The sequence below is a fragment of the Sarcophilus harrisii genome, chromosome 5 (assembly GCF_902635505.1).
Source record: "Sarcophilus harrisii chromosome 5, mSarHar1.11, whole genome shotgun sequence".
NCBI lineage: Eukaryota > Metazoa > Chordata > Mammalia > Dasyuromorphia > Dasyuridae > Sarcophilus > Sarcophilus harrisii.
Window position 1 is genome coordinate 12,820,342 of NC_045430.1, and position 69,601 is coordinate 12,889,942.

At 49.5% G+C, this 69,601-nt stretch overlaps 3 protein-coding genes and 1 long non-coding RNA gene across 4 annotated transcripts in view; 3 read left to right on the forward strand and 1 right to left on the reverse strand.

Moving 5' to 3' along the window:
• The first annotated feature begins 1,322 nt into the window (after positions 1-1,322).
• On the forward strand, positions 1,323-19,861 carry DDX17 (DEAD-box helicase 17). The gene is made up of 13 exons (XM_031939894.1): positions 1,323-1,593; positions 5,220-5,370; positions 6,774-6,873; positions 7,770-7,903; positions 8,609-8,674; positions 9,054-9,195; positions 9,552-9,712; positions 9,794-9,966; positions 10,131-10,241; positions 10,462-10,523; positions 11,147-11,206; positions 15,343-15,579; positions 16,671-19,861. Exons 1-13 carry the CDS (start codon positions 1,544-1,546, stop codon positions 17,174-17,176), a joined length of 1,953 nt encoding a protein of 650 aa, XP_031795754.1. The 5' UTR covers positions 1,323-1,543; the 3' UTR covers positions 17,177-19,861.
• A 155-nt stretch (positions 19,862-20,016) lies between these two features.
• On the reverse strand, positions 20,017-30,372 carry KDELR3 (KDEL endoplasmic reticulum protein retention receptor 3). Its single transcript, XM_031939895.1, has 5 exons — positions 29,751-30,372; positions 27,615-27,715; positions 24,535-24,693; positions 23,392-23,644; positions 20,017-20,801 (listed from the first exon to the last, which is right to left on the reverse strand). The coding sequence occupies exons 1-5, from the start codon at positions 29,839-29,841 to the stop codon at positions 20,761-20,763; spliced, it is 645 nt and encodes a 214-aa protein (XP_031795755.1). The 5' UTR covers positions 29,842-30,372; the 3' UTR covers positions 20,017-20,760.
• A 5,227-nt stretch (positions 30,373-35,599) lies between these two features.
• Positions 35,600-38,310, forward strand: LOC116419232. Its single transcript, XR_004229488.1, has 3 exons — positions 35,600-35,732; positions 36,732-36,791; positions 37,535-38,310. It is a non-coding gene; the product is annotated as an uncharacterized LOC116419232 (long non-coding RNA).
• A 2,173-nt stretch (positions 38,311-40,483) lies between these two features.
• Positions 40,484-69,601, forward strand: part of KCNJ4 (potassium inwardly rectifying channel subfamily J member 4) — a 32,107-nt gene continuing 2,989 nt past the window's right edge. Inside the window, exon 1 of the mRNA XM_031938223.1 lies at positions 40,484-41,236. The gene's annotated coding sequence lies outside the window, so the exon portion shown is untranslated. The remainder of the gene's footprint in view (positions 41,237-69,601) is intronic.

The window sequence follows — 69,601 nt, forward strand, 5'->3', positions numbered from 1 at the left end:
TGCTATAGCTAGTGTTTCTAATACAATATTAAATAGTAACGGTGATAGTGGGCAACCTTGTTTCACTCCTGATCTTATTGGGAATGGTTGCAGTTTATCCCCATTACATATGATGAAAAGCTTATGTTCTGACCCTGGATGACACAGGTTCAGAGCCATCCTCTTCGATCTATAGCTCAGGGCCCTTTCCCTCAGTTTCTTCTGATATATAGAGGGAGTTGGATAAGATGCCCTAAGGTCTCTCATTGCTTCAGTCAGGCCAACAAGTATTTATTAAGCCCCCACTGTATGTAAACACCTTGCTAAGTAAACCCTGGGAATGCAAAGAAAGGCAAAAAAGCGCTTCCTCAAATTGCTCTTTCTGTTGAGGGAGACCTGCAAACGAGATATTTTACTCTTCAATCCAACGATTTATTAAGGGACCCCTGAATGCCAGTTCAGGGAAAGGAGGACATCAGAGAAGGGGCCTTTAGCCGCTCAGTTGATAAAGCTTGAGCCCCATGACCTGCTGGGCATTAATTAAGTTCCAACATTATGCCAAAGCATTTATTAAGCGCCTGTTGTGTGCCTACTAGGCCCTGCACTAGCTAAGTGCGGCGCCCCGCGAGAAAGGGCAGGGGGGGGAGGCTGGGTCCTCGGGCCTCGCGTTAAGATCCCGGATGGCGGCCACGGGCGCACGCCTGGGGCCCAGGGTCTTCCTCCGGCCCTCGGGCCCGCGCTCGGCCTGGCCCGGGCTCGGGCCCCACGCTGGGGAGCACCGCCAGCAGGGGCGGGACGGGGACTGTGGGCAGCGGGGAGGGGGGAAGGGCGGGGCCGGCGGAGCTCTCTAACCCGCAACATGGAGGACGTTATTGTAGTCGCAGCGCAGCTTCTGCAGCCCCGCCGCAGTGGCGGTCAGGACCCCGGATTCTCCACCCCGCTACACTACGCAGAGTGCGCAGCCCCGCGGTCGCGGGCGGGCGGCGGGCTGCGGCCGCCAGGAATGTTACGTAGCGACTCGACCGCTCCCCGCCCCTCCCCCGCTCCGGTTTACGCCACGTCGTCGCCTCGGCCGCGCGCGCGCGCGAGCTCTACGCACGCTGCGCAGCTCGGGGGCATCCTGACGGGCGGCGGGAGGCGGCCGCCTGCGCAATCGGCGTGGCTTGCGTTCGGGAATGGCTTTGAGCGGGCCGCGCGGGGCGGGGGGAGGGGCGCGCTATTCCTGGACGCGGTTTACGTGCCGCCTCGGCCGTGCGTAGCGCTCGAGTCGCGCGGCGACCGCCATTTTGTGGAGCTGCGCCGCTGAGGGAGGAAGGAGCAGCCGCCGCCGCCGCAGCGCGCCCGCCTTCTCCCAGCCCCGCGCCCGTCTCCGACGCGACCGCCGGCGACGGTGGCGACGCCGACGACGGGAGACGTCGCCGAGGAGCGAGCCATTCCGAATCCCGGGCCGGCCTCGGCCTCCGCAGCCGCCGGGCCCTTCCGCGCGGCCTGTGCCCCCGCCGCCGCCTCGCTCCTCCTCAGGCCCCCGCCCGGCCTCGCCCCGCTGTCCGACCCCGGCGCCACGATGCGAGGAGGCGGCTTCGGAGACCGCGACCGGGACCGGGACCGCGGAGGGTAAGCACGGGGAAACCGGGGGGGGGGGGGGGATTGCGGCGGCGGAGACCGAGGTTAGTGCCGCTGGCGGCGAACAGGGCGACCGAGGCACGCGGGGCAACGGGAGCCCGCGAAGGCCCTGGGCGAGGGGGAAGGGGAGGGAACGGGGCGAGCATTTCCTTCGTTCCGGGCGGGGAAACCAAGCCTCTGAGAATGCCCCTCTCGTGGCTAGGGCAGGGGGGCGGGGTTGGTGCCGCCATCCTTTGGGCCCGTGGACCCTGGGAGGACGGAGCCTTTGAAGTTCCCTGGGGCCGGTGCGGGCCTTTTTGTAAGAGGGGGAAACCGAGACCTTTTTGCATCCTGTTTCTATACCCCGAGGGCCTTAAGCGTCTGCCCCTCACTCATGGGAGAGGAATTGGGGGTGGGGGAGGCCCCCCGCGGAAGGAAGGGGCCACCTGAGCGTAATTCGCCCTAGATCCTATTAGAGTGCGGAGTGGGGGAGGGGAGGGAGCCAGGTCCCCCTCGGAATGGAGCCGACGGACCCAGGTGGAGACTTGATCCCGAATCTCTTGGAACGTTGCCGCTGTTCCTCCACGGCCTCAGCCTCCAAGGGAATGCTGGTGGTGAGGGGGGAAAAGCCTCCGCCTGACAGACACAGTTTGAAAACTGCCTTCGAAACGATTATTACAGAAAAATGTGTTTTCCTTAGGCCGGTGGAGAAATGGTGATATTCATAATGTCTTGTAGGAGGAAATGGAAGGTCCTTAGTGGCCAGGATGGTTTTGTTTTTGAATTTAGCGTCTTGTGAACACAATGCTTCTAGAAGTGAAAGGAATGAAGTATTTCCTCTGTTGCCTCAATTAGCTTCTTGGTCTCTCCAGCTAGGATCTTGTGTCTAGCGTTTTGGGTTCAAAGTCTGCATCTGCTAAAGGCAGTTTCGGCAAGTTAAGAATCCTTTAAATTTGTGCAGTGCTGCATTCCACAGGCATTCCTCTTGAACTTGGAAGCAGAATATTTCTGGCCAGGTCAAAGGTCACATGACTAATTGAGTGACCCCGACCTGGAAGCTAGCCAGTCTTACTCCTGACCTTTCTCCTCAGATGGTAGGATTTGAAGAAAAGGGGAAAAGCTAGTGGGGCAGTAAGCAATAAATATTTGTGTTCAGTTGCATTGAAATCTCCACCAGTGCAGTTAATTTTCTTTCTAAGGAAGACTCAAAGAAACGAGGCTGCCATTTTGGAATGTGCACTTCTTACTTGTAGAATCTTTTCTTGGACAGCATCTTTCTTAATTGAAGAGGTGCTTTGGGGCTCAGTTAAGGGGATAAACATATTTAACCACTTGCCTCTTTAAATGGTAAAACACTCTTGTGGTTTGATTTTTTTTTTTTTTTTTTTTAAAGGTTCTGTTCAGTCTCTTACTGGATCCTGGATAGTGAATTTCCTCATAAAAGTTCAAATTTGGGGAAGCAAAAGTTTAGATTCAAGTTTTTTGTACAAGCTGCATAGTTCTTAACTTTCATAACATAGCATGGTAGTATACAATCAACAAATCTGATTTTTATTTGAAGTATCAAAATACCTAAAAATAGAATCATTCCTATTGTGGCTCTCCTGTCACTTTAGTATGTTTGAAAAGCCAAAGTTTGAGCTGTGTCGATGGCTGGCATTTATAAAGGAATAGACAATTTAATGATAATGCATTATGCCTTAAGATATTACCACCTGAAGCTTTTGATTCTTGGTTGATTTCTTGCTACAAATAAAATGGTACCATTTTAGGGGTCCTGTAAAGACCTTTTCCTTCCCCCAACACATACACTGGAATGGTCATGGCTAAGTGATGAACATTTTAGGTGGTTATTTTTATGCTTATAGTACAAAGATTTGGCTAACAGCTGCTAACCATCCTTTTTATATATATGTCCCAGAAATTCTATAAAATTACATAAATGTTAAGTATCCAAAAATAGCCAGTATAAATGTTGGATAATACTGATCCTCTGAATTGTATTCTTGCAAAATCCCCTTAACCATAATTATCTTTAAGATGGCATAGATTTATACAAATCCATATGTGGGCAAAAAGTTGGAACTTGGATGTTTTTGACTTAGCTTTTATCGATTTAAGTGTTTGTTAGAATTGAATAGTCTTGAATTTGTATTGTGTCCAGAAACGTTCCACTATAACAGGACAGATCATAATTATCACTGCTAATTTGTAAAATTTAAATTACTAAAGACAGTTTAATAAACACAGTCATATAAATAGTCTCATTGTGAAAATAAATACATAAAGTGTCATAAACAAGTTTTTAAAACTCCATCACTACCCAACCTGTCATCTTGAGTGCAAAATAATAAAAGTTTTTTGTATTAATAGCAAGAGCAAAGGTCTTTCTTTCCTAAGAAAATAAATTCCATCATTTATATGTTATAAAAAAAAAAGAGAGAGAGGGGTGTGTGTTAAAACCAAGCTCAAAATAGATAGCCAGGAGTTTTAAGTTCAGAACAAAAACAAAACATAAGCCTGTGCTTTCCTGTTTGAAGAGGAATCTGTTCTGCTTTGCCTCATTAGTCTGGCGGTCTAGGCTAGAGAAAATGGCATTGAAGTGGCTGCTTTGAGAATTATTCATATAAAAAGAATGAAATCTTTTTCTTCCAAGAATTAACTTTGTTTTATTGTTTAAAGTCAACACAGGTTTTTGGATTATAGCAAAGTATATACATACATATATATTAATATAAAACATTGACCACGTTTGCTTATATGGTCTTATTTGACATACTGGTACAAATGACTTTTAGCAAATTTGAAGTTATTTGGAGGAATTTGTCTTTTTAATATATATACTACAAATTTTTCAAATTGTTTTTCAAAAATTTAGTTGAAAGACTAGGAGGGAATAGGCCACATTTTATGTAGATTTCCTTTAGTATCTGCTGGCTCTAATAATTTTTTTTTCCCCTAATAATTCTGTATGAATAAATATCAAGCTGGCTTTATCCAGAAATTGAAGAAAAGAACCGTTAGTAAGGCACTCAGCTAAAATGGCTGTCTGTCTGCTGGTTTCAGTTTTGAACGAACTTTATGGTTTTTCTTACTGGTGAATGATTCTTTTGTGAAATAAGTCAGTGGTTTGAAAAGAGCATCAATGATTTTAATTTCTCAATACAAGACATAATTTCCCTTTTTGTCCTTTTCTATTTATATTTGAGGAAGATAGTAATTATTTATGTATATCAAGATATTTTAACACTTTGAGTTGTAGGAATAAGTTGGAAATCAGTTGAATTTTTAAAAACTCAGTAAGGCAATAATTATTAAGTTGGAGTTCTACAATTGCTTCTACAGCAGTCAATTCTGAATAGACTTGTGAAAGAAGACTTTTAATTAGGCATGGCATGCTACAGGGAGTAGGAGAGGCATAATGCTAAAATCTGGGAGAAAGAACTCCAGGTTTTCTAATGTTCAGTTTTATGGAACAAGAATTAATAAGGAAGGGATTTGGGAGCCAGGTTTTGTTTACAAGTTATAGCTATCTGGAATGGCAATAAAGATTTAATATTTTATATAATTCTTCACTTAAAAAAAATAAGATCTACTTTTTGGAACAATATAAAGTGGACTGTTTTTGATGGGCTTAGGTTTGGAGCAAGAGGAGGTGGAGGCCTGCCTCCGAAGAAATTTGGTAATCCTGGGGAACGTTTGCGCAAAAAGAAATGGGACCTGAGTGAACTGCCAAAGTTTGAGAAGAACTTTTATGTGGAACATCCTGAAGTAGCCAGGCTTACTCCGGTAAGTTTTTTTGTGGGTTTTGTAAATTTGAAGAAAATTTTTAAATAGCCAGAGTATATTTAAGTAGTGCTTTTTATCTTAACACGTGTGAGTCTATTTTCCCCCTTATTTTGAGAATAGAAACCTGAATGGCAGATGGATGTATATATACATACAAACATACACACGTGTGAATTTTTATGTTTGACTGATCTATGATCCTTCCTGCCTTTGGTTTTTATATCTTTACCTCTATTAGAATTGATCAAGTGTAAAATACATTTTAGCAATAAAATGATTTCAGTATCCCTGTAAAAAATAAATAGCATTTGCTGTTTACCATAGTGTCTGACAAGCAGAAAATGAGAACTGATTTTTCCTAATTGTAAATGTTTGATTAGATCTATGGGGTTTGAAAGTTGCAGCAGACCTTAAAGAAGACTTAATTCAGTATTTGCTTTAATCAACTATAAAATAGCAGACCAGTCTGATTACTTATGTTCATTCCAAATGTTGACTAAGTAATAATCTGAGTTTATAGACAATATGATATGGATTAAAACCAAATATATATGTATGTGGGGTTTTTTTTTTTTTTTTTTTTTTTCATGTTGAAAACCATAGAGCCCTGAAAGATTCTAAGTCGTCCCCAAAAAACTTAACATATCTTTATAGTGGAAAGAGAACTAGTCTAGGAAGGAGGAGACTGGTTGACTTTGCCATTGATTTGTTACTGACTGAACATGATATTGAGCCTCTTTGCCCCTTGGTCAAAAAGCATTTCTTAAGTACTGGTATGGCTGTCAATAAGCTAAGCAGTGGCCTCACTTGCTTGTTTGTAACATGGGGACAGTATTACTTCACAGGGTTGTTTTAAACATCAAAGGAGTTTAAAGGCAATGAGGGTAATGTGGAATTTTAATTCAGTTACTCAAAAGAAAGTCATAATTTCAAAACAAAGCAAAAAAACAACACCCCCCCCCCCAAAAAAAAAAAAAAAAAAAAGAACAACTAGCTTTATATAATGCCTGCTATGGGCCAGGCACTGTCCCAAATGCTTTTACAAATGCTATTTTACTTGATACTCAAAACAGCCCTAGGAGGCATAGGTGTTAATTTTTCTCATTTGAACATTGAAAAAATTTGAGACAAACAGAGGATAAGTCACTTGCCCAAGATCATTCAATAAAAATGCAGGCTTGGCCTTCTTTCCACTTCAAAAGATGCTCATTAGGCTGAAGCATGCTTAAAACTGTTGGTAGAAAACAGCATTTTAAAGGTTTCCTAGACCCTCCGATGAACTTAGGATTTTGTTTTAGTGAAATGGAAATTACCTTTAATAGTTGCCAAGTTAAAGGAAACTAGGTAATGGCTATCCCAAATAGAAACTTTATACTAAGCTGCTTGGTTTTATTTTACTGTAGTATGAGGTTGATGAACTGCGCCGGAAGAAGGAGATCACAGTGAGAGGGGGAGATGTTTGTCCTAAGCCAGTATTTGCCTTCCATCATGCTAACTTTCCTCGTAAGTAATCTTCAGTTTAGTCAAGTTATTCAACTAAACGTTTATTTGTTGTGAATGAAGAGCACTAATGAAAAAATTAATGAAGGGGGAGATTTTATTTAGTTGGTTAAAGGATAGACAGAAAGGCTAATTGCTAGTTCTATTCAGATTAGACCTAGAGATTAGGTAGGGTAGCCTTACCTGATGACATGAGCAGTTGTCATGTTGGAGAATGCTGAGTGTACAGATTTTGATGGGTGATCAGGAAAAGAGTGTCCACATTTGCGAAAACCGGCATCCAGTGACATAAACTAGACATTAATTTTCATAAGTGAAAGGAATGATGTGGGGGTGACTGTAGGTTATAAACTTCTTAGGCATTGCAAACCTTGCCAGAGTGAGATTGGTAGATACCAAGGGTCCAAGCGTTCTCTCTGTGAATTTCATGTGATCTTGTTAAGAGACTTTGTGATATTCTTTAGAGCAGAAATTCTTAATTCTTAAATTCTTGTATAAATGCTTTCTAAGCCGTGGGCACCCAGGCAGTGGAGTACAAGGGGAGTTTGGTCTGGTCTTTTCATTTGATTTCCACCAGAGAGATGGAATTGTTGGTGTCCATTGAAAATGCATGTTCCATTCCTACTGAACATGGATACATCTTTTTATTTCTTAGGTGCACATGTATGGAAAATTTGACACTTTCCATTCTTATTGAATATAGGTAATAGGATGGGGAGGGAGGTTTAGGGATCAAAAACAGTTGGGAAATACTGCTGTAGAGTTTTAACTCTAAATTGTTACAGGAAGTGGCAAAATATGAGATTCCTTAGCTGAGTTCTCTATGACTGCTACCCATGTTCATGTCCTTTTAAATTTTGAGCGAAGCATTGTGTTTGTTTGGGTTTTTTGTCTTGTAGAGTATGTGATGGATGTGTTAATGGATCAGAACTTCACAGAACCAACTCCAATTCAGTGCCAGGGATTTCCATTGGCTCTTAGTGGCCGGGATATGGTGGGCATTGCCCAAACTGGCTCTGGGAAGACTTTGGCGGTATGTACCAAGAACCATCATTTTCACAGTATTCCTGTAGTCTGCCTCTGAGTTGCTGAATTGTATACTGGGAGATTAGTGGAAAGGGCACTGAAGTTCAGGACTCTAGGAGACCCTGGTTTGAATTGTACACTTAGCAAATTCCCAACTTCTCTGTGTCTATTTCCTTATTTCTCCTGTAATTCCTGGTTCCTCTGTAAAATGGGAATTATAATAGACTACCTCACAGTGTGGTTGTGAGGTAAGTTTCATAAGCTTTCAATTGTTACCTAAATGGGAGCTTTTCTCAATCAGTTGATAAATTGCATTTTCTCCATTGTTTTCTATGTAGATGACATTTAAGTGAGCAGGATTGTGTTGATACTGCTACTTGCTTTAGTTGGTGAAATGGCAGAAACTTGGCTATACTATACAGGAACTAGAAGATTTTCTTTACCCCCGTGGGTTTTAGCTGAATTTAATTTGTGCTATAAGGGAAAATACAATGTCCTGTAATAGAGAGGGTGTTGGTTGGTATATAATACTCAGGAAGTCTTTGTTGGAATCCCTTATGCAAACTTTCTTAGCTTAAGCCATCTCATGTCATTATGTAATATTATTTACATCAAAAGATTGTTGTGGAAAAAAATGTTTTGTAAATAGGAGTTGGTCTTGATCAACTAAAGGCCAACATCCTATTGCAATTTTATTTTTGTCCTTTTTCAGTATTTGCTGCCTGCAATTGTTCATATCAACCATCAGCCATATTTGGAGAGGGGGGATGGCCCGATTGTAAGTCTTCCTCTGTTTCTTTCTTTTTTTTTTTAAACTAAGAAGCATTCCTAAGAAACCATGTAAGCACTTAAAATGCTGAGAGTATTTAGCAAATGCATGCTGTATGGTGCAAGCACCTTGCTAGATTTTTATAGGACAGCAAGAGAAGAAAATAAAAAGTCAATGTTTACATAAACAGACTTTACAAGATAATTGGTGAGGTGAGACATACATGTATGTGTTGTAATGGTTTGATGATGTTGACGTGAATATCCCCTGTGGAAAATAGGGTTCGAGAATTTGTTTTAATCATATATGCTTGTTAACTAGGATCTCATTTTAATCCCTAATTTACATTCATAAGGTGTGTTTTACAGGTGTTCTTTTTACTTTGCAGTGCCTGGTTCTGGCGCCTACCCGAGAACTGGCCCAGCAAGTACAGCAAGTAGCTGATGATTATGGCAAGTGCTCTCGATTAAAAAGTACTTGTATATATGGAGGTGCTCCGAAAGGTCCCCAGATTCGCGATTTGGAGAGAGGTAAATAAGGAATCCAATTTCACTGTTTATATACTGTGCTATTTCACTGTGTATAAAATGCATGTGCATTTACAGAGAGCTGTTTTTCTGCATAGCAAATGTCTGTAAATTAGATAATTTTTTCCTTTTAGCTTCCATTATAAAAGTAAAATTGTGTTTTCCATATTTTTTTTCCCCTTTACTGAGTAATAAAATTCACTTTTAAGAATATACCAATTAAAAAATAGATTCTTTTTGGAATTGGAAGAGTTCATACTGGAACTGGATACCACATAATTGGAGATTTAGGTACAGGGGATAAAAAGGTCTGAAAGTGTAAGTGATGTTTTCTCTCATCTCGAATTTTCTTTCTGTAGGTGTTGAAATCTGCATAGCCACTCCTGGCCGCCTGATAGATTTTCTAGAATCAGGGAAGACCAATCTTCGTCGTTGTACGTACCTTGTATTGGATGAGGCTGACAGGATGCTTGATATGGGTTTTGAGCCTCAGATTCGAAAGATTGTGGACCAAATCAGGGTGTGTAAAACTGATGCTTTTTCCTCTTAGTCTCTAGCTATAAAGTTCCTTCATCCAGCATCACTCTCTTTTTGCTTTTAGCCTGACAGACAAACCCTGATGTGGAGTGCCACCTGGCCAAAAGAGGTTCGACAGCTTGCCGAGGATTTCCTTCGTGACTATACCCAGATCAATGTGGGGAATCTGGAGCTGAGTGCCAACCACAACATCTTGCAGATTGTGGATGTTTGCATGGAGAGCGAGAAGGACCACAAGTATGGAGCTATTTTCAAATAACCTGTTACTGAGTAGGCCAATTAACTTTAGGTATTTGAATGTTTCTTAGTGATTTTCCAAATCATTCTCAAGTTACTTAAAAGGTCAGTGAGCATTGTAACTTAGGTTGGTAAGCATCTTAGAATTTGTATTTACCTTCTAGACTGATCCAGCTAATGGAGGAAATAATGGCTGAAAAAGAAAATAAGACCATAATCTTTGTGGAGACAAAAAGACGGTGTGATGACCTGACCCGGAGGATGCGCAGAGATGGGTGAGTGTGGTGTTGAACTGTCAGCTTCAGTCTGTAAGAAATCGTACAGTTAAAATGGGAGCAGCAATTAGCTTTGTGTTTTGCAAAGTGGTCACAGTAATATATTGATTTGGCTTGGTAACCTTGACAAAACTAAAACATGATTGATGGTTACGATTATTTTCTTGACTTTGTTTTCTTTAATGTGTTCTCTAAAATGGGGGTCAATTTTCATTGACAGATGGCCAGCTATGTGTATCCATGGCGACAAGAGTCAACCAGAAAGAGATTGGGTACTCAATGGTGAGTAGATGTTAAGTATTGGACTTTTTGAGGAAATAATATTTCTCTTATAAGTTGAGCTCAGCTCAGAAGCACTTTGCTCTGGCTTTAAACTTTGTAGCACAAATGTTCAAGGAAGAAATATCATGATGATAAAGGAACTAATGTGGTTTTTAAAACTACTACATAAAGTAGGATTCAGTAATACCACTCACTGTCAGCAAAAAATTTGTATTTTCCCCTGCTATTTTCTGTTATTTGTTCCCTTTCCCCTCATAATTCTTTCTCTCTTGGGTTCATGGTCATTAAGATGGAATAAAACATGTCCTTTTTAAAAGAATGTACCTGTCTTCCCCAAAGAACTTTATTCCTGGCTCCCCCATTCCTGATGGAGTCTCCTGCTATCTCTAAATTGAATTTAGAATTTGGTCTAGAAAACGGGATGTCTGGGTTAGGTATATAATAATAGAAGGGGGACATTTGGTGGTTGATGATGGTGAGGAAACGCCTTCAGTTTTTAAACTAACAAAATGGAAGAAAGGCCCAATCAAACTTAGAAATGTTTTTGGATTTTCTTGTAAAACATGCCTTTTAGTTCTATTGACTCACTGTGATAATTGGGTGGGGGGGCTCTTGTCTTTCAGAATTCCGTTCAGGGAAGGCTCCCATCCTCATTGCTACAGATGTAGCCTCTCGTGGGCTAGGTTTGTACAGATAGGTGTCTCTTGCCTATTACTGGTATATGTATCTTTTTTGGTTGGGAGGTTTATTTATTACCTCAAAGTAGACTTCTGTGTGTGTATATTTAGATATATTTAAAAAAAAAAATTAATGCAAAGCGTGATTTTCCCCACAAGTAATTTTTTTTTAAAACTGGTGTTTTTTTTTTTTTTTTTTCTTAACATGTTCAAAGTCTCTTCCTGCTCCTAACAAACAGGCTTTGGTTTGCAGCAAGGCCTAGGCATGACTACTCAAGAGGGAGAAGAGACATTCAGTTAAAGCGGTTGATTCTGGCCCACCCCCAGTTTGCGTTCTCAGACTTCTTGGTTGGACAGCATGGGCTGTATTGATCTTGGCTATCTTCAGCTCACCTGTATGCCAAGGAAAGAGTCGTATTGCTTTGTTGCAATTTTCGTCGTAGCTTTTCTTCTCGATAGTTGGCCACCTGAACAAAGGTTATTTGCCCCCTTGTTCCAAGCCATTTTGGGGTAGTTGCCTGTCTGTGAGGCAGAACTCTGAAGTTAGTTTGCATCTCTTCTTCCTCTGCTTCACAGTACTGTTGCAACGGATTGTTGGGGTTTAGTAATTAAGACTTGAGCATATCCGTGTACGGATGGCTTAGTCAATCACTGTTGCCCATTTTATCACTGACTGCTGTAAAATAAATTATCTTGGGGACCGAGTTCCCTCTTTGTGATAAACACACACTTACTGCCAGTTTTAAAAATGAATCTTCTGGCAGCCTTCCACTGTGACTTGTACCCAGACATTTCTGGGCCACTTTGTTTTTTAACGTGGTTGTCAGACTTGGCAGTGCCAGCCTCGACTTTAAAGTATGTAGATAGCTTTGCTCATGAATTAAGTCCAACTCGGTGGAAGGATTCTGTGATTGGGAGCCCTGTCTTAATGGTGAAAGGCCAGAAAGGCAAGCACACCCAGAAGCCTGGTGAAGGCATTGAACCTAACAAGAGATGAGTGTTGGGACTAAGCCCCAGGTCTGTGGGTGCGATTTTCCTCGTCAGACTTTTCTTCCTTACCCAAAAAGTGTTGCCGATCGCCTCTCCTCTCAGAGGCGGTGGTTTCCCAGCTGTGACTGGAGACTGTCTCTGCCCTCAGAAGGTCATGTCTGGACCTGTGCAGCGAGAACTTGGGCCTGTTGGGAGAAGGGGCTGAGGCCTGGAAGCAGTTATAATGGAAAAGAAAAGCTTTCAGTGATGGTGATTTTTAAACAGGCTTGCTATGTGCTGGTAGCTTCTTTGTGCATCTCGCCTAGACAGTTAAAATAAACCTGCAGCTCTCCCCCACCCCTACCCCACCCCTGCACCCCTATCAACCTAATTGGCCGCCATGTTGTAATCAGCCTCCCACTCCCCCCACCCCCCACTCACTCGAGTGAAGGGGCCCGGGAAGGTCTCTGAGTCTGTTTCTTGTTACTAAACAGCACCCGTGCTTGTTTGGGCCCCTTTTGTTTGCTGCCTTGTAAAATCAAAAGGAGGACAAAATAAACTGGCCAGCTTGTGACCAAGGTCCTCTGAGATCTGGAAAGTGAAGGCGTCTACCTCGAGTAGACAGGGGCGCACTATTTTGGCGGAGTCACCAGGCCTTTTCTCTCCCTCCCTGGCAAACAGTGGTTTCTTAAATGCTCCCTTCAGGTAAGTTCAAAACTCCCAAATTTCATTAGTCACTATCAAAGAGAAAAAGCTCCTTCCCCTGGTCTTTCTAAAATCTTGTTTTGTTAAACTTCACTTTTGTTAAACTTCACTAAAAACATTGAATTTCTTTTGTCTTGTTTTCTAACAGAAGCTTTGCTATCAGCTGCACGTCACTCAGTGCAGGCTCGGGGCATCTCTGCATGGGTGGTCCGGAGCCGCTCTAGATGAGCATATCTCTTAGCCTCTGTTCCCATCCTGTTCCCCACTCCCCACCCTTCCTTTGCCCCCCTCCTCCCCCCATATCGTTCGAGCTGCAGACCAAACCATAGGGCTTTTTCGATGGTCTGACCAAAAGGGTATGTGGCCCAGAGAATACTTTCTTGTCCCCGTTACCTCTTTTCTAAAGGCAACAAGATAATACCTTTGTGGCACACGAATACAAAGAGCATGATTAGCTGAAGAAGCCTAATCCTAGACTTGCTCTTGTGTGTACACAGGACCACCTTTTTAGTCTGGAGAACTATCACCAACTCTGACCCCTTCCTGCCCCAAGATGTTCCCAAAGGTTAGAATCTGAACTATTGACTACAGTCCCCAAAGCTTTCTGTTAAGAAAGCACTTCATGCATTCAGTGCAATAATTCAACTTGCTCTGCTGCTGGACAGACATGCGGAATGGGATTGACCAAGGAGCATACAGTTGGTTGCTATTTTTCCTGGCTCTGAAGATGTGGCTGTGTTGATCAAAATTTCCCATCCCATATTTTACTCTTTGTCCTATCTTTGCACAATTTTTTTTTTTTTTTTTTTGCTCTGTTAACATCAACGACCTTAGCTGGAGACTCGCGCTGCCCCCTGTGATATCTGCCTTCTCACTCTTTCTGGTGTGATTCAGGACTTAGGAGTCAGCAAAGACTGAGGAGCCTTTTCTGTAATAAGAAACAGACAACGTCCCTTTCTTCCCATCTCCTTTAACAACAGTTACATAAACATTTTTTTTTTTTTTTTTTCAAATCATCTCCCCCTGAAATTAATGCAGTCTGGGCAATAGATGCAGTCTGACCCTTTGGATGTAACTTTTGCATTTTTATTCATTTTTTTCTACAATCACCCCTATTATCCCCGGGGGGAGGCGTTGGAGGACCTGAAATTTTTACCCGAACCCAGGTTCTCCGGCGCTTGGCAACCAAATGGGGCTACAGAGAAGCATCTAAGCCAGTTCACAGAGCGAGCGTGTGTGGGGACTTCTCACTGCCACGGACCCTTGATGCATGCTCCCCGCGCTCCAGTGGTCCCGTGTCAGAGGGCGGAGTTTTCGAAAGGAGGCCGCCAAAAATAAAAGGCAAAGAGACGGGATCGGCTGCAGCGGTTTCCCAAAGGAGGAGGGAGTGTGCATCGGTCTGGTAACAAACAGAGAATGTTTTTTAATTATTTATATCACAAAAATCTGTGTTTTATCTTGGATATTTTCTGAATATTCTTTGTAAAATGCAGATTTTTTTTCCACAAAACATTAGGACTCTAATGACAGTCTTAACTTTGCTTGTTTTAGTAAATAGATTATCTTACGACTTCCACACTAACATTTACATAGTTTTTAGAGATGGCCAGAATGTATCTCAAGGTTTCGTGGCATTTTCCAAATTGGCTATTCATCTCATTCCCTGGTCACTTTAGATGAGCTTTGGTTGAGTTCAAACCACAACCTTGAGTTGATCAAGATCATCAGAAACTGGACTTGGTAGTATAGTAAAATTTTAGAGTAATATGTTTTCAAGCTAATTAGAAGAAAAAGGTAGGAAAAGATGACTTATTTCAAGTTTAAAAAAAATTAGGTAAACAGAATTTGTAGCAGGAGTGTTTCTAAAAAGTTGAACAATGGGGAGAATTTTAATAAACAACATGAAATGCTTTGGTGTAAAACTCCTTTGACAAAATAGTCATAAGAAAGTATATGAAGCTGTGTTTTTGCCATGTAACTGATTTGAAGGTAAGTGTGTAATATTGTTATATTTTGCTGGGCTTCTCCCAACAGAGTTGAAGTGGTTTGCCCTTATTTATATGATGGTATCGTTTTGCTTCATGTTCTAGTGAGTTTTGGAGAGGAGTGGGCTGGAATTTACTTGACTCTTTAACAGAGTTTCTCTTGGACAGTTGCTGACATTTCATGAAGCGCTTTTGATTTATTTAGCACAGGCACTTTTGATGAGATGGTTGCATTAATACTTCTGCATCCATTTGGAGGTGATGTGCCACTTGTGGGGTCCCCAAGATGATCTGATCTTGTTTTTCCCTCTTTTACTCTGTTGGGATAAGTCTATTTTGTTTCTGTTCAGTGTGGTTACTAATTTAATCTTCTCTCCTCTTGCTGTCATCCACATCCGTGCTTCCTACCTATCGTTGGCACATTCTTTACCTTCTTTTCCACCACTTCAACCCCCATCTCCGGATTCATCGTTGGTCCTGAAGATGTGGAAGATGTAAAGTTTGTGATCAACTATGACTACCCAAACAGCTCAGAAGATTATGTGCATCGAATTGGCCGAACAGCCCGAAGCACCAACAAAGGCACTGCCTACACATTCTTCACCCCGGGAAACCTAAAACAAGCTAGGGAGCTAATCAAGGTGTTAGAGGAGGCCAATCAGGCCATCAACCCGAAACTGATGCAGCTGGTGGACCACAGAGGAGGTGGTGGAGGAGGGGGTAAGTTAATCCTGGGGTTTTTCAAATCCTTAGATGGAACTTCAAATATTTTAATCCCCTGCTTTGGTCCAGTGGAGGCAGGTAAAACCCACCTCCCTGGAAAAGTTGTGTTTTATTATAAGTTTAGGAGGGAGAAAAGAGAAAACTGTAGCTTTGTTTTTTCCCTTCTCCATTGAAAATTACTACTTAGTCCTTGGTTCCTTAGATGTAGCCTCAGTCTAATTGTGGAAGTTGTTTTTGTTGTTATTTTTTGCTGAGGCACTTGGGGTTAAGTGACTTGCTCAGAGTCACACAGTTAGAACGTGTTAAGTGTCTGAGACCAGATTTGAACTCGGGTCTTTATGACTTCAGGGCTGGCATATGTGTGTGTGTGTGTGTATGCATGCATCTTGTTCATTAAGAAAATATATCACAATTTTTAGAACTTATCCTATCCTTTACTTCTCCAGTGTTGTTTTCTCTTAGATTCCTGCCAGTCTTAATGACCATACTGATTGTATAAATCAAATATGTAGGAACACTCAAAATAGAGCATAAAATATTTCCATCACTTTATTTTCAGAAAGTTAAAACTTTCTGCTTGATTGATCACTTCCCTGGGTGATATTTGAGATCCAGCTTTTGTGGATGTCCTCATTAGAATAGATGGGAGTTACAGAAATTTATTAATAATTTCTGTAAGACAACTATATAAATATGTACACATATTGTATTTAACATATACTTAACACACGTATTTAACATGTATGGGACTACCTGCCATCTAGGGAAGGGGGTGGAAGGAAAGAGGGGGAAAGTTGGAACAGACATTTTTTACAAGCGTTGGTGTTGAAAAATTACCCATGCATGTGTTTTGTCGATTAAAAAGCTATAATTTTTTTTAAAATGGCCCATCTCGGGCCCAGAAAAATTGAGGCGGGGGAGAGAAAAAGAAATAATTGCTGTATAACCTTTGTTAGAAAGCTATACCTTTGGGAGTTCCCCTCAGATTAAGAATACGAAAAATATGAGGTCCTCTTGTCCTGAGTATATCGGGGTGTATTAAAATCCTATGTCTAGGCACCATGTAATTCCACGTATCCTTCCATTAGGTGGACGTTCTCGATACCGTACCACCTCCTCGGTCAACAATCCCAATCTGATGTACCAGGATGAATGTGACCGCAGGCTTCGAGGAGTTAAAGATGGTAGCCGGAGAGACTCTGGAAGCTATCGTGATCGTGGAGATACGGACAGAGCTGGTTATGCCAATGGCAGTGGCTACGGCAGTCCCAATTCTGCCTTTGGAGCTCAAGCGGGCCAGTACACCTATGGCCAAGGCACCTATGGGGCAGCTGCTTATGGCACCAGTGGCTACGCAGCTCAAGAATATGGAGCTGGTACCTATGGTGCTAGTAGCACCGCCTCAACTGGGAGAAGCTCTCAGAGCTCCAGCCAGCAGTATAGTGGCCTGGGCCGGTCAGGGCAGCAGCCTCAGCCTCTGATGTCTCAGCAGTTTCCACAGCCTCCTGGGGCTACTAACATGATAGGTTACATGGGGCAGACTGCCTATCAGTATCCTCCCCCTCCCCCTCCTCCGCCTCCCTCCCGTAAATGAAACCACTCAGATGGTGGTGAGACGTGTCCAGACCTCTTACTTGCATTTAAAGGAACTCTTTTTCCTTTTTACTTTCTTCCCCCCACGCCCTTTTTTTTTCCTTTTAACCATTGTGATTTGTCTTTCATGCAGGTTAGTTAGAATTCCACTGCCAGATTTCTTCTGCCCGCCAAAATGATCCAGTCTATGTTAGAAATTTTATATAAAGAAAAAAAAATACATAGCTGACTGGAAAAGTTTCCCTTTTTCCCCTCCAACTTCTTGCATGTTGAGGAAATTTGAGCTGAGCTTTCTTTTCTTTTTTAAAAGAAAAAATGGGCATTAGGCAGTTTAGTCCTAACCCATTTTTTGTTTTGCCTAAGTTAAGGAGTTGGGCGGGAGGGAGATTTGCAGTGTGGCACAGGAGAGCACATGATGCTCTCCTGTGCTCATTTGACTGGGGTGTAGGGAGAGCATGCAGAGCATTTGCTGTGATGTTCTAAGTTCTCTGAAACTAGCTTGGAGTTGAGTTCTTACAATGGGCACTGGGCACCGTTTCTAAGCTCACATATTTTAAGGTATACTTGTTTTACGTCGTTGATTGCCTGTTAAACATTTCGTGGCAACCAAATTCCAATTGGATTGGGTATTAAACTCTGCTTCCTCCCACCTCCCTTATGGCTCACTTCCCCCAAAAAGCCATCTCTCGTGAGTCCGCCTTAATGAAAAAATCGGCTATTGATGGTAAGCTGTAGAGCATATGCTGAGGATCTGGATTTCACTATGGCCAGGAATACAAGCTGATTTTAAAATGAATGTCATTCATTTTAAAGGCCGTGAGTATTCTTCTCTGTGATGGCTAAAGTAGAGCATCTCCACAGCTGGGTGGGAACTGCCTGTATCTATTCCTCACATTTGCTAGGACCATCTGTGGAAGTGAGTTTCCATCCAGACAGCAGCTGTGGGCTGGACGGATGGAAATGCCCATAAAAACAAAGCAGACTTTTATTTATCAATCAATTCCATCCATTTACCCTGCAAGATAGATAAAAGTTGCAGGTAATTTGCTGACTAGGTCACGGATGAGATTTTCTTATTAACACCAGTATTTACAGAGCTAGGGTGGAACTCCTTTTTTCCTATCATCCCTGTATCTTTTTACCCAAAAGGGATTAGGCAGAGCTGTTCTGAGTTCATTGCTTTAAAACTTCCCTTGTCCTTTCTGTAGACCTTTATAACTGAGCTTCTGGGTATGTTCCTCCAGGATCCTATTGTGGTCAGTTTTTACAGGTAGGTAGTATTGTAGGGACAGGTTAGGAAAGACTGGAACGTAAGCATTTAATTTGCTCTTTCTTCATCTGAAGGTAGGTGAGTGTTTCCTGTTTGTAGTTAAGCATGTTGTCTATTCTCTAATGTGACTTCATTTGGCAGATGGGCAGGAACAGCAGATCCTGGAGAGAATTCCCTGCCCTTATTTCGTACGATCTCTCTCATCTCTCCCTGACTAGTTACTGTTGGCATCCTTTGGTAAAGCAGCAGAAGCCCAAACGCCTCTCCCAGAGGCCAGTGCGAGCGGCTCTGTGGTTATTGTGGGCAGTGAAGGGGCTTGTGCAGAGTCTCAGTGTGCTGCATTTTTTCAACTGAAGGAGTGTGCTTGTTGATTGATAAGATCTGGGTGTGGCCTCCCCACTCCCCCCTTTGATTTTGTTTTCAGGCTTCTTTAGGGGGAGAATAAAAGGGGGGGGGGGTGGTCCCCTGAGGGCTTCCGAAGGTCTGGTTAAGTGTGCACCATACAGGTAGGTTGTTAGTGTAAGCTGGAATTCTGTGCATGTAAGCTGTTTGGCCTTCATGTTTTCTTTTCTCCCCGTACCCTCCATTTTTCTCTCTGCCCCTTTTTCTCCTCTCCTAAAAGTTGAGGATATGGGGGTGGGAGATGGGGAAAGGCACCTATTACTGTGGCGAAAAGTTTGCCCTGTGCTTCGTATCATCGAACCCAGGCCCCTTAAGAACTTTTGCTGTCCAAGCACTGATCGGTCTGTTGTAGATGTTTTCTTCTCCCCTCAAACAGATGGGAAACTGTTCACCTGTGAGTTCTCATGCAGAAGTCCGCCAGGGAGGTAGGCTGCCCTCTCACAGCTCTTAAAGCTGATGTTAATGAGAAGGGTCTCCTGACAAGCGAGACAGCGTTTCGTTTGCTCCTGCTTCATTGTAAAATGAGATTAACAACACATCTCAAAAGCTATCGCAGCTTGGAGCTAACATCTGCAAGGGTCCCTCCCGTGTCATCCCGAGCCTCCCCTGTCCTCATGCGCTTGGCTCAAAATGCAGATTCCAGCTGCTGCTCTGTACATAGGCAGAAGGACCTGCATTGATAACTGGAATTGTATCATTGAAACCCTTTTGGGGGGAGGGGCTTAAATGTGGAATAGTGGGTCACTTCTGACCCCTCCCTGACAAATGGCTTTGCAGACTTCTCTACCTGAAGGGTCAGTGACTTCCAGTGAGCGATCAGTGCTTTTGTTCATGCCCCTACTGGTCTCCAAACACATTCCTGTTGCATTAAGACTTGACTTGAAAGATTCATAGATGTGTAATGTTCAGGCACAGGATATTAAAAGCTATGTTACTATTCTTAGTTTGTAAATTGTCTTTTGATACCATCTTGTTTTCTTTTGTAGGTATAAATAAAAACACTGTTGACAATAAGACTGCCGTTTTTTCATTACTTTTCATTTTAGCGGAAGTCCAATGAGTGGTTTGCCATCTCTCTGTGATCTTGGTCAGTCTCCTAGAACTCTGGAAGGAAAATGTGTAGGACTCAAAAAACCCAGAGAGGTACAGCATATTTTTCCCTCAAGGTGTATATGAAACTTTTTTTTTTTAAGGGAATAACAACTTAAAAATTCTAGGGCACCCATTTCGCATTTTACTCCCAGCTTTGACAAAAATGTGGTGTTTGTCCTTTGTTCTCAGAGGGCCATGATGTCAGGGAGTACCGTGGTACCATTACAAGTGAATTGGATTTAGATGGGGGAGGGGGACATGCTTCGGGATCACCAGCCTCTTCTCTGATACAAGATCGGGATGCCTGGAGATGGCCTTAGATGCAGTAGGAGACCTTGGCCTTTTAAGCCAAGATCTTAAAAAGATCTGTTTGAGGCAGTGCCCATTCTTTGATTCAGGCGAGGTAAGGATTTAGGGAAAGAGACCTTTCTTAGTCACAGGAAAGCAATAACAACAACAAATCCGATATGGGGGGAAGACCCTCACTGTATTGTGAATTGTAGTAGAGTAAGAATGGTGGTGAGGATCTACTCCATTTGGGTGATCCTTCCTGGTTTGGGGAGAATTACCTTGGAAAACAATGAACATTCTGACTTGAGGGATGCCCGCTAAGGGATTGCACGCTTCAGCTCCAGAGCTTGTCCCACCCTTCATTAAGTGTAGATGTGAATGGAGGGGAGGGGAAAGAAAGTGTTCTTTCCATCCCTTCCCAGAAGTCCATTTGTTCAAAAACAGTACACAGTAACTCTAGGAGCTGGTGGTCAGGAAATCCAGGTCCGTGGCTGCCCCCGAGGGTTTTGTGTCACTTCTCAGTTGGGTCTTCAAACAGGCATCGGGAGGCTTAGCTTCTTTCCTTTAAGGACTGTCGAGGTAAAAAGCAGGTAGGTCAGATTTACTGTTGTAGGGGGAGAGCATGTCAAGGAGCACTGGTGGGGTGGGTGACAGTTGGGATTCCTGTCTTGGTGGGAGTAAGCTAAGCAGGGAAGTGACATCACCCGGGCCTTACTAATGTCATAGCCCTGGTGTTGAGCAATTTGAAAGCAGACCACTCTGCTAAAAGGTGGTGAATGTAAGGCTGGGACTGACAAGAATTGTCAACTTGGAGGGAGACTGAAGAACTTAAAAGACTTGGAGGTGTGAAGTGTTAAACTCCAACAGAAAAGAACTTTTAGGACAGATTTTTTTTATTCTTGGACATGGTAATTTTGGGTGGTGAGATTGTTAGGGGAGGAGGTCATAGTCAGGAAATGGGAGATGTTTGGAGCAGACTAGTGTCTGAGTAGGATAAGGGAGAAGAATATCCATGGGGGGATGGTCAGCTGTCAAAGGGAGAACCCCCCAGAAAGGGTGTTTGGATTGGCCGTTCTCAACCTTTGGGAGTTGTTGGGATGTGATGAGGAAGGACTGGAGAGAGGTTCTAGGAAGGAATTGGAGGCATCCATACTTGGCACTGAAAATGTCAGCTGCCTAGGGCCAGCACAAAGAGAAATTCCTGAGACAAAGGGAGGGAGTTTGGTGCACGAGGAGGAAGTTATAGAGAAGTTAGATGTTGGAAGAGAGAGCAGAAAATGGGATTGAAGGCCTGAGTTTGGTAAGAGTACCTCTGAGAATGGGTAGTAGCGTCCCTATCTCTTCTGACTAACAGGTTTGAGAATATTTCTGTCAGGGGCCTATGATCTGTAGGAGACGACTTGGATTCTATTTGGGGATGGTGGGGCAATTCGTTATGGGTTTAAATGTTTTCTTGGAACAGTTGCTCTTAGTAATCATCCGCCAGGTAGTCAAAAGAATGTAATGGTTCTCACAGCTGGGCTCCATTAATCCTCCTCTGGTGATGGCATCTGCCCAAAGATTGGGGCTATCTGGGGAGCTTATTTGTTAGGTTTGGGGGATAACCTTCCTCAAGTGATGTAGGAGTCTCAATTGGCTGACCATAGCTGGGAAGACTAGGGAGCAATAGCTGAGAGTACTAGGGGTCTCTTTAATGGAGGATCTTGGGGGTGCTGTATAACTCCCAAGAGATGCTAAGGGCCAAAGATGTTTGGAGTGGGATGGAGATTGTTGGAGTTGAGGAGGAGGAATTGTGCATAATAGTTTGTGAAATGGGTGGGGAAAGCTTTGCTAGTATATTAAAACTCTGGTAATTAGCATAGGCAGAAAGATAGAGCAGTTTACTTGTTTCTAGATACTCCACAAAACTAGCTAAAAAGATCAGTAAGTGGCAACAAAAAATTAACAAAAATCATCAAACTTTGTTCAGTCTGGAAATAAGTTGGGAAAAGAAAATTCCAATCAATTACCTATAAATAAATCAAAAAGCTACAGAAGATGAGTAATTGAAAGGAAGCAAATTGTAGTTTGACTGCATTAATGTAAAAATTGTTCTATTTAAATTACAGACTTAACGCCATGCTAGTCAAATTATCAGAATACATAAGAAAATTGATCAGTGGACTAAGCAAAACGAATTGGATTTGAAAGACTCCTCCCCTATTAGGCAAAAACTGGAAAAACTATAGTTGGGCAGCAATTAGGTTTGGAGTAGCATTTACATGTCACAAAATGCTAAGTTTTGCCTAAGTTTAAAAATGTCACATTTAAAAGCCTTGCAGAGCTGTAATTGGATGGTGGCGGTAGATATTAGGAAGATGGGTGGAATTCTTGACTAAAGGAATAGAGATGATAGTGAGAAAAAAAAGATAATTTCACTTCTGTAATGCAGAAGTTTTTGCATAAGCAAAACTAATGCAGCCAGAAGATGTTATTTGGAGAAAATGCATCAACTTTTGATAAAAGGTCAATGAAAAACAGAATAGATTCAAATAATGTAAGAACAGAAGTCTACTCCTCAATAATTATTGTCCAAAAAGAAAATCCAGCTATTATAAACCTGAATGCCCCAAATTTAAACAGAAATTAATAAGAAAGACAGAATAATGCTGGAGGGGCTGTGGAAAGTTAGGTGCCTTAGTGCTTACGCAGCTGATGGCCTTGGCCTGATAGCATCACCAGGTCATATACACTAAGGAGGGTAAAAACAGGCAAATATTTGGTATTTGCAAAAATGTAGCACTTGAGTGTATCAGCAGGACTGGAGGAAAGTGGCTGTGTGCTGATTGAGGAACATGTAAATAAACTGGTATATGAATGCAGTGCCATTGCTTTAGGAAAGAAGTGTGGAGAATTAGACTTGGGAGAACTTGTATGAACCAAAGCAGAGTGAAGCGGGGGGGAGGGGGGAGGGAGAGGTCCCATCACAAACCAATTTATGTTTATAGACAATAGTGTACGTGAAGACAAGATTGAAGGTCTCCAAAATTAATCGGTATGTTGCCAAATTTTTATTTTGGAAGATTGGTGATGGGGCAGGTCTTCCATTTGTGGATGGGAAAAGTGTGTTAATCTGGTTGGGTAGAGAATGATATTGCCTTCCGCCATCCTGTGGCACCTACCTTTGGTCACATACAGGTAGAAGAAGTCACAGTAGAATATGGTCTGCACCACCCCGGACACCACTGCGATTTGGTCATAGAAATTTTCTGTGTGGTACCGCCAGATCCAGTTGGCCAGATAGAGAGCCCGGTAAAGCCCCAGAAAGAAAAGGTAGTGAGTGGTGATGGTCTCGGCCTCCCCAGTCTTGCTGATCATGAAGAGCTGGGGCAGGATCGCCACAGACTCCAGGTAGATGGAGAAGGTCCAGAGGATCTGAGCAAAAGAGAGAGAGGCAGGAGCAAGTCAGAAGACAGACCACCCGGACGAGTTACTGCCTCTCTGTGCCTCAGTTTCCTCATCTGTAAAATGAGAGGGTTGGGCTAGATCGCCTCAGATCCACTCTAGCTCGCTCTCTATGACTCTACGATAAGGCCATTGTGAAAGGTGAGTCGGGACTACGAGTATATTAACAAGTTACCTAGCACCAACAGGAAGGAGCAAGAGACAGCGCACATTCTGGCTCGGTCCATGGAGGATTGTGCTTTTTGAAGCTGAAATAATGTTTGAGTCGACAATGGGGACGTATCATGAAATGGTTTGTTGGAGTCTATGCTAGAAGTTAATAGAGTCAAGACTAATGTCCCCCTGTGACAGAGATTGTGGGACTATAGGGTTAGAGCTGGAAATGACTCTAGATCTCCCATTTAGGAGTCAGCCTGGAGAGGCTGGACCCTCTGAAGGTCACAGGGGCCAGTCCCTGAACCCTCCTAGTCCAAGTCCAAACTAAATGTTCCTCAGGATTAGAAGGCTTTCCCCCTGTAAAATTAGCTTTTTTTCCTTCCTTTAATCTCTGGACTTAAATTTTATGAATTAACCTTGAGAATGTGATGCTGAATCTTAAGAAGGGATTTCTGCTGTTTAAGCTACATATTCTAAAGTTTAAAGAAACAAACTGAAAAACACCTGCAATGGCCAGTGAAGTATAATTGCCCAGTAGCTTTTGATTTGACTCCCTGAGCACCGGTAGTTCTGGTCAAAGGATGAAGGGGCATTTAAATGGCTTTGCGAGCATTGTGGCAGAGGGGCTGCTTCAGCGCCTAGGCTGAGGATGGGGACCTTTGAACAAGACGGGGTGGGGGCGAGGGTGGGATTGCTTTTCTTACCTCCAGAGGGGTGAAACTGTAATTCTCAAGGAAGGAGAGACCAGTGACTGGGACCAAGAGGAACTCAAGGCGGAACGTGTCATTCTCGCTGTCGAACGATTTATAAAATTTCCAGTAAATCATGTATACGGTGACATAGGAACACAGCAGGAAGATCACCTAGGAGAGGAGGAACCAGGTACAGTCCATTCCATTAGGCTTGTCTGCACCCCCTTGGGTCCAAGCCTTGAGTTCTGGATGAGGACCCCAGCCTCTAGACCTCAGAGAACACTGCATTTGATCCCTCCCCCTCCCCTTGTTGGGGGTTTACCCAGTCTAAAGAGGTGGGTGGGGGGCTGCTTCTGCTCTCCACCCTATGGGTTTAGACAGTGAGTGTTGGTCCTCCCTCCCCTCTCCCCAGCCTTTCTCGCTTCCCCATTGTTGTCAAGACTGGCTCCATCCTCCTGGCTTCCCCGACCAGCAGCCTAGACTGGTCCTCAACTAGACCTCCTCTCACAGGCACCCTTGGCAACCTCCTCATAAGTCCCCTCCAGTGCCCGCGGTAGGTCCTCCTCATTTTACGCCTCAAGACTCATTTCCACTGTCAGGTGGGTGTTTGTAAAGCCCAGATGTCCCACCGCCTTGTTCAGTCAGATGGGACTCTGAGACCCTGTTTGGAGTTCTCTTGGCAAAGATACTGGAGCAGTGGGCCATTTCCTTCTCCAGCTCATTTTTACAGATGAGGAAACTGAGGCAGACAGGATGACCTGCCTTGCCCAGGGTCACGGCTAGCTAATTTCCGAGGCTGGGTTTGACCCCAAGTTTTTCTTAGTCAAGGTCCTGGTATTCTATCCACTGCAGTGCCACCTAGCTGCCCACGAGTCTCGACATCATTCCCTTTTTGGCAAAGTCCCTACTATTCTCAGAAAATAAAATCCTCCTTTGGTGCTTTCAGCTCCTCCCACCCCAGTCCCTTCCTGCCTTTTCAGGCTTCCCCCCTCCCTCCCCCCTCCACAAACATATGTTATTGGATGATGCTGGCCTTGGGGCTGCTCCTGACATGGGACACGGCACTTCCTGACTCCCCATTCTTGTAATGCCCTCCCCTCCTCCTTTCGTCCGATTCCTGGACTTACTCCAGGTCTCAGTTGCAACCCCATCTTCTGCAGAAAACTTCCCAGTCCTCCTCCATTCCTTCTAACGAGGGCCTTCCCTCTGAAATTACCTCCCGTGGAATTAAGCTATGTATGATTTGTCTACATATGCTTGTTTGGCCGATAGCCGCCCGCCCCAGGCGTGAGCTTTCTGATGGCACTGATCACCTTTGTGTCTCCAGTGCCTGACACACAGCAGACGCTTCATAAATGCCACTTGGGGATGCTCTGGCTGTATCCCTGCCATCCACCACCGCTCCCGGCACTTAATGTCTACTTCAGAAATGCTTGCTCCGCTGCAGTCGTGCTGCCCCCCGCACGGTTCCTGAGAGCCCAAGGTCGTGCCAACCTCCCAGTAAGCCTCCCTGTGAGAGAGTGTTTCCCATGGAGCGTGGAAAATAACATTGGCGCGCATTGTTACAAGTCTGCATTGCTTGAAATTCAGTCTTTCAGAGAGCTGTCAAAAGCAGGTTACTTTGACCTTCCTTCTTTCATTGAGTCAGCAAGCATTCCCTCTGCACAGCAGAGTCCGGTACTGAATGTTGGGAGGGATGCTATTTTGTTAAAAGACAGCCCCTACCATTGGCAGTTTTCAATTCAGTAGCTGTGAAAGACACAAACTCCCCTTCAACAAGGTGGAATGGCTAAACAAGCTGTGGGACAGGTTTGTTCCTGGTGCTTGGAAATTAGGATATTAGGATGATCAAGATTAGCTCCAGGGAAGAGATATAAGAAGGGCCCTTCTACTCTTGGAGAGGTGACGAAAGGGGAAGAATGCTATACTGCTGAATTTTGCTAAATTGTTTCCCCCGCCTTTTAAATCTTTATTATAATATACTGGATTACTTGCTATCTAGGGGAGAGAAAGAGGAAAAACTGGAACACAAACTTTTGCAAGGGTTAATGTTGAAAAATCCATGCATCTCTTTTGAAAATTAAAAAACTTTAGTTAAAAAAAAAAAAAAAACAAAATTAAAAAAAAATCTGTTATAATGGATCACTCTCTGGGAGTGAAAGAGGGGGAGTGATAAATCAGAAAATGTAAGCGGTGTAAACAATGAGAAAGCAATAAATATTTATTTTGAATTTTTTAAAAAAGCATATATATGGGGGCAGCTAATTGGTGCAGTGGATATAGCACCGGCCCTGCAGTCAGGAAGACCTGAGTTCAAATGTGATCTCCTTCCTAGCTATGTGATCCTGGGCAAGTCACTTAACCCCAACTGCCTCAGGAAAAAAAAAAAAAAAAATTAAAAATGAAAGCATATGTATGTGTAGCGATGAACAGCGTTTGTAGGGATAAACAAATGAAGTGCATGCTAAATAAAATTTCCCAGTACCAGGGGGACCAATAACAGCTGAGGTCATTAGGGGAAAGCCTTGGACACAGGAGTTTTCCAAGAGACAGAGAAACTGACTAGGTTGGCTGGAAGGCTGAGGGGATGGGAAGTAATTCATACAGGGTATCCCCAAAGTTTTAGTGCAGCTTTAAGCTTTAATAATTGCACAAACATCAAAACTACAAATTTACCACCCCCCCAAAGAAAAGAAATTAATAATCAAGATTTTTAAAATAGTGATATGGCTCTTAATCAAATTCAGCATATCTACCATCTCATGTCCTATGTGGCCCTAGTCAATTTTCAAACTTTGTAAAAACTGGTAATTCAGTAACTGAAAGGATTATGCTTGTAATCCTAACCCAAAATCACCCAAAGAACTCAATTTTGATGCGTATATGATGGATGGTTTAAGAATGACCCCATCAGGGGGGCAGCTAGTTGAAGAAGTAGAGCACCAGCCCTGAAGTCAGGAGGACCCGAGTTCAAATCTGGTCTCAGAAACTTAACACTTCCTAGCTGTGATGACCCCAACAAAAATAAAATAAAATGGTCGTATGTTATGCAGAAATGCACAGCCCTTGTGAAGCACCTCCCTCTCCGTTACCTTCATCACTGTGTTGTAGAGGGAGATAAAGTTGGTGAACAGGTCCAGGTATCGAGTTGTAAAGACAAGAGCAAATAGGACCTGGCTCTTCCCGGAGATTCCTGTGTCCAGGGAGAAAGAGCATCAATTAGAAAACAAACTGGAAGCCCAGAATTTGCGGGCTATCTTTAGCCTACCCAGTCATTTGGCCTTTGCTCTGCCCCTTCAGTAAGCGAAGGTGGGACAAAGCTGGAGGGAACTTGACTTCCCACATTTCTTTCTGTCCTTCCTTCCTTCGTTCCTCCTCCCTCCCTCCCTCTCTCCCTTTCTACTTCCCACTTTCCCTCCCTCCTGAAGGATTCTGACTCCAGAATCTGGATTTCTGGCCCAGCACTCCACAGACTAGACCACTGAGTTCTTAGTCCCTCTGGTTTTTCACTTTGGTTCCCTCTAAGGAGGAAAGGCTCTAGTTGGGAGGGATGGGGCCATTTCCTAATGACATCATCTTTTCCTCTTGGAGGCCCAACTGCAGCGGGTAGGAGGGGAGAAATGAGTCGTTTCTTCAGGTCCTCTCTTCCATCTAGCCTGGAAGAGCATCTGGCCTGGGCAGCAAGCAACACCCTCCATCCCCCCAAGGCTCCTGGGTCAGACCTGGCTGCGTAGAGCCTCCAACGGTCTCCACGTGGGACCTCGTGCACAACTTTGGGGACCAGGGAAGGAGAATGAGGGGCTCACTCTGAAAGCCCTCTGGGGGGAAAAGCCAGAATCTCAGCGTCTGAGGTGAAATGGCCATAGTGGGCCCAAAAGGAAGGTCCACGATTAAAACACCCAACAAATGGTGGTTCTGTCTCTCCTCGAAGCTCTCTAATGGGGAAGGGGAGAGGCAGAAAGCTTTAAGCCAAACTCCTGTTTCTGTTGGGACGGCTCTCGCTTGGTTTTTTCCTATTTAGCTTGAGTGAGATTATTTGCTGTTGCTGCTCAGACTTGCCCTTCTTTTCCGGTTCTGCCCTCCGGAACCAGGCCGAACAGCCTTGACCATTTCTGCAAACCCAAGTCCCCTTTCTGCCCCCCCCCCCCCCATTCCCCATCCCAATTACAGATGCATCAGGATACAGCAGCACAGACTGGGGAGTCAGGGGCCTGGATTGTGGCTCTGCTTCTATCAGCTGTGTGACAGTGGGACCCCCCTCCCACCGGCTGGCCTCAGTTTCCACTAGTGTAAGAAGAGATGGTTTCTAACATCCCTCCCAGCCGGAATATCCCTTTTGCTGAGGCCCCTCCCAGTTCTAACATTCTTTGTTCAGAGCTCCGAGAGTGTTCTCTGCCCTTCCCGGCTCTGACACTGATCCCTCCCAGCTTTGATCTCTGGGTTCTAAAGTCCCTTCTCAGCCCCGATCCTGTTCTGATGCCCTTTCCGGCTCTGACCGAGGTCCAACGGGATCAGGTCTCCCCCAGCTCCTCATCCCCTGCAAGCCTCTGCCCTGTGCCCTTCCTCCAGCTCCTCCTCCTTTTTGCAGCCTCCTCCACCAGCGGCTGCCACATCACACCCAGCCCTGGCAGGGTCCTTCAGCCATTCAGAAGTCCAGGGAGGGGGTGGGTATCTGTGCAGGGGGGAGACCAGCATGGAGATGGTTGAGGAGTGAGCCCATGGGTAGAAAAGAGGAGAAAGAAGAAAAAGAAAGAGGCTATTCCGATAGAATTGTAGTATTTCATTTAAGCACTTAACAACTCACTTAGCTCACAGCAACCTGGTGAGGTGAGGGCTCCTATTGCCATATTTTACAGCTAGGGAAACTGAGGCCCAGAGAACCACACGACCGGTCTGTTTCTGAAGCAGGATGATCCTCCGGCCCTCAGATTGTCCCTCTGTCAAATGGAGGAGCCGAATGAGATGATCGCTAACATAGGGGTCCAAAAACCTTTGTCCAGTTTGTTCAAGATCACCCAGCAAGGATGTGGGCCAGGGCCTCCTAAGTGCCCTTGCATAAAATTTATGTCTCTCCCTAGGAGTCTGAGACACAGAGACAGAGAGAGACGCACAGACATAGAAAGAGACAAAGACTGAGACAGAGAAAGAGAGATACAGACACAAATACACACACATGTCCATCCTGCCTCTCCCCTCTGAAGCCGCCTTCTGCTCCATCACTTGCTTACCTCGGCAGGATTTGGATCTCCAGATCTTGACCAGTAAAAGGATCATGGCCAGTAAGTGGGAGACGTCCCCCAGGATCCGAAACAGGTTCATGCTGGCGCTGCCCACCCCCAGGGCCGGGTACTCCCGAGACCTTTCCTTTCGGCCCCCTTGGGGGAAGGCTGTCCCCTTCTTGGCTCCGGCCCTGATCCCCTGTAGGAGCGCCTAGCCCAAGGAGAGCCGGGACCCTCCCGTGCCCCAGCCCCAGGCTCCCTCCGGCAATCAGCCGTCCAGCCTCCCGGTCCTTGCCTCCTCGGGGCCCAGCGCCAAGTCGGGGCTACCACCGGCCTGGGGACCAGTCAGCTCAGTCTCTTGCAGGCAGCCTTCCAGGCGGGCCGGGACACCCTGGCCTCCTCCCCTGTCCCGGAGCAGGCGGTGACGTGGCTGGGCTGGCCGGGGCCTCGGGGGTGGGAGGAGACTGCTGGGGAGCCAGGAAGTGGAGCCGAGGAATCCCGGGCCTCCCCCTTCCTCAAGTTGCTGGTGGGCGGCAGGGGGGCCTCCGCGGGCCGGGCTGAGGGAGGCGGGGAAGGAGGCCCCTCCTGATGAGGTGGCTGCGGCTGGCTGGGGCCGGGACTCCCCTCCTGCTTCCTGCCGCCCCTCCCACCCCTGCCGACTGCTGGGACCAGCCCGGCTGGGAGACGGAGGTGCTGTGTGAGATGTGGGATGGGTTTGGGGCAAAAGCCCTGCCCTCCCTCAGGCTCCCCACGATTCTTCTAGCTTTCTTCCCACACATCCCCTCTCCCCGGAAGCCCCTCCGGGCCGTTCCTTAGGCATTCTAGGGCAGAGGAAAGAACACTCGATTTGGGGCTTCTGGTATCACCTGCGAACCGGCTCTGTGACCCTCTTTGGGCCTGTTTCCCCATCTATCTGACCATGGCACTCCCTGGCTCAAAAAACCTTCGGTGGCTCCCTCTTGTCTTTAAGACAAGTCCTTAACCTGCATTCAAGGTTCTGCCTTCCCATACTTGTTTCCCATCAGTCCCCAAGTCCGGCCAGAATAAGTTCTCCAGCCATGTTCAGTGATCATCAGATATAGGAGGTCAGACCAGCGTGGGACCTATCATCTGGTGCAGTTTCTTCATTTGGCAGATGAGGAAACTGAGGCAGATAAAAAAAAAACTGGTTTCCAATTGCTACAGCTCCCGATGATTCCCCATCCTGCGCTCTACCCGTCCATTGGGCTGCTGCTTTCTAAAGCACCTTCCCTGCGACAGCCCTGGGAGGAAAATAAGGCAAATATCGTCCCATTTTACAGACGAAGAAACTGGCGGCTCTAACACTCTGCAGCCTCAGGAGCACTTATTAAACAGCTGCTGTACACCAAGCACTTCGCTAGGCCCTGAGGGATAAAGACAAAACTCACAGTCCTTGTTCTCATAGTAAACGCGTCTACTTTTGAGGAAGCTAACAAGGATGGGGGGCGGCTCGAGCACGCGCTGCGCGCGCCCGGCTCAGCCAGCACGCGCTGCGCGCTCCCTTCCCGGGGTCCCCCCAGCTGCGGGGCTTCCTTCCCACAGGCGCCCCCGGCCTCAGGTGACGCTATTGTAAGCTTCGCTATTCCGGGCCCCTCAGGTGCGCGCGCGCCCCGCCCGGCCCAATCTGGCGCCTTCTCGCTGCAGCCCCGCGGCTCGGGCACGCGGCCGTCGGAGAGAACATCTGTGGGCTCCGGAAGCTCCTGGGCCGCGCTGGGCTGGGGACGCCCCGCCCCCTCCGGGGGGGGCCGTCCGTGGGTGTGGGGCGGGGCAGGGGAGGGGCGGGGCAAGAGAGGGCGGGGACGGGGCAGGGGAGGGGCGGGGCGCGGGGGCGGGGCGCCCCTGGGCCAGTCCCGCAGGCTCGCTGCCCTCCTCCCGGTCAGGGGGGCCCAGGGGAGAGAGCCCTGGCTCCGGGGCTCTGGATGCAAGTCCTGCCGAGGGCACAGTGCCTCGCCAGCTTTCACAGCCCCGCTGCCTCAGTTTCCCCCTTACATTAGAGGGTGTGGGTCTAAATGGCCCCCGAGGGCGCCCTCTTTTCTAAGGCAACCTCAACGTCCCAGGATCTGACGGAGAGCCCGGGGGGCCCTGGAGGTGCTGGGAGGTACGCATGGGGCCGCGAGGGGCCGTCCCCGGGCACAAGCGCTGGCTCGGCAGCGCCGCTCCCCGCTCTCCTCGCCCAGGAGCTCCGATGCAGCCCCTTGCAGCCTCTGGGCTGTCCGAGAGCAAAGGGGACCCCGGGATCAGAATCGGGAGGGCCTCTGCCTCAGAGTGAGGGTCCCTGAAGGCAGGGCTTTCCGTCAGTGAAAACCGCGGTGCGTGGCACGGAAATGAGCCGTCATAGTTCCCTATTCTCCCCTCTCCTCCTTTCTCTCTCCCCTTTCCATCTCCCCCCTCTCTCCTCCTCCTCCTTTCTCTCTCCCCCTCTCCCACTTCTTTCCCTCCCTCTCCCCTTCCCCTCTCCCCCTTCTCTCTCCCTCTCCCCCCTCCTCTCTCCTCCTCCTTTCTCTCTCCCCCTCTCCCACTTCTTTCCCTCCCCTCTTCCCCTTCTCTAGTCTCCCTCTTCCTCTTCTGTCTTCCTCCTTCTGTCCCCCGTCCCCCTTTTCTCATCCCATATCTCCCCTTTTCTTTCCCTCCCCTCCACATTCTCTCTTCTCCTCCCTCCCCTTCCTCTATCCTCCCTACTCCTTTTTTCCATCTTTCCCTCCTTTCCCCCTCTTATCCCCCCTCCCGCCTCTTCTTTCCCCCCTTCCCCTCTCCCCTTCTCTCTGCCTCTCTCCCCCTCTCCTCCTCCTCCTCCTTTCCTCTCATTCCCTCTCCCCAAATTCTCTCAATATATCTGATGTCTCTATCTAATCTCCTCATTATTAATTGACTCCACAAGCAAAAGTAATCCTTCTTTCCAACATCCCTCCTGCCAAAAAATTTAAAACTTGGTATAACATTCCAGAAACCCCCTTTCCCTCAACCCTCTGCAGAAAACCTCCTGTTACCTCCAACTCACCAGGGCCCCGCCTGGGGACCTCTGGAGTCCAAGGCCTGGCCTCCATCCCCCCACCTCCTTTACCCGCCAATAGGGCCGGTTGAGGCAGGAAGAAGGGCCTTCTGTGTTTCTGACGTCGAGGCTTTCAGGGGAGAGGTTCTAAGGGGCCAATTTTAGGGGAACTGGGAGGCCCCCAGAGGAGTGCCGTGGTGGTCCGGGCCTTTTTATTTTGCCCCCTTTCCCAATCTTGGAAGCCCCGATAACGAATACAGAAAATAATACAAAGGGCCAGAAAGGGAAGCGATGATAATATTTCTACAAATACATCTAAAAATCAACCCCTGTTCTAAGAGCATCAATTGGATGATAACTATGAATAATGACAACCGCCGGCACTGAGGTGGCCGTGAGTGGTGCTGGAAGAGAAGCCGTTCCTAGCATCCTAGTGGCCCTGGACAAGTCAATTAACTACTCAGATCAGGTGTCCATTTACACTGGTAAAATGGGAATGGAGGAAGCATTTATTAGGCACTCTTTGTATGCCATGCATGTGTCAAATATGTTCTCATTAGAGCCCCACGGCAACCTTGGGAGGTAGATGCTATTTTTACGGATGAGGAAACTGAGGCAGGAATTTGTGAAGTGATTCCTTAATCCTCTAGCACTGGAGGCCCAAGTGGGCATCTCATTCCTAGTTCTGGGGGAGTAAAGTCAGTCCTTCTTCCCTGGAAAATCGGCCCACAAGGGCCCAGCCCCCACGTTCCCCCTTTTTGTTTTAGGCGCTGGGGGTGTTCTGCCCAGGGTCACACAGCCAGGAAGTGTTCGGTGTCTGAGGCCGGATTTGGACTCGGGTCCTGCCGACTTCAGGGCTGGGGCTCTAACCACTGCGCCTCCCAGCTCCCGGCCACCTTTGTTTCTTGGAACGAAGCGGTCCTGTGGGGCTGCCCCCTGGGCACCTGCAGCTCCCCATCTCGGGGAGACCTTTGAGGGCACAGCCGCCGCACCCACCTGCGCCCGCGAACCCATCGCCTTCTCTCGCTTTCATCGGTCGTCTCCGACCACGTTTTCCAGCCTCCGGGGCCAGACGCTCTCCGAGCCATCCTCCCCGCGCTCCCGAGGGGGCCAGACGCGCCGCCGCCCGAGCCCCGGGCTCGCCGCACCCCCACTCGAGCCCCTCCGGGGTTTCCACGGCAACCAGAAGCCACAAGCCGCGTCTCCCGGGTGACGGCGAGCGCTCGGCGAGCGGCTGGGTTTGGAGGACCCCCGGAGGACTGGGAGGCGGTGGGGGAGGGAGCTTCGAGGCGGGCTCCCTCCCCGGGGCTGGGGTGGAGGGGAAGGGGGGATGCTCTCGGAGGAGATGGTCTGGGGGCCCTGGGCTCCGGGATAATAGAACCAGAAGAGGAAGGGACTTTTTTGGGCCAAACCTTTACCTTACAGCTGGAGAAACTGAGCCCCTCAGTGGCCCCCAGGTGCCAAGAGGCCGGGCCTGCGGGGAGCCTCGATTCCCCAGCCCCTCAACAAGCCCCTCTGCAGCCCCCCCTTTGCCAGCCGCTGGCCCACGGGAGTCAGTCTGGATCAGGTCCAGAACTCCGGGGGTTTGACCCCTCCTCCTCCAGGCCCCTTTCTTTGGCCCCTCACCCTGTGCCCGGAAAGGTGAAAGCTTTTCCCGTTTTCTCCAACCCTTTCTCCCCCCAGGCCAGTTTTTCCCGTTGTCTCTCCCCCTGGGGCTTCTGGGGGATTGGCCTTGGGACCCTCCTCCACAAACCCTGGAAGCCAGAGCCCAGAGCTTGCAAACCCCGCCCCCAAGGGGATTTAAGGGGAGGGGTCTTGCTCTCCATGTCCCGAGGACCAGCTGTGTGTTCTTATTGCCTGGAAGGCCTGGAGATGTTTCCTCCCAGACCTCTGTCTGCTGCTTGTGCAAGCCCAAGGCAGGGGCCCAAGTCTAGAACAGAAAGAGGGAGAGACCCCCTGGAGGATCCTGCCAGGGCAGCCCCCCTTCCTTCTGCAGGCGATGAGTCTGGGGTGCAGAAGAAGGAAAATGACTTGTCCAAGATCATCTGGCTGCTAAGCATCTGGCAGGGAAGGGGTGCAAATCAAGGTCCTCCAATCACCCTCTAATCTCTTCCCTCTTGGTTTGGCTTCCAGCTCCGCCATTTACCTGTCCTGGGAGGCTGAGAGAGCCCCGATCCTCTCTGGGACTCAGTTTCCCTTCTGAAAATGACAATCTGGCTGAATGATGTCTAAGGTCTCTTCCAGTTCGGGGGCCTGAGATTCCCACTTCCCCTTAACTTCCCCTTGGCCCGGGCCCTTGGGATCAGGATAGCCTGGACCTGAGCCGGAGGAGGAGGTAACATTAGGCTCCCCTCCCTTCCAGACAGGCCTGAGCAGCCCCCTCCCCCTCGGGTCTGGGGGCGGAGGGCCACAGGCGGCCAGGCAGCTTCAGGGGACTCCGTGTTCCCCCAGCTCCCCCCTCGCGCCCCTCCCCACTGTCCTCCCTCCACTCCCCCTCACCACTCCCTCCCACAGCAGGAGCAGCAGCAGGAAAGGTTGGCGGAGGGGGGCTATTTTTGGGCGCGTCTCCTTAGCAACAGCTGCCACCGCCGTCTGTGGTGGCTTTTCTATAGGTGCTAAAATATTCCACCCTGGTGACTACAGAGAGCTGGGGGCCTGGGTCTGGGAGGGAGGGGAGGGGAGGGGGGGTGAGATTCCCCACCAACGCCCCCAGCCAGGGAAACCTGGCCCTGTGGCCAGGGGAGAAGCAGCCGCTAGGCCTTCCAGTGGGGCTGGCAGCTGTGGGGGGGAGGGGATCCTTGGGCTGAAGGCCCCCCCTTCCCTCACTGAGCCCTTCCCCTCCCCTTCAGGGAGGCCTCAGGATTGTGGGTTTAAAGCCAGAAAGGGACATTCTGTGGTGCCCGAACTCCGCCACCGTGCCCGGCCAGGACCCGGAAGCCCAGAGACATTTAGATTTTCTCCTCAGCCACACAGCTGGCAAGGTCAGGATTCCCACCCAAGCCCTCCAATGCGATGCTTTTAAATCTTGGCTATTTCCTGCCCTGAGAGCTTGGGTGGTACCAGGGATCCTTGTGACTGCCCTGCCTGGGACCTTGTGATGGTAAATAGAAAAAGGCAAGAGACCCATGCAGGCTAATGGCATCATAACTTTATAAAGAGTAGGGACAGGGACTGTATGCGAGCCCAGGCAGAGGGGGGAGTCCGGGAAGAAACCCCCGTGGGTTACCTCCCTGCCTCTTCCACTAATTTACTCTACCTGTGGCAAGCTGAAGTTTCTGGGCCTCAGTTTCCTTTTCTGCAAAATGCAGGGATTGGAATGATTTTCAAGTTTTCTTTTAGTTCCATGATTCCATGTCCTAAGGTCCCTCCCAGCTCTGACATTACATGTTTTAAAGTCCCCTTCATTTCTGACATTTTCTATTCTAAGGTCCCTGTCTAACTTTGACATCCCCTGTTCCAAGGTCCCTCCCAGCTCTGACATCCCCTGTTCCAAGGTCCCTCCCAGCTCTGACATTACATGTTTTAAAGTCCCCTTGATTTCTGGCATTCTCAATTCTAAGATCCCTGTCCAACTTTGACATCCTCTGTTCTAAGATCCTTTCCCAGCTCTGACACCCCTTGTTCTAAGCTCCCTCCCAGCCCTGACATCCCCTGTTCTAAGCTCCCTCCCAGCTTTGACATCCCCTGTTCTCGGCTCCCTCCCAGCCCTCACATCCCCTGTTCTAAGCTCCCTCCCAGTTCTGACATCCTCTGTTCTAAGGTTGCTCCCAGCCCTGACATTTCTTGTCTCTCCCGATCCTAGCATAACCTCTCCTGAGATCCTTCTGAACATCAGCTTTCTAGATTTTAGTTTCCATGATTTTATTCTCAGCAAATATTCTTTACGTGGATACAGACCGGTAGCTGGCCTTTGGACTGTTTCTTCTGTAATATTCTATCTTTGTCCCCAATGCTTTCCCTTGAAAATCCTTTGTCTCCAGGTAGCACCAAGGACAGCGGGCTTCATGATGACATATCCCAGAGTGCACGTGGTGATCCAGGTGAGAGATGCTTGGCCCCTGCCCCTGGTCAGAGAGTTAGCATCCGAGGCATGGATTCCTCCGCGGGCCAGATCACAGGGACCCATATTTCAGTGGGACCTCTGTGGGAAATCCAGAATTGGACCTCAGAGACGGAACCCTGAGCCCCACTCCTGGGGCTGCTCACTCCTCCCTCCCTCTTCTCTCTGTCCAAAGACAGGTACTAGAGGTGCTTCCCTCCCACTATCTTTCTTCCATCCACTGCTACCTGCTTGTGAGATCTCATTTCCACCGTCATTATATAGATGGAGAGACTGAAGTCCAGAAAGATCCTAACAGCCTTTGATGGCAATAATGAGATGGGTGCTATTCATATTCCCATTTTATAGATTAGAGAACTGAGGCCCCAGTAGGGTCACACACTGAATAAGTATCTGAAGCAGGAGATGAATCCAGCCTCAGAGTCCAGCACTTTATCTCAGTACAGGTCCCTTCTGATTGTTCAAGGCTATTTTTTTGAATAGCAGAACTGACACCAGACCTAGAACCTCTGATTCCTAATCTAGACCTTTTGCGGTAAAACCCAGTTGCTTCCCTAAGAAAAAGTCTTAAAAGACCACAGGGACCATCATCCTTTTATCTCCAGACCAGGATGAATCAATTCCCAGAGTTTAGCACAGGGCTTGGCTCCTAATGAGTGCTCATTCGAGTACTCGAACACCCCAGACAGAAATCCATCTCTTCTTTTACTAAAAATCTCCCAGACGGACAAATCTGATGGCCATCAGTAAAGAAAAGGCTAATGTTATGGTTCACGATCGCAATGGAATAGGATTGTTGTGCTGTAGAGACTGAGGGATGTGATGAACATAGAAGTCTGGGAAGACTTACCTGAACGGATGCAGGGTGATGTCAGTAAAGCCAGAGAAACACCAGATACGAGCACCACAACCATTCGGCTAGAATAACTACAAATCAGTTGAAAGTGAATGCTGGGAAATAGGGATGAACAAATCTGACTTCAAAGAGTAGAGATTCAGAGTCCAGGTCTATGAGTGTGGAACCCTGATTAGAACGTTAGATTATTTTTTTCTGACTCTAAAGAATACAGATGAAAAAATCCCCCTGCTCCTTTGCAGAGTCCAGATCTACGAGTGTGGAACCCTGATTAGAACGTTAGATTATTATTTTTTCTGACTCCAAAGGATAGAGATGAAAAGATCTCCCTGCTCCTTTGCAGAGTCCAGGTCTATGAGTGTGGAGCCCTGATTAGAACGTTAGATTATTTTTTTATGTGTTGATCATTTTTCTGACTTTTTTCCCTCCTACTTTTTTCTTTAAAAAAAAAAAAAATTTCTTTGTTACAAGCGATTGCTCTCCAGGAGGGATGAGGCAAGAATAGGTGGGAAATCTAAGCAATGCAAAAGAAAATATATGGATAACAATTGATTTCATAAAACTCCAGACCTAAACGGGGCAATTTTGTTTCTTCATTGTGAATTGTATTATTATGCCATCAAATTAATCTATAAAAATACATAATGGGAATTTGTTTACTATACAATTCTCTTTACTTTGTATGTTAAAGTGGATCCACGGGTGATTGTTGAAAAATATGAAAAGGCAATTTCCCTAGAAGTGGCTGCTGTAGTGAGGACCTTGCCTTTCCTCAATAACAGGGGATGCCAGATTTAAAGTTGGGAGGGACTTTAAAGGACATCGAGTCCAATTCTCTTTCTCTTCCAGTGGGGAAAATTAGCTCCAGAGAGAAGTGACTTATCCTTGCTCTCTTATTCAGCCTTCTGGTACCAGGGCTGAGTATGAGGCATGTGACCCTGTCCTTCCACGGAGGTGGGGCTGGGGGAGGCAGCTTCCACAGAAACAAGACGATCTGGAAGATCACAGAAGTGGTCCTGCCTAGCCTGGTGCTAAGCCTCAGAGAAGAGCCAGGATAGTTCCTGCCCAAATCTCACCAGTCACCTTCTCCATGAAGCCCTCCTCTTCCCCTTTACCTTGGAAAACTCTGGCTGTTCTGTTTCACTTTTCCTCTACCCTTGTTTGACCTTGAGCAAATCCCTTCCTATCCCCAGGCCTCGGTTTCCCTAAATGTAAAAAGCAGAGGTTGGATTCCATGACCTCGGTGATCCCTCCCAGCTCCAGCTCTAGGATCCTCTCATCCCCAACCTTTGCCTCTGACATTATAATTAGCTGTGAGTTTATTTCTAACTCTATTAAGGGCCTGAGTCCAGAGGCCCTACACAGGAAGGGCTAAATGAACATTTGTTGAATTGAAATAGAGCTGAACGGTCATCTTCCAGCTCCAAAAAAGTCACTTTAGTGTCTTGTTTCCTCCTCTGTATAAAATGAGATTGGACTAGGTGGCCTAGGAGGTTCCTTCCACTCGCTCTGTGCCTCAGTTTCCCCCTCTGGGGGGACGGGCCTCTGACGTCCGGACTCTAGAGCTCCGAGGCTGGGCTAAGGAAGTCGGGCGGATGAGTTGGGATTCAGGGGCTGGGTGTGTGTAAGATCTGGCCAGGATGGCCGGGGGCTCGAAGCCCGGGAGCTGGGGGTCACAAGAGGCAGTAGGGGCTGCAGGGTTGCCCGGAGTGGGTGACGGGGAAGTAAGAGCCACAACATCCATCCTGGGGTCCTGCAGCAGAGCCAGTTTCGGCCGCTCGGGGGCCTTCGGATGTCCTCCTCCCCTCCCCCTGTGGGGAGGCCCCATGGGGCAGTGGGGCAGTGGGGAGAGCTGGGCTTGGCTTCCTAATGCGATGACCTAGAACCATCTCCCTTCTCTGGAGTCGCAGGGCCTGCCCGGCCGTGGGAAGCAGGGAGAAGGATGAGCCTCCCGGAGGCCGGGGCCCTGACTCTTCCCGTGACACCCCGGACTTCGCCTCTCTGGGTCAGTCTCTTGTCTGTAAAACGAATTCAGCATCTTCCCCGACCTGACTCAGCTCTTGGGAGGAAAGGGGGGGGCTCTGGCGGGGAGCTGGGATCGCCGGGTCCAGCCGAACCCACTCTTTAGAGAGAAACTGAGGCACAGGTGTCAACGGTTGGCGCCGGGCCACACGAGGAGGGGAGAACCGGGCTTTGCCTCCGGGTCCCCAGCTCCGTGGCCGGGGGGACGCGGCCCGGGACCCCGGGGGGGGGGACGGGCGCCCCTGCTCCCCACCTGCCCCCGCGGAAGGGAGAAGACCTGGAGTTTCTCCCGATCCCCTCTGGAGCGGGTCCTGGGAGGAGCTCTCCTGGGGCTGAGGCGCAAAGCCCGGACTGGATCCCGGGGAGCCGGAGCCGGAGCCGGCGCCGCGGAGAAGTTCCCCCCCCGGCCCCCGGCCCCGGGCCGCCGGCCGCGGCCGCCTCGCCTCGCCCCTGTCCACGTGCGGCGGCCGTCCCGGGCGCTGGGCCGGCCTCTCCCGCCCACCGCGGGCCGGCGGCGTCGGGGCCGGAGCGGCTCCGGCGGGGAGGGGGGGAAGGGGTGCGCGGCGTGGGGGTCACGTGCCCTGCGGGGGGCCGGGAGCCCGGGGCTTCGCCGAGCTGTCTGCGGGCTCTCGGAGACTTCGGGGGGCGGCCGACGGAGCGGAGCTGGCAGAGCCGCCCCCGGGGCGTGGAGAGGAGGAGGGCAGGGGCAGGGCGAGGAGAGCGAGGGAGAGACACGGAAAGGAAGGAGAGAAAAGTGGGAGAGCGCGAGGAGGCAGGGGGGCCGGGGGGCCGGGGGGACAGACAGGCAGACAGGCAGACAGACAGCGGCACGGGCGGAGCGAGGGGAGCCGGGACTCAGAGAAAAAGCCGGGAGCGAGGAGGAGACGGAGAAGGTGAGGGAGGCAGAGACAGCTACGGGAAGGGGAGGGAGGAGGACCGCGGGCAGAGAGAGGGAGCTCAGGAGTGGGGGAGAGATGGAGTGAGACGGAGAGGGAGACAGGGGCCGAGGAAAGAGACGGAGCCGGGGGGAGGATCCGCGCAGAGTGACAGGGAGAACCACGGGGAGGGGGTTGCTGGGGAAGGGAAGAAGCTCGGAGAGAGAGGCAAGTGGGAGCGGGAGCAGGCAGGCAGGAGGGAGAAGCGGCGCCGCCAGCCCGAGGCGTGCGGGCCGCCGACAGCTGCCCCAGGGCCGTCGGGGAGCAGCCCCTCGGGGCGGCGGAAGATGCTGAGGAGCCGGAGGCCAGGGGAGCCAGCAGCCCAGGCCCGGGGCGGGCGCCAAAGTTAGGGGGCCCCGGCCGGGCGAGCTGAGCGCGGGGGAGACCCCCGGACCCGAGCTCGCGCCCCGCCGGGCCGGACAAGTTTGGGGGAGGGGGGAGATCGAAGCCACCCTCCTCCCCGGCCTGCGGCCCTCGCCTCCCCCCCGCCAGCACGGATCCAGGCCCGGCCGGAGGGACGGATTTCTCCGTGGGATGTAGCACCCACCGCCGGCCTTCAGTCTGGAGCTGTTTCCTCCAGAGGTTACGCTGGGAAACTCCGACCCCCCCTAGGTAAGGGCGCCTCCCTCCGCGCGCTCCCCGGCTCGGCGCGGGCTTCCTGCTGGGCCCGCGGACGGGGCAGAGGGGGTGCTCCCCTAGCCCCCCACTTCCCCCCGCTGGCTCCCTCCCTCCCTTCCCCAGCCCGGAGGAGCTGTCCCGTGACCGCCTCGCCTCCTCTGCTCGCCGCCTTCCCCGTCCGGGGGCGTCGGGGGTCGAGCGGGGGCTCACGCTGGGGCGGAGGGACCTCGACGGCCGTGTCCTTGCGCCGGCTCCTGTTGCTGTCCCCGGCCCCGGCCCCGGCCCGTCCCCACCCCAGGGCGCTCGGAACTCGGCGGACTCGAGTTCGGTTGTCAGCCTCGGCTCGGGTCCCATGAGGTGCACATCCGCGCAGGGAGCCCCCTCCTCCCTCCTCTTACCTGCCATTTCCCTGCTACTTTGGGGGTTACACAACCTCCCCGACGACCCCTGGGCCAGGCGGTGGGACTTGCTCCCACTTCCAAGGGGGGGAAATCGAGGCTCCGGGTGAAATCAGTGACTGACCAAATGGTTCGCAGCTGGGATGTGAACCCGGCTCCCCCCTCCCCGGGGAATGGACCTCCCGACTCTGCCTGCACCGACCCCGCACTGGAGAGAGTCACTCCGGGCCTGGTCGGGAGGAGGTGGGGAGAGGAGGGAGAGGGAGGTCAGTGTCTGAGCCGGGAAGACTGATAGGCTACTAGAGGCAGCATGGAGGGCGTGGGGGGGAGTCCCGCTTTCGGGACTAGGACCTAGCACCCAGATCTGACGCTCGGCAGCCCGGTGACCTTCGGAGGCTCTCAGCCCTGTCTCGGGCCTCAGTTTCCCCATCTGTAAAAAAGGGGGTTGGACCGGGTGGTCCGTGAAGTGTCTTCTTAGGATTTTCAGCCTCTTGACTGCTCAGGGCCCCCAGAGGGCCCTCTCTCTGGCCTTACTGACCAGTAGAATGTACCCCCCAATTACGTCCCCCCCATCCTGACCCTTCCCTTTTCCCTCCCCGCCTCATGTGCTGAGGGGATGGAGGTGGGAGAGATCAGTTAGCTGGGTAGCTGAAGGAGTCCCCCCCATTTTTCAGGCAGGAAAACTGAGGTCTGGGAGAGGGAAGAGCCTTGGATGTAGATCTGGAAGGTCCTCTAAGTAAAATTACTGGCTCAAGGTCACACAGACACTTAATGTCAGACCTGTTGCTTGGAGGGAGCAGGACCCACTCCACTAAGGCGGGCCTGGAGGACGGCCCGGGGAAACCGACTTCTCCCCATCTGCTCCTCAAAAATGCAGTCCCGAGGGTGGTCAGAGACCTCACACGACTGTGTGACCGGAGAGGCAGCGCCGGGCAGCAGAGAGGGACTGACTCCCCTTCCCAAGGCCTGACTCGGAGACCTTGCTCTGCCATTGGCTGGCTCCGTGACCTTGACCAGACGGCTCAAGCTCTCTGACTCTGTGTCCTTCTTCCAATAATGAGGAGTCGGACCGAGCTTTCCCCTGGTTCCAACGTTCGATGCCCCTGCTCCCCGGCCTCTCGCTGCTCTCTGGGTCCTGGGAGGATGGCCGGTGGGTCTCTGCATTTAGGGAGGGGGCTTTCATCTCTGCAATGGGTCTGCAGTTCAGACGGGGCTGTGGGCTAAGGAAGCAGAAGATGCCCATCTGGGTCGGGGCTGGCCGGCCCCGCCGGGAGGGGGCTCTGGACCCAAGCAGCTCTCTGGCTTAATTAGGGCTGAGGACTGGCCACAGGGGAGTGACCTGGACCTGGGTTCCCTAAGTTCTCCTTTAGTCATGTGACCTCGGGGAAGCCAGTTCCCCCCGTGGACCTCAGTTTCCTTTCTTGTAAAATTGAGCGATTGGATTAGTTGGGGTTAGAGGGTGTTTCCATTAAGTCTCGGGATCCCGGCATTTTGGGGGCCGGGAGGAGCGGGTCCCTTGGCTGTCTCCCCGAACGGCGGCGCTGGGAGGTAGCTACCGTCGCCCCATCCGGGGTCAGGGACCTGACAGGAGGAAGCGGCCGACTCCTAGGGGAGATCTCGGGGCCGGAGAAGACACTGATGGAAAATCAAGGGATCCTAGTTCTCGGACTTGAAAGGGTCTCGGAGGCAGCTCATCCGACCCCTTCGTTTTTCAGATGAGGAAACTGAGGCTCCAGTAGGTGATTTTCTCAGGGTCACATAGATAGTGAAGGGACTCAGAGGATCCTCTGGGAGTGAAGGAAGAGAGGAGGCCATCGGGGGGCCCTTTGGTGATCCCTTGCATAAAGTTAGTCGATGAGCATTTATTAAGTGCCGACTGTATGTTGGACACAGTAGTGGACACAGATAGCTTTCCCGTGGCCCGGAAGCGAGTGTTGTGTGAAAGGCCGGGTCCCCTTTGGGGGGATGTCTCGGGGTCCCCTTTGGGGGGATGTCTCAGGTCCCCGAGAGCCATCTCTTGGAAGGGGGGCTGGCGAGTGGGGAAGAGCCGGGCTTAAAGGATGCGTTCCTAATTTGGCCCTGGTAGAGCGGGGGTGCTGAGGGGCGGGAGGAGAGACCGACACAGCCCTGTCGGGTGTTGAGGGGGAGCCAACCCTGCCCTGGGACGCCTGAGTCACAGGGACACGTTACCTCCGTGCCATCGTGTCTGGGAGGCAGCAGCCGCTCAATGTCAGCGCCCGGGGAGGGAGGCTGGGTGGGGGTGGGGTGAGGGACGGAGGGGGGCGGGCGGGCTGGAGTTTGGAGCGGCAGCCCCAGAGAAGGAGCCGGGAAGGGGGAAGGAAGGGAGGGAAGGCTCGGGGCTGGCTCGAGAAGCAGGTGGGCTCTGGGAGAGGGCGCTGCTGGGAGCGGCTGGGGAAGGAGGCGGGGAGGGCCGGGGGCCGGAGCCCCGGGGGAGCCGCCTCGCCCGCCGCCGGGCTCCCGGGCTCCCTCTTCTCCAGCTTCCAGCACCCCTCTCTTCTCCTCCACATCTCCATTTTTCGTGCCTCTCCCCCTTGGATGCCAAATTTGGCTCACGCAATCTGTCGTCTCTTCTCGGAGATTGGCACTGGGACCGAGCACATTACATCACCATTTCCAAGGGGGAGTGGGGGGGGGGAGAAAGGGGGAGAGAAGGAAGGGGCCGGTCCCTCTGACTTGTCTCTTGTACAGACGCACGCCGAGCCAGGGGGTGGAACCTCCCGTCCCGGGAAGGCCGCCGAGGTGGGCCATCCTTCGGGCCTCAGCGTTCTCATCTGTGAAATGGGCCCGTTGGGATTTCTGCCACCCGCCTGCCTCTCAGGGCGCCTGGGAGGAAAGCCACTTGGAAACTTTGAAGGGTGGCAGAGATGGGAGCTATTAATACTCTCTCTCCAGAGCTTGCTCATGCTCCCGGCCTCCTTCTTTCCCCAGGCTAGGAGGGTTGGGTGGGTGGCCAGGGGCAGAGCCTAGAGGCTGGGGAGGCAGAACTCTCGGGTTCTATTCTTAGACCTGGGGCTGACTGCGAGCACCCCCTCCCCCCAACCGCCAGGTGAGGCTGCGGGGCTCCGCAGGGAAGGGAGGAGAGTCAGCGCTTCCCCACCGAGACCCGCTTCCCTCAGCCCCGCCGCGGGGAGCCGGGGTGTGGGGCTGGAGAAAGATCTGGCTCCGGTCCTAGTCTGCCGTCTGCCTTATGTGTGCCAGTCGCTCCCCTCTCCGGGGCTCAGTCTTCTTATTTGTGAAATGGGAGCCCTGGAGAGGCTCTCTAAAGTCCGCTCCATGCTTCTGACAGGAGGATGCTCAGGGCCAACCACTCTCCCTCTCTGGGGCTCAGTCTTCTTAACTGAAATGGGAGCCCTGGAGAGGCTCTCTAAAGTTCGCTCCACACTTCTGATAGGTGGGTGCTCAGGGCCAATCGCTCTCCCTCTCCCAGGCTCAGTCTTCTTATCTGTGAAATGGGAGCATTGGGGATGCTCCTTAAAGTCTGCTCCATGTTTCTGACAGGAGGGTGCTCAGGGAACAAAACCCTTCCTTGGAAAAATGATTTCTCCCTCTGGGAGCTGTCCACCCCAGAGGTTCCAGGCCAGGGAATAGCGTGTCTCGCCCCGGGTGTTCCTGGAAGTTTAGTGAGTTCTGGAGCCGGCCCATAGACTCCCAGCATGCCATGGTCAGCGCCCCTGCTGCCGCTCCCCCCTTCCCCCTCGCCGCTCCTGCCACCTTCATCACCACCAACATCGCGCTGCATTGGGCACAAGGACACGAGGGCAATAAAACGCAAGGGTCTGTGCCCGCAGGGAGCCTGCGTTCTCCTGGGATGCAGGAGCTGCTTTATTACCGGTTATGGCAAACTGAAGGAGAAAGAAGGCCACTAAATCCCTCCGGAAGGAGGGCAGGCAGTGTAGCCACTGAGAAAATCATTTTTTAATTTTTATTTATTATTTATCAATTTATTCATTCATTCATTTGCTGAAAGCCATTGGGGTTAAGTGACTTGCTCATCTGCTTAATCTCAGTTTCCTCATGTGGCAAATAAAGGCACTGACTGGGCGGCTTTTGAGCTTCGTTCTAGGATCCTGAGATGAGCGCTCACATACCCACATTTCAGTGCCCTCGCAAATTAACAAGCATTTATTAAACGCTTAGTGTGTGCTGAGAGTGGCCAGCTAGGCGGTGCTGCAGTGCCCAGAGCACCAGGCGTGGGATCAGAAAACCTCATCTTCCTGAGTTCAAATCCAGCCTCAGACACTAACCGTGTGACCCTGGGCAAGTCACTTCACCCTGTTTGCCGCAGTTTTGTCATCTGTTAAATGGGCTGGAGAAGGAAAGGGCCAAACTTTTTCAGTTTCCTTGCTAATTAAAACCAGAAATGACTGAAAAAATGACTGACCACGTGCACTAAGTACTGGGAATACCCAGAAAGGCAAAAGGCAATGAAAACTAAGCCCATCCTGGGCTACCAGACTTCCTTTTCCCCCTCATCCTGCTGGGAGATGGAATAGTGGTGATAATCAGCCACTGACCCTGTGGACGCTTCCCCCGGTCAGTGTCTACTTCCCCCGATGGACACCAGAGACCCAGAATACTTGAACCGAGAGGGATCTTTAGGATGCTCTTCTTCAGTGGATCTATTTGACTGGAAATAGAGGAAGAGGGACTTAGGATTTTGAGCTGGCAGGGCCCTCAGAGGCCATCTAGTTCAATGCCCTCATTTTTACAAAAGGGTAAACTGAGGCCGGGGTCACCCAGGTAGGAAGTATTAGAGGAGAGATTTGAACTTGGGTCCCCCGAGGCCCAATCTTCTATGCTTTTCCCTCCACCACATTCATTCTCGGAGTCCAAGGCCAATGGGTTGGGGATGGACACTGGGCAGTGGGACATCCGGGAGCAAAATCCCAACCTCTTTGATTCTCAGAATAGCTGTTATCCCCTTTTGCCTGATCAAGAAACTGAGAGCAAATGATTTTCCCTGGACGCTGCAGCTAAAAGTGCCTGAGGCAGGGCTCAAACCCAGATTATTGCTTCTTCCACTGGGCCTTTTAAGGTAGTGAGCTCCCCATCCCTGAAAGTATTTAAGTAGGCGCTGTTGAATGAATGTATGTTTCAATCTTCCGATAGAATGTGAGCTTCACGAGGTCAAAGAATTGTTTTGGTTTGTCTTTGAGACAGGCTAAATCCCATCCCTACCATGCACTGGCTGTGTGACCTTAGATAAATCACTTAATTTCTCTGTGTGCCCGGCAACTTTTTAATTGTACAACATGTGCCTGGATGTCTTCGAGGGGACTTTCTTCAGCAAGGAAATCATGGGTCCAGTCAAAGAAACAATAGCAAATCAGGCTCCGGAGCATAGCACGGTGGCTGGCAAACAGTAAGTGGTTAATAAATGCTTGGTCATTTGAATCCATGACCACTTGTTAGGGAGGCATCCTGCTTTGGGAAGTTGGGCCCTGAAACTGTTGGGTTATAACATCAGGGGATCCACTTAAGAGCCCAGAAGGGCCTCTCTAAAGCATCCCTGCTCCCAGGCACATGCTCTGGGACATGCTGTGTCTCCCAAGCCGAATTCCCATCCTGGTCTCAAAAATAAACAAACAAACAAAAAAACCCAGGCGTTCACCTGATCTTAAAGGTAGACTTTGGGGGGACACTTACTGGGTTGGTCCCTCATTCCTATCCTGGGATCCCCTGGGAAGTACACACAGGACAATAATAACAATGACAAAAACAATAGTTCTTTCCTCCTAGAATAGTCATTCCTTGTTACAAATATTAAAAAACAAACAAACAAACAAACAACAAAAGGAAAAAAGCATCAAGGAAGTGATAAAAATAAAATTTTAATTTAAAAAATAAAAGAAAAAAAAGCCTTTCATCAAGACTAGCCATGTCATCAGCTAACCTGGCAGTATATGTTGTGCATCCCATCTGCAGAGAGTAGTGAACTGAGCTGAGGAGCCCCTCAGACATCAGACAAACCACTCAACTTTTTCCTAAACCAGAGTCTAGGGGATTTCCTATGAGGTTTTTTCTTTCTAAATCTATGATCTTATGACCCCTTCTTCATCATTGTGCTTTATAATAACAACTGTAATTCCCATAGGTCTGAGAAAGCTTTCCTTGTGTTAAGAATATTATCTCATTTGATTCTCACAACAATCCTGGGAGGGAGGTGCCATTTGACAGAGGAGGAAACTGAGGCAGGCAGAGAGGTAATGACTCGCTTGCCCAGGATCCCTCAGGTAGTAAATATCTGAGGCTGAATTTGAATTCAGATCTTCCTGACTCCAGACCTTCTGGTTTCCTGGTCAGTGTCTACTTCCCCCGATGGATACCGGAGTCCCAGAATACTTGAACTGAGAGGGATCTTTAGGATGCTCTTCTTCACTGGATATATTTGACAGTTAGAAATAGAGGAAGAGGGACTTAGGATTTTGAGCTGGAAGGGCCCTCGGAGACCATCTAGTTCAATCCTCTCATTTTTACAAAAGGGTTGGAGTTTTTTATTTTTATTTTTTTTAATTTTAATTTTTATTCTTTTTTTAAATTCTTTTTTATATTCTTTACATGCATTTCTACGATGCCTTAAAATTCACAACTTCATGAGGTGGTGAGGGCAAGTATCATCATCCCCCAGTGTCCCTCCATCTCTAAAAAGGTCAAGGACCAGTAGGTTTAGGGGATTTAGGCAAGATTACAAAGAATGGCTCAGGGCTGACTCCCAGGCTGGTGTTCTCACTGTTCATTCAGCCTGTAGGAGCTGAGAGAAGGATATGCTCTGGTTCAGTTACTCAGCTGCCGTGGGGAGCTATCTCACCTACATCAAGTATTGGGGGGGTGGGGAGCACTGCAGAATGCAGCTCTGAGTGCCAGTGTCCACTCTCATTCATTTCAAGAAAGGGGGAGTTAGAGGGGAGTCTGACCACTCGACCCTGACCCAGCGTCCGGCCACAGTCACATGGGAAAACCAATGGCTCAGCAGCCTTTTTACAGCTCCTCGACTTCCCTCCTGCCCTTGGGAACAGACATGGGCAAAGGAGACCGAGCTGGCTTAGCTGCTGAGTGACCCTCCTCCCAGAGACCTCAGAGCTCCCTCCTCTCTAGTGTCCCCTCCTCCATTCTCCACCTCTCCTCTCCTCCTCCACTTCCTTCCTTTCCCCTCTCCTCTATCTCTCTCTTCCCTCCTCTTTCTCTCCCCATCTATCTCCGTCTTTCTCTCTTTTCTTCCTCCCTCTTTCTTATTTTTCATCTACAATTATTGTTGGCTTCTTTTAAAAAATTAAAAAATTTTCATTTATTTTATTTTGTTATTATGTTATGTTATTTTATATGTTATTTTAATTTCTAGAATAAAACTAGCATTTTCAGAATACAGTATAACAATCCCTATCACAACAAAGAACACTGAGCTGGGAACTCAAGCGACCTGACCTCTCATCCCAGTCTTGCCATTGCCATGAGGAGCTGGGCTTTTGTTTCTTTATGTATAAAATGAGTGGATTACGGGAAATCAAATTGTAGAGTGGGATAGAGGTAATCTAGTTTGGGCCCTAGGCCCAAGGAACAGCAATGACCCACCTAGGGTCTCAATTAACAAGATGCTTTAGAAAGAAATGAGATTCAAATCCAGTTTCTTTAAACCCAATAGCTTCTCCACTTTCACAACATGACATGGCTTTCCAGCTCTGGCTTTGGGTGATTGGAAGACAGTTGTATTTCTAAGGCCCCTTCCTTATCCCCAGGAGGCCTGGGTCTTTATCAGTGAGAGGGTTGAATGCCCTTGGATAGAGGTACAAGATTTGAGGAAGGGGATTATGGGTTAATGAGGCCATTGGATCATAGGAAAGAATGCTGAATCAGAGGCAAGTTATATAGTCCTTTTCTGAGCTTCAGGGAATCACAGATTTTGGGACCTCAGCACTTGCTCAACCTGCATTCAGAAGGAACCCCCACTATAACATGCCTGACAAGTGGTTTTCCAGCCTCTGCTTAGAGACCTCCAAGGAAGGGGAACCTCTTGGGATAGCTCATCTACCACCTCCTGGGATAGGCCATCCACTACCTTTTGGTATAGTCTAACTACAACCTTGGGGATAGCTCATCTACCACCTCCTGGGATAGGCCATCCACTACCTTTTGGTATAGTCTAACTACAACCTTTTGGGATAGCCTACCTACCACTTTCTGGGATAGCTTACCTACCATCTCTTGGGATAACCCATCTACCACCTCTTGGGGTAGCCCATCCACTACCATCTTGGGATAGCCCACCTACCACCTCCTGGGATAGCCTACATACTATCTCTTGGGGTAGTTCACCCACCATCTCCTGGAATAGCCCATCCACTATCTCTTGGGATAGCCTACCTACAACCTTTTGGGATAGCCTACTTACCATCTCTTGGTTTACCCACCACCTCTTGGGTAGCCTACCTACAAATTTTTGGGATAGCCCACCTACCACCTCCTGGGATACCCCATCCACTACCTTTTGGGATAGTCTACTTACCACCTTCTGGGATAGCCTACCTACCATCTCTTGGGATAGCCCACCCATCACCTCTTGGGGTAGCCCACCTATAATCTTTTGGGAGATTCCACTCACCACCTCCTGGGATAGCTTACCTACCACCTTCTGGGATAGCCTATGTACTATCTCTTGGAGTAGTTTACCTACCATCTCCAGGGATAGCCCATCCACTACCTTTTGGGGTAGCCCACCTATAACCTTTTGGGATATCCCAGCTATCACCTCCTGGAATGACCTATCCATCACCTCTTGGAATAACCCACCCCATGTTGGATCAGGCTTCTGATGGTGAGGAACTTTTCCCTGATCACAAATCTAAATTGGTCACTTTGCAACTACTTCCTGCTTTTCCCCACTTGCCTTCCAGAACCAAAGAAAGTCCCACCTCCCTCTTCCATGTAAAGACAGCTATCATGGCCCTCTTAAGTCTTCTCTAGACTAAACACCCACAATTGTCCTCCTATGACACGGAGTCTCAGTTTTCTCATCTGTAAAATGGGGGGAAGACTAATACTTATATTACCTATTTTTCATCTGTGAAGAAAGCCCTTTGGAAGTGTTATGAAGTCCTACAGAATGGGGGCCATCGTCATTATAGCCAGCTGTTCCCCATTTGTCTCTATGGCCCCGGTGTGGAGCCTCTTGCCTTGCCTGCAGCTCATGATGAGTTGGCCTGAACTTCCGAGGGTCTGGGATATAGCAAAGGGGGGCAGGCGTCCGAATCCTGGAATTGGAGTCGGTTAAGGAGCATCTATTAAAATCTTACTGTATGCAAGGGGAGGAAACTATGGTGCCTGGCCTGGCAGAACGCACGTTTCTAACGGGGAGACGATGCAGAGAACTGTACAGAGCAGATGTGTGCAGGGCAAATGGAAGGTAATCTGGGGACTAGAAGGGGGGCTGGGGAGGAGCTGTGTGGGGGTGGGGAGGAGCTGGAGGGAGGATTCGGGGGGGGAGCTGGATTCAAGGTTATTTGGGCTTTGGGGGGGCTGTGCTCTTGGGAGGGGAAGGGAAGGGAAGGATCTGAAGTGGAGCCTGAGAAAGACTGAGTCATGCTTCCAGCTCACCTTCCCACTCCCCTCCCCCTCTCCCCACCGCGCCACCCACCGCGCCTCCCACCACGCCTCCCACCCTGTCAGCTGAAGCTCACCAGGGGAAGTGTGCAGTGTCAGAGCTCCGGGCCTGGAGCTCAGCCGCTCCGGCCCCCGCCTTGGCGCCCGTTAAGGAGCAGTGACTTGGCTAGGGTCACTTACAGAGTGAGCGGGCGGGAGACCAAACTGCCCCGTCCCTGCCCATGACCCTGATTGGGGGCCCGGTGACCCCCATTTGGGAGCAGTCACTCTCTCGGGGCTGGATCCTAGATGGTGAAACAGGACTTGTTGCCAACCTGCTTCTGTTAATGGGTCTCTTCTCCCCGAGACTCAGTTTCCCCATCCGTAGAATGGGCCTCTCTAAGGTCTGCCATCCCAGAACTCTGGCCCGGTGGGTGGAATGCTAAGCATGGAACAAGGTGGAACCCCGTCTCTGTGACTCTAGACACGTCCCCCCTCCCCAGTGCCTCAGTTTCCTCATCTTCTGTCCATCCCCGACAGTGAACAGGGGTCTGTCCTTCCGGGGCTGGGTAACCTTTCCGCCTCTGTCACCCTCCCGGGGGACCGCTGCGCACAGCCCCGCTTCTCCGCTCTTTATTTTTCTCTCTGCTCCTCTTCCCCTCGTTACGTGGGCTGATCACTGCTCAAACTTTTAATTCAGATGGTAATTAAAATAATAATATAGGATGAGCCCCCTTCTGGCGGTGACGCTGCAGCTGGCTCGGCCCGGCTATGAATAGCTCTTGAGTCACATACACATACACACTCTCACACACACTCCAGGGGTGGTGGGTGGGCCGGGGGGACGGGGGGTGGGAGGCTCTTGCCTCCTCCTCCTCCACGGCCGGGGTACGAGGGAAGCTTGGTTTCCCCCCTTCTGTCCCCGCCATTGTCACCTGCCTCGGGTCAGAGAAGGGGTGTCTGGGAGATGGGGCACATCAAGAACCCCCAGAGATGGGGGGCAGCTGGGTGGCGCAGTGGGAAGAGCAGCAGCCCTGCAGTCAGCAGGACCTGAGTTCAAATCTGGCCTCAGACACTTTGTGTGTCCCTGTGCAAGTCACTTAACCCCAACTGCCTCAGCAAAAAAAAGGCCTCTCATCCCAGAGCTCTCATGGGAGAGCTGAGGCTGATGGGAAAATCTTAGAGGCCGTTCCCCTCCCCTCGAGAGGGATAGTGGCTGGAGTGCCGGGCTCAGAGCTGGGAGGGCTTGGGCACCCTTCCTCATCTGTGATGTGTGGGGGGCTCTGGGAGCTCTCCAGGGTCTGTCCTAGTTCTTGGTTAAGTGATACAAGCTGAGAAGTAGCTCAGAGATTATTTACAGATGAAGGAGCTGAGGTCCAGACAGGGTCAGCAGGCTGAGCCCATTTCACAGAGAAGGTAATTGAGGCTTAGAGCGGGGAAGGGACAGTAAGTGGCAGAGCTAGCATCTGACCCCAGACCCTATGCATTCGGGGCTGATTTCCACTATCTTACATGCTATCCATTCTTTGTGCATTCATGTGGATTCAGCAAGCACCTACTATGTGCCGGATGTGGGTGTGGATTCAGCAAGCACCTACTATGTGCCAGGAAGGAGCCACATAGCGGCTGCTTGGGGGGGTTTCTCTATCAGGCTTTCGCCATCTGGGCCTGGGCTGGGCAGAGGCCTCTGGGGCTACTTTGGGGAAGGGAGTGTCTCAATATGGCTTCAGACCCCAGCCCTGACATTTCAGGCGAGACATTTCCTCCACGGAACCTCAGTTTCCCTATCTGTAAAGTGGAGCAGCGGGATGAGGTGGCTGTCGGGGTCCCCTCCAGCCAGAGCTCTGGCGCTGTGGTCCATGGCCGGGGAGGGGAGAACCTCAGGCCAGGTCCGTGTGGCAAACAGTGGGCAGCAGGCTTCCTGTGATCTGGGCCCACGGGCCCATCCTTTTGGTCCCGGGAGAGCTGATTTTGGGGGTCTTTTGGGACCCCAGAACAAAGCCAGCGTGGGTTTGTTGATGCGACCTTATGACATTTGGAGCCCCCAAGTCCCCCCCCCTCACTTTTCAGCTGAGAAGACCCAGGGCTGGAGGAGGAAATCTCCCCCCTCCTCCCCAGGCTTCTTTGTACCCGCCGGGGGATTGGCCGGCGTCTCTGAGGGACTTTTGGGGGCCTCTGGGGTCCTTCTGGGTGGGCTCAGCCCCGCGAGGCTCTGAAAGCCCGACTCCCGGCCGGGGCCGTCCTTCAGCCGTGGCTCGGGGCCGCCTCCGGAGGGGAAGGACCCAGCTGTGGTGCAGCTGCTCAGGGCCAGGAGGAAGTGGCATAAATACCAGCTCCGGGCAGAGCTGGAGGTGGGGGATGGAGGCAGCCCTGGCAGAGACTGGAGGGCAGCCAGGCCGGGGGCCCGTGTGCCGGGGGATGGCCCCTGACCCAGACCTTCCAAGGGAGAGGGGCCGGGGGCGTGGGGGGAAGGGAGGGTGCCGTCTTCCCGGGCTGGCACCAAGCCGCCTCCCTCACACAGCTGGGTCTGGCGTCGGTGCCCGCCTTGTGCCGTTCCCTCCCCCCGTCTGCCAGGTTAAAGTCAGGGAAGGAAGGAGATATGGAACGTTAGGGAAGGGGGCTGGGGTCCTTACTGAATCGGTAAATATATATGACAATAATTGCTGGCATGAGCATAATAAAGTTTACAAAGAATCTGTGAACCCTGGAGGCAGGTGTCACCTTTAATCTCTATTTTCCAGAGGGGGAAACTGAGGCAGGCAGCAGTCTCACAGCTGGAAAGCTTCACATTGGAACTCAAGTCTTCCTGACTCCAGACCCAATTCTCTGTGCACTGGATCGTGGAAGGGACCTTGGAAGTCAATGACTTAAATTCCTTCATTTTACAGATGGAGAGACCGAGGCAGACAGAGGCTAAATGACTTGCCCAGGATCACACAGCTAGGGAGCGTCTGAGGCGGGATTTGAATTCAGGTCTTTCTACCTCCAGTGCCAGCTCTCTGCCCAGTGCCCCGCCGGCCTCTCCTAGAGGCAGAGGAATATACGAGATGGGAGAGAAATAATGCCGGAAGGGTAGGAGCTTGACTGCCAGGAGGGAGTCTGAACTTTTCCCAGCTCCTTCTTGGGGGAGATGAGCCTGACGGGGTTGGAGGGGGAAGATGATGGGGGTGAGCACAGAGGGTGCTTGCCTGGGACGAGGCTGACGGGCGAGGGGAGCGGTCCCTGGGCCCTCGGACCCTGCGTGGGGCAGGGCTGGCTGCGGGCCTCGGGGGGCTCTGCAGCTGCTTGGATGGAGCTTGCACTTGACCTTGTGGAGAACATCTCCTTGGCTCTCAATCAATGCCCGCCCCAGCATGGCACAGAAATGGGCAAGGGGGAGAACCAAGGGCCTGGGGGAAGGGCCTTGGGGGGCAGCCAGCCAGAGAAACAAAGAGACAGAGGCAGAGACAGAAAGAGAGAAAAAGAGAGAGAGAGAGAAAGACAGAGAGAGAGAGAGAGACAGAGACAGAGAGAGAGAGACAGAGACAGAGACAGAGAGAGAGAGAGGGACAGAGACAGAGAGAGACAGACAGACAGACAGACACAGAGACAGAGAGAGAAGAGAGGAAAGAGAAGAGAGAGGAGAGAGAAAAGGAGAGAGAGGAGACAGAGACTGAGAGAGAGAGAGACAGAGGCAGAGAGAGAGACAGAGACAGAGACAGACAGACAGAGAGAGACAGAAAGAGAGGAGACAGAGACAGAGACAGGCAGACAGAGAGAGAGACAGACAGAGACAGAGACAGAGAGAGGGAAGAGAGGAAAGAGAAGAGAGAGGATAGAGAAAAGGAGAGAGAGAAGAGAGAGGAGAGAGACAGAGAGAGAGGAGACAGAGACTGAGACAGAGAGAGAGAGAGAGAGAGAGAGAGAGAGACAGAGACAGACAGAGAGACAGAGAGAGAGAGACAGAGATAGAAAGAGAGAGAGACAGAAACAGAAAGACAGAGACAGAGAGAGAGATAGAACTAGAAACAAAGACACAGACAGAGACAGAGACAGACAGAGAAAGAGAGAGACAGACAGAGAGAGAGAGAGACAGAAAGACAGAGACAGAGAGAGAGAGACAGAGATAGAAAGAGAGAGAGACAGAGACACACACACAGAGAGAGAGATAGAAATAGAAACAAAGACAGACAGAGACAGAGACAGACAGAGAGATGCAGACAAGAGAGAGGCAGACAGAATGAGGGAGAGAGACACACAGACACAGATAAGACAGACCGGCGTGGAGGGGCAGCTAACAGCCGGTTGAGCATGGGGGAGCCCGGGCTCTCACCCTCCTTATATTTCCCTCAGACCAGGCCTTGGGTCACACAGTCCCCAGTTCCAGCTCTAGCCAAGGACAGTAATTTTTCTGTTCTGAGCCTCAGTCTCCTTTCCCACAAAGCTGTTGTTGTGGAGGATGACGTAAGACTATATACATAATGACATTAAAAATCGCAAAGCGGGTGAACCCTTAGGATTGTGATGTCTAAACTTTCAGGAACATACACTAATAAGCGCTAGCATTTACATGTACCTACTATGTGCCAAACACCACACTACGTGCTTCACAAATATATTATTTGGCGTTATTTAATCCTCACAGCAACCCTGGGGAGCAGACACTATCATTTCCCCATTTTACAGAAGAAGAAACTGAGACAAAAGGGCTAAATGTCTAGACTGAGCAAACCTAGTAAGTGACTGGGCTTGTATTTAGACTCGGGTCCTCCTGGCTACAGGCCCATCACCCTCTCGCCACTGAGCCGTCTCTCGGTGCTATGCCATCATCTCCATCTCTCGTGAGATCCCTTGTAACAGGAATGAAAAAGCAGGCCCGGCCGACGCAGCAGTCGCCGTGCCCCCCTCTGTGGCCCCCTCCGTGACTCCTCACCTCTGCGGAGAAGGGAGAAGGACACGGGGCCATTTTCTCCTTTGGGGCTGTTTGTGGGCATTGTGGTTTCCCACAGTGAAGCCCTATGGTCAGAGAGATCATCGCCGGGATCGTATGTAAATCTCCCATTTCCAAAGCCATGGGTGCCCCCATGAGACCGCTTCTCCCCTCCCCCTATAGTGATTCCTCTGGGTCTGGGACCCCTGTAGCGATCAGGCCGGCGAAGCTTCCAGGCCTTTTCTTGGATCCCACCCCAAAGAAATGTTCTCTTTCGGTTGGATGTTAGTGAAGCTAACTCCATCATTTCCCCATGCAGGGTCCCTTGAGATCCATGGCCCTCCTCCTCTAGTCTGTTTCACTTGATGATCTCATTCAATCCCATCGGTCCAATTATCTCTCTGTGCATCCGATTCCCGGATCTATGTACTGACCCCTGACCTTCCGTCCGAGCCCCCCGGCTGCCGCGGCCAATGGCACGTCTCCGTCTGGGTGTCCCATTGGGCGTCTCAAACTCACCTGTCAAAAAGGGAACTCGCCGTCCCGACCCTTGGTGCTGTGGGAGGCAGCGCGAGCCTCTGGCCCCTCAGATGCACGATCTAAGTCCCCTGGATCCCCCTTTCTTACCTGCCATATCCCATGTGGCGCCGAGTCCTGTTCTGTCGCCTCTGAACCCGTTCCCAGGACGCCGACCATCAGCTCCCCCACACAGCTCACACTCAGGGTAGAGAACGGGCGAGCGAATATCAGAGGGAGAGGAGTGAAGAAAGCTCCTACTAAACTCCTACTCTGGGCCGAGCACCGCACAGAGCCAAAAAAAGTCCCTGCCCTCAGGGGCATGCTCGCCAAGGGAGGGAGCACTTTTAGGGGGCAGCAACTTTGGGAGGAATCGATGGGCGAGGTCAGAGATGGTGAGCAAGACGGTGGGACAGTCCCTCCGAGTGTCCATCTGGGCCGCGGCTCCCAATGGTCTCCACAGTCTGTTTTGGGTGGTGTGGCCTGGGTGGCTCACGATCTAGGAGGGGAAAAGCAGTGATCGAGTTTCAGAAGGACTGAGGGATTATGGTTCGTCTATGCTGCCAATGTTGCTACAGTCCTGTCCTGTGGGTGGCTCCTGCATCCATAGGGAGGCACATATACACATATATAAGTTAGAGATGGGAAGCTTATTGTGGGAGGGAGCTTAGAATAGAGAACGTCAGAGCTAGAACATGGAACGTCAGATCTAGGAAGGAGCTTAGAATATGTAATGTCAGAGCTGGGAGGAGCTTAGAACAGGGAATATCAGAGCTGAAGAGCTTAGAACATGGAATATTAGAGCCAGAAGGAGCTTAGGACATAGAAGGTCAGGGTTGGAAGGGTCGATCCCAGCATTCCACTTCCAGGCTGGTGCTCTTTCTGCACCTCCTAAGTAACAGAGAACTCCAGGCGGTTATGGCAGTGAGGGGATGTAGAGGGAGGAGGAGGAAAAGGGTCAGCACCTTTCCTCTCCCACCCCTGCAGCCCCTAGCTGCTCACCTCCAAAGGATGCTGAGAGGTTGTTTGGAGCCATGTCTTCTCTTTGAAACTGCCTGTGGCTTCTTCCCCCGATTCGGAATTTCCTAACTTGAGGTCCACAGACCCCCAGGATATCCTTGGGTAGATCTCAGGGGATTCTTGAACTTGGATGGGAAAAAAGTCCCTCTTTATCTCAATAGAATTGGTTTCCTTTGAAATCCATTATATTTTGAGGCAGCTAGTTGGTGCAGTGGGTAGATAGAGCAGCAGCCCTAAAGTCAACAGGACCCGAGTTCAAATCTGCCTCAGACACTTAACACTTCCTGGCTGTGTGACCCTGGGCAAGTCACTTAACCCCAATTGCCTCAGCAAAAAACAATAACAAGAAATCCATTACTTTTTAGTATGCATTTAAAGATCTGACTCTAGAAGGGGTCCACAGGCCCCCCGGACTAACTGCCCGAGGGGAGAGAGAGCGGGGATGAATCTGCCCATTTTACAGAGGATGGGACTGAGGAGCAAAGGAAACGTCTTCCCGACAGTCACCGAGCGAGTGGCCCAGAGGGGACCAGAGCAGAGGTCCTGGGCCCCGCCCTCAGTCACGGCTCTCCACCTGGCCTGTCTCCCCTTCCGCTGCCATCTCCAGCATCCTCGGGGTGATTGCTGGGAGACGCGCGGCCTGAAGAGCCCACTTGTCCGAAAATAACTCCTTCCCAGCGGCTCTCTGCAGAGGGATCAGCCAGTGCTTGGCCCTGGAGGCAGAGCCGGGAATGGGGGGGAGGAGGCAAGTTCTGACAGTATTAGGATCACCTTAGTGGGTTGGAGCTGGGCAGTGGGTGAGCTAGTCTGTCTCAGGGGGTAGTGAGCTCTCCATCACTGGAAGTATAAGGAGAGTCTGGGTAAGCACTGGGTAGAGGTTCTTGTACTGGGTAAGGGATTAGACAAGATATACTTGAGTGGAAGGAGTCCTGGCTTTACAGTGAGACCCAGGCTGCTGTATGACTTTGGGCAAATCTTTAGACCCCAAAAGAGGGGCTTCCAACCCCGAGTCTCTGATTTCTAAGGTCCCCACGGAGTCCTGACTTTCTGTGTTCTGTGTAGGTCTCCTTTCACTCTAGAGCTGTGGAAGGCTTTAAATGTCAAGCAGAGAAATCTGTATTTTATCCCGGAGGCAAGAGGGAGCCTTGGAGCTTGTTGAGCTGATGAGTGACCCACGGAGAGCTTTAGGAAGGTTGGTTTGGCAGCTGTGTGGAGGCTGGAGGAGACAGGAGAGAGGGGGCAGGGTTGAATCAGCAGCAGCAGGAGAGCCTTTCAAGGTGCTCCCTGAAAGTCCTATGGCAGTAACAAGTGCTCCCTGATCGGGGCAATCATGCAGGCAGGAGCCCGCCTTTTCTCAGCACTGAGCGAGGTGCTCCCTCCCTCATTCCAACGTGCCATTTTCCGTCCGTCTCTCCTGTTCATCCTGAGTGACTTTTGGCCATGTCAGTGAATCCCACAGACACTGGGCCCAACTTCTTTAATTTACAGATAGGGAAACTGAGGCCCAGGGAGCTGCTCAGAGTCACAAAGCCATAGAATCTTAGGGTCACAATTTAGAGCCAGAGTTTTAAAAGCCTTCCTGTGATGTGTATTGAGGGCCAGTTCTAGAGTCAGGAAGAATTGAGTTCAAACCTGACCTCAAACACTGCGTGACCCTGGGCAAGTCACTTCACCCTGTTTGCCTCAGTTTCCTCATCTGTAAAATGACCTGGAGAAGGGAAAAGAAATCCACTTCAGCATAGTAGCTGTGTGGCTCTGGGCAAGTCACTTCACTCTGCCTCAGTTTCCTCATCTGTAAAATGACCTGGAAAAAAAAAAGCAAACTACTCCATCATCTCTGCCAAGAAAACCCCAAATGGGACATTTAATGATGGTAATGACAATAATAAATCCGATTGTTCCTTTTAAGGAAATAAGGACGTTGAGGGTGAGAGAGATAACTGACCCGTGTCCACATGGGTCACCCAAAGCTGAGCCCAGAATCCGGGCCTGACTCCAAAGCTGGCACTCTGACTTCCGAATCATACGCCACCCCTCCCACCATTTGTTAAAATACACCGAACGAACAAAGGAATCGAACAAAAAGGGGGCAACGTAGGGGAGACAGAAGGGGTGGGCGAGGGGGCCAACAGTGTTAGAGCTTCTTCCTTCCCTTGAGGGACGGGGACCAGAATTGGGGTTTCCTTGGCCCAGGGGCTCCCTCTCCCCGTGGTCAGCCCCTCCTCTGCCCCGGAGTTACCCAGAGACCTCCTCTGCCCCCAGAGAGCCCAAGCGGGAGGGAATTGCTCAGGATGTGTCAGAAACCAAGCTAGATTCCTGCTGACTCCAGGATGAACCGGTAGTCACTCTAGCCCCCCAGTACCCATCACCTGTTCTATTTATGAAGCGCCTCCTGTGGGTGAACCGAAGGAGTAAAGACAAAGACATCCTTGCCCTCAATGAGCTTACATTCTATGGGCTGCGGAACTGAGCACACGTCATGGGTCTGGAGAGGTTAAGGGTTAGGAGGGCGCGAGGCTGCAGATCAGAGAGGGCTTCCTGGAAGAGGAGGCTCCCTGAAGGCAGAGGATTCTGGGAAGCAGAGAAGCAGAGAGATGAGGACCCAGGGCAGGGGCACTAGGTGCCGCTGCAGCGGATACAACGGCAGCCTTGGAGGCAGGAGGACCTGAGTACAAATGTAACCTCGGATACTTACTAGTTGTGTGACCATGGACAAGTCATTTGACCTTAATTGCCCATCCCCCCAAAAAAAATTAGCACAGGGAGGCTGCATTCTGAGTCTGGGGAGCAGAGGGTGGTCACAGGGAGGTGAGGATCAGGGATTGGAGCTGGGAGAGACGGCTCAGAGACTGGGGGTGACTTATCCAATGTCACACAGCGGGTAGATGGCAGGGCCAGCTCTGACTCCGAAGCTCCCCTCTTCCCACTAAGCCGGGTTGGGAAGCTTCCCTGGTGATGGCCGGGCTGAGAGGCGCTGCTCCGTCCCAGAGGCAATAGGGAGCCATGGGAAGTCGCTGGCCAGGGCAGTAGCATGGTCGGAGTCATGCTTCCCGCCAACCCCAGCCTGAATCTGCCATTGTAAATCTGAGCAGGAAACAGGACAGGACACGCCGTCCTTACAACAGGGACGAATCATCTTCCTTGTTCCCAGCCCATGGAACGGGGTTATATAAAGGGGAATTGATATTTTATATAATTCTATATAATTTCCTTCAAAGAGTTTACAACCTGGTTGTGACGACTAGACGCTCACATCTGAAAACGTTCTACGATTCGGCAGCTTGCAATACGAGGATGTCCGTACTAAGTACCAGATGACGCTCTCTTCTGCCATTGTGGAAATCTAGCGGTGCTTTAACCTCTGGGGCTCAGTGTCCTCACCTGTAAAATGAAGGGGTTGTAGAAGGTTCATTTTACTTCCAGTGTTCTATTATTCATTCTAGATTACATGGTTCCACCCAGGTCTTTCATTCTTGTTCTAAAATCCTCCTCAGCACAGACACATCCTGTCCTAGCATCCCTCCAAACTCTGACATTCCGTGTTCTAAGGTTTCTCCAAACTCTGGATTCTGTGCTCTAGAGTCCCTTCAAGCTCTGACATTCTCTGTTCTAAATTTTCTCCAAGTTCCAAGTTCTCTGTTTTTGAGTCCTTCCAAACTCTGACATTCTGTGCTCTAAAATTTCTCCAAGCTCTAAGTTCTTGGTTTTAAGCTCCTCCAAGCTTTGACATTCTTTGTACTAAGTTCCGCACTAAATTCTGATAAACTCTTTCTTTCCCAGTTCTGATGTTCCGTGTTCCAAGGTCCCTCCCGGATCCCATGTTCTATATTTGAGAATCCCTTTGGATTCCTGGACTCTAGACCTCTACAAAGTTCAGAGGCCCGAGAAGAGGTCACAATGGCCAAGGAGGGTCTCTTTCAAGAAGACGGCATTGATCTAAGCCCTGAAGATGAGGAAGCATTAGAAAGGGAGCGAGGAAGGGCAGACAGGAATCCTCTGCTCAACCGGACTCGCGTTTCTCAGGGCCCTGAGCTTGTGTGTGTGTGGGGGGGACAACAGAAGAGCCCAGATTCCAGGATGTGCTGGGGGCCAGTGTCTGTCCCTAATTCCTTTGTGCATTTCCCAGCCTATGGGATGTGTTCCCAGCAGAGATTCTGCAGCTGGCACAGAAGGCCCGGCCTCCGTCTCCTCGCCTGGTTTGCGTGGAGGCCTTTTTTGGGGGAGAGTTTTGAGTGGAGGAGGCTTTGTTGATGGCTTTTTGGAGGGGGAGGTTAGGAAAGGTGCGAGAGGAGGAGAAGGGAGGGCTCTGTGCCTGGTCTGTTCCACAGGAATGGAAAACCCCAGGGAAGAGCTTCTGGGACTTCCTCCTCCTGGGAGGGCCGGAACCCCTTACCCCAGAAGGGAAATCGTAGGATTTCCCCAGCTCAGAGAATGATCAAACCCCGAGGAGCTTCTGTCCTCCTCGGGAAGAGCCTTCTTTAGAAGGAAAGTTACTCTTAGAATAGCTACATGCATAACCCGGAGTCTCCTGTCACAAGCACATAGTAGGTGCTTGCTGTGTACAGTGTTCCAAGCTGGGCTTGTGGGGCCCAGCTAGGCTGGGTTACTTAGGGTCATTTTCATTCTCTGCCCTCAGTTTCCTCATTTGTTAATAAGGATATGAAATTAGGTGATCTCTGATGTCTTTTCCAGCTTAGAAATTCTTTGTTTTAAAGTCTACCCAGGGCCCTGACATCCCCTGGTCTAAGCTCCCTCCCGGCTCTGACATCCCCTGTTCTAAACTCTCTCCCAGCCCTGACATCCCCTGTTCTAAGCTCCCTCCCAGCCTTGACATCCCCTGTTCTAAGCTCCCTCCCAGCTTTGACACCCCTTGTTCTAAGCTCCCTCCCAGCTCTGACATCCCCTGTCCCTAACCCTCTCCCCCCAGCCCCAGGCTCACAGCACAGTGGGTGAGTAAGACAAGCACTCCAGTGAATGGCTCTGGGAGCCGGTAGGAATAGCATCCTGCAGAAAGGGGAGTTCTGGGCTGTGCAGATGCCCAAAGGCCCTCCCTTCCCCCTCAGCTACTTCAGTGCGGTTTCTGGCCCTCACTCCCTTCAGCCCGGGAGTGGTTTCCCATCTGCTTCAGGCTGGGCTCCGGCAGGCAGAGTGTGGGCCTAAGCCCGGGCTTGAGAGAAGTTCAGGAGGCAGGAGATGGGCCCGGATGGGGATTTCAGGGAAGTGGGTTCTAGTCCCGAGGCTACCACTGACTTGCTTCACGTCTTTGAGATTGGCCATAGAGGAAGGTTGAATCTCTGGATTCTTTGGTTTCATGACCCTTCTAAGAGTGAGCTCGGGTGGGCCATGGGCTGGCCTTGGGGGCTCAGTCAGGATCTGGGTTGGGGGCAGGGGCCTGAGAGAGTAAACCAGGTCCAACAGAGTCCCTGGGGCTGAGCTTCCCAGCATATCAGTGGGGAGTGTCGGGAATGGAAGATGGAAGGGAAAACCCTTCCTGAAGCCCCGCTCCACCCCATTTAGCCAGAGAGGCTCCTGGAGAGCAAGCTTCGTGACGGGGAGGAACAGCGCGGCTTTTAGTTGAATTCTGGCTTCTCCCCATGGGCCCCTGGAGAATGGGCCGCGGTTCTTCCATTTGTGGAACACAGGTAGCAGATGCTCAATGAGGGTCTCCCCAGCTCTGGACCCCAATTCTCAAATCCCCTCCAATGACTGTCTTTCTCCTTAGATCTCCTGTGGTCCATGCACTTGAACTTCCCTGCATTTTGTCGGTTCTAACTGACATGACCTGTTCCATACCTGTTCCTTTTACCAGGTTAGAAAGGTGATGAGTTATCTCTCGGCCCTGTTGAGTTGGAGGAGCCTCTGGGACATCCAGTTGGAAATACCCATGAGGCATTAGTGGTGCCGTCCCGGAGCTCGAGAGAGACACTCAGGCCGAGCCTCAGCCACAGAGAGGAGATTCACATCCTCCATATCCATGAGGGAACTCCATCTTCCCCCCTCCCAAGCTCCCATTTCTTTGTGCTCCCTTAGTCCTGCTAGGGGAGCCACCATCTTCCGGGACGTCCACATTCACAAGCTCAGGATCAGTGACCACCTGGTCATGCCAGATCTCATCAATCGTGCATCCTTCCTTCCACTCCCACCACAACCCCCCAGCTCAGACTTTCCTTCCTTCTCTCCCAGGTTGCTCCGTTAACCTCCCCACTGCCTTTCCTGTCTCCGTCTCTTCCCTTCCCAGCCTCCTCTGCTTTGAACATCTGCCAATTTAATTTTCCCAAGCGAATCTGACCGCGTCACTTCAACTGCTCAAAGAGCCCTTGGGGTTGGTTTTCAAGCCTTCTGCAATCTGGCTTCGGCTTTAGCCCTTCAAGTGTATCATCCATGACTCCTTTCTGGGGATTTTCACTGGGCCCAAACAGGCCTGCTTACTGCGCCCATGTGGGACTTGGCGTCTTTTCCCTCTGGGCCTTTGGAAAGGCTCTCCCCCAGATCTGAGTGCCTCTTCCTTCTCCCCTAGGTCCCCAAGGAATCACCTACTTTCCTTCCAAGCTCAGCTCCAGGGCCATCTCCTTCTGGAAATCCATTCTGATCTACCTAGTTGTTAGTGTCCTGCTCCCAGAAGTGATTTTGTCTTTATATCGCCTATCTTTAATTATTCTACATCAATTATACATATTTGACATATAACATGTTAATTACATTATATTGTATACATGTATATATACATATATAATGTATACATTCTATACATTACTATTATATATTGAATATTTCTTTTTTTTTAAACAATTACAAAGAACAGGAATGATTTTATTAAGGACATGCCATACCAGAATGAGTGTATTTCATATATATATTTTCATATATACATTTATTATTTTTATTATTTTATTTATATATTTCATTTTATATTTTTATATTTTATTTATTTTTATTTTAAAAATATATTTATTTTTTATATAATTTATTATTTTATATATAAAATATATTTTATTTACAAAACATACGCATGGGTAATTTTTCAACAATGACCCTTGCAAAGCCTTCTGTTTCAAATTTTCCCCTCCTTTCCCCCACCCCCTCCCCTCGATGTATTCCAATACATGTTAAAATATATGTTAAATCCAATTATATATTGAATATTTCTATAAATTTTCCCCTGAGAGAATTTAATATTTTTGAAGGCACAGACTGGCTTTATGTGTGTTTTCTCTCCGTAACCCTAGCCCCTTGCATTTTCCAAGGAGCTTAATAAAAGCGTATTTATTGAAAGGGCTATATCCATTCCTGTCCCCAGTAGCTAGGTAGGCCAGCTAGTTGGATAGACTTTTGATTTGGAGGCAGGAAAAGCTGCCCTTGGAATAGTTTCGACTTTGGACTAATTGTGGAACCTCCCTCAGACTCAGCTTCCTCATCTGTAAAATGGGGATAATTATCTCAGGATTGTTGTGAGGATCAATCTGTAAAATGGGGATAATTATCTCAGGGTTTCGGTGAGAATCAAATGACAGAAAGTGCTTTATAAACCTTAAAGCATCACATAAATGCTATATCATCATCATCATCATCATCATCAATCACTACTATTACAGTAAATAGCTGGAAATAGCAAATAATGCCATGGGAATGAGCATTTAAAGACCCTGCAGCCCAAGTTTTTGGTTTTAGAGATGGGGCAGGGCATTTGGAGGGCCCTGATTGCTTGGGGGTAGCTCCTCTTCCAGGCTGAGGCCGTCTCCCTGGATTGAGTCCTGGTGTCCGGGGGGCTGGCGGGGACTTCGGCCCTTGGTCTGTGTCTGCCGGTCCCTGTGCGTTCCCCGAAGCGCCCCCAGACTGGAAGATGCTGCTCCTCTTCCCTGGTCCTGCTCCCCTTCCTCCCCTTGCTCCTGTCTGGTTGCCACTGATCCCAGCTGAGGTGCTGGTTAATAGGAGCAGGTGATTTTTCCTTTTCCTACAGAGCTTTGGGACCCCAGCCTCCAGATCTTCGGCATTAAATGGAATCGCAACCTGGTGTGACGTGTTATAGAGAGAAGCTGGGGCCAGGGGTGGGGGGCCCTGGGTGTTGGCCCTGTCTGGGCTGCTAACTTATCCTGGAGGCCTCAGTTTCTCCCTCTGTAAATAAGGGCTGGCATTAGGGGCCTTCTCTTAATCCTTCCTTTCTTCCTTCTGTAGATCTTGGCGTCTGGGCCCTTCCCCACCTCTTACAGTCTGTTTCTCTAATGGTGGAATTTCAGGCACAGTGACAGAGAGAGGAGCTTCTTGGGGGGTGGGCCAATGTTCCTAGGGCTCTGGGATAAGGGTTGGTTCTGCCTGTTCTTGCTCAGCTCCTCGGTTATTCTTTCTCCTCCCATTCAGTTCCCCTGCCCTCGGTGCCAGGGTCCCTGCAGCAGGGGGATGATGGCAGAGGCCGCTCCAGAGGAGGGCCGGTCACGTTCCTCCGGCTGTAACCAGGGGTGGGTGGCGAGGGCACCCAGAGCCAGGAGGGGCTGAGGGAAGGGGGACGGGGAGGCTGCGGGGAGAGTTTCTCCCAGGGGAGCTGGCACCCCTTGAGCTGTTGATCTCTAAATTACAGCGCTGCCTCTTAAGCCTGGACGCCGGCAGCAGCCGAACCGTTGCTGTGGCAACTGAGTTGTCCTGAACTGGGGAAGTGTATAAACACTGCTACAGATACACAATTAGATCAACAAGAAGAATAGAACAGAAAATAGAAACTCCCAGCCTCCCATAATTCTGGGCCAAAATGTTACCGGGAGCCGTCGCCCGGCCTCCTCCTCCCTGTCTCCCCAGGCCAGCCCAGTAGCAGACTCGAGGGTCGGAGAGGTCCTTTGGCCTCCTTCATGCTCCAGACGGAGGGAGCAGCCCGGGGGTGAGCCCTGGGGAGAGGGCCTGGACGGCTGGCTTTCCACTCACACGGCCCGGTCGCCACACCACGATGCTTCAGTGTCACTTCCCAGCACCAGCATCCCCATGCCCATCACTGTCACCTTGTCACGGTCACCGTGGTGCTCTTGTCACCGTCATCACCCCATCCCCCTGGTCATCACTGTCACTGCCACTGGCAGAACCGTCATGTGAGGTTGTTCCCATGATTCTATGTCCCTCTCTGTCATCATGACCATCATTCCCCCATCTCTTTCACGTCACCACTGTCGCTGTCCCTATCTCTACCTTTATCACCATGACCACCATCACTTGTTTCCATCCCCATTACCATTATCATTGTTTTTGTCCTTATCACCACAGTCATCACCTCTCTTTGTCACCTCACCCCATCTTTGCCATTAACAGATTACTGTTATCATTCCTATTTCTGTCACCATCCCCTCTGACACCCTCGCTGACATTACCACGACCACCATTCCCCCATCTCTGTCACCATCACCACTATCACCATGACTACCATTCCCCCTCTCTGTCACCATCACCACTGTCACCATGACCACTGTCACCATGACTACCATTCCCCCATCTCTGTCACTGTCACCCGTCACCAGCTTTGCCATTATCAGCATGACCACCATGTCCCCATGATTGCTTTCCCCATTGTTACGCCCACCATCACTTGTCCTTCCCGGGCTATTTGATCTCTTGTGGAAGGGGGATCTCAGAGTCTGAAGGGACTTCAGAGGGGTGCCATCTATCCCCCCACGCCAGCAGCACGAACCCTTTGCGTGACTTCTCTAATTAGCCGCTGTTTCTTTAACCTCTTCTTGGAGCCTCCGGCTCACCGTCCCCACTTGGAACATCTCTCACATTGGCAAGTTCTTCACCCTGACCCAAAGTCTGTCTCTGTGAGGTCCTCCTGTTAGTCCTGCCGGACCTCCCCAGACAGAGCATTGGCTCCCACCTGGAGCCTTAGTCTAATCGCAGGGCCCTGGGGATAAGAGCCGGGTTCTGTTGTGGGCACCGATATTTGCCAGCTCACTGTGTGGGAGAGTCACAGAAAGTTGGAGCTACCTTAGGGCCCCATTTCCCTGGGTCAGAAAAGCAGCAAATTCAGGCTTAGGCAGAAGAGGAACTTACCCTGCACCACAGAGATAGGCTCTAAACCCAGACCCCTGACTCCCCATCCGGGGCTTCCTCCCACTCTACATGTCACTTCTCCCTCAGCGCCTCCATTTTCTCATCTGTGAAATGGGGAGATAACTGCTGGGTTGCTAATGCACCTCATGGGGCCTTGCTTCAGAAAGCAATTTGGAAACATCAAATCCCTAGAGAAACAGGAGCTATTTTTAACCAGTGAGATAATGCACATTCACGTTCTTTCCAAATATCACAGTATTACCCACAAGCAAGGGATTTATAATCATCACCATCATTTGATCATAATTCAGCTTGATATCCCTCAGCAAGCACTTATTAAATGCCTACTTCTACGGGCCAGACATGGGCTTGCTGGTCTCCTGGGGATGCAAATACAAGAGCAAGATAGCCCCCGCTCTGCAGAAATCCATGTTGGACTGAATGTCATTCAGGGGGTGACATCTTGGGAACCAACCTATGTTTTCATCCATGTTGAGTACTTCCTGTGAGGAAGCGCCCTTCCCCACTGCTCTGTCACCTAACAAAGTAGAGTCAAAATAGAGGCACCTTGGCAGAGTGGGAGTCTTAGGCCTAGAGCTGGGAAAATCAGGTTTAAAATCTGGCCTCAGACACGTACTAGCTGTGTGACTCTGAGCAAGTCACTTGACTCTGGCTCAGTTTCCTCAGTTGTAAAATGGGAATAATAACGATTGCCTCTCTGTTGTGAGAATCAAACAAGATAATGTTCATAAAATTTCTCAGCATGGTGCCATGTTATATATTTAATATATTACACATTATTTATTATTATAGGGTTTCCTGGAGCATTGAAAGGTGATGCAGTTTGCTCAGGATCCCACAGCTAGGATATATCCAAAGCTAGACTTGAACTCTGTCTTTCTCCCTTTGAGGCTGACTCTGTTACACCAGAGTATATTTATCTCCCAGCAGATGATTACTGTTCACAGTTTCCTTAAAAATTTTTTTTATTAAAATTTTTTTATATATTTGTTAAATTATTAAATTATATTAAATTTTCAGTGGTATAAAGTTTTTTCAATTACATGTAAAGATAGTTTTCAACATCATTTTTATTATAGAGTTTCCTGGAGTTTTGAGAGGTTATGTGACTTGTTCAGGATCACACAGCTAGGATATATCCAAAGCCATCTTCCTGCCTCTAAGGCTGACTCTGTTTACTACATTAGAGGATATTTACCTCCCAGCAGATGATTACTGTTCACATTTTCCTTTTTAAATTTATTTATTTATTATATTATATATTATATATAATATTTATAAAATATACATATAATATATAATAAAATATATAAGAATAAAATTATTTATATTATTTATTAAATTTGTTTATAATTTATTATATATTTTATATGAAATATTATATATTACATATATACTAAAATTATGTACTAAATAATATATTTATTACATACTGATTACTACACTGACTCTGATTACTAGAATATATCCAAAAACTAGACTTGAACTTATCTCCCTGCCTCTGAAGCTGACTCTGTTTACCACACTAGGGGATATTTACCTCCCAGCAGATGATCATTGTTCAATGTTTCTTTCAAAAATTTTTTTAAAAATTTATTTATTATATATTTACTGAATTATTAAATTTCCCCAAATATAGGTAAAGATAGTTTTCAACATTCATTTTTATTATAGAGTTTCCTAGAGCTTTGAGAGGTGATGTGACTTGCTCAGGATCCCACCGCGAGGAGATATCCAAAGCTACACTTGGACCCCATCTTCCTACTCTGAGGCTGACTCTGTTTACTACACTAGGTGTTGTTTACCTCCCAGCAAATGATTACTGTTGACATTTTCTTTTTTAAAAAAGTCATTTATTGCATATGAATCAAATTATTA

Bases quoted from the DNA above. Each gene is read 5' to 3' on its own strand.
- KDELR3 (XM_031939895.1), bottom strand. From the start codon at position 29,841: ATGAACCTGTTTCGGATCCTGGGGGACGTCTCCCACTTACTGGCCATG. The intron at 27,716-29,750 runs GTAAGCAAGTGA...CCCTGGACACAG, and splicing joins GAGATCCAAATCCTGCCGAG to GAATCTCCGGGAAGAGCCAG. The intron at 23,645-24,534 runs GTAAGAAAAGCA...TCTTTTGCTCAG, and splicing joins ACAGTTTCACCCCTCTGGAG to ATCCTCTGGACCTTCTCCAT.
- DDX17 (XM_031939894.1), top strand. From the start codon at position 1,544: ATGCGAGGAGGCGGCTTCGGAGACCGCGACCGGGACCGGGACCGCGGA. The intron at 5,371-6,773 runs GTAAGTTTTTTT...ATTTTACTGTAG, and splicing joins AAGTAGCCAGGCTTACTCCG to TATGAGGTTGATGAACTGCG. The intron at 9,967-10,130 runs GTATGGAGCTAT...TTTACCTTCTAG, and splicing joins GAGAGCGAGAAGGACCACAA to ACTGATCCAGCTAATGGAGG.